The sequence below is a fragment of the Ipomoea nil genome, unplaced genomic scaffold (assembly GCF_001879475.1).
Source record: "Ipomoea nil cultivar Tokyo-kokei standard unplaced genomic scaffold, Asagao_1.1 scaffold2279, whole genome shotgun sequence".
NCBI lineage: Eukaryota > Viridiplantae > Streptophyta > Magnoliopsida > Solanales > Convolvulaceae > Ipomoea > Ipomoea nil.
Window position 1 is genome coordinate 3241108 of NW_017618707.1, and position 53329 is coordinate 3294436.

A 53329-nucleotide genomic window follows, 5' to 3' on the forward strand; every position below is an offset into this window, starting at 1 on the left:
AGAGCTTTTTCTTCGTCTCCATTCTTCATCTCCATGCTGGAGATGAAGAGAGGGAGGGGTGTGTTTTTTTTTTTTGGTTATTTTTATTTTGTTTAATTAAAATTATAAAAATAAATTTAATTTTTTTTTTTAATAGGGTGATCATCCGTTCATCACATCAGTGTGATGACTTGAGGAATGTTAAATTGTATAATTTTGGACAATTCAAAGATGTAATTATACTACGGAGTATTATTTTTTGAGTTAGATAATTTTTTTTTTTTTTTTTTTTTTTTTGTGTGTAGTTGGCTAATTTAAACTTTTTTTTTTAAATTAATAAATGATTATTTGTTAATAAGTGATTACCCATAATATTTAAGGAGTATTAGATATGGTAGTGTACTATAATTAGGGGACGTAAGTTACAAATAATTTGAAGAATCATCGAAATATTTTATTAACAATTTTTAATAGGGAAAATGCCACTTTTTCTCCCTGAGTTATATACCTATAGCATTTTTGCCCCCTAAATTATTGAAGTGGCTGTTTTCCCCCCTGAAATGTTAAATGGACATATTTACCCTTCAACTAAATATTTAATTTATTTTTTTTCTCCAACAAATTATGACCATAATTTGGTTCAAACCAAACAAACACTATAGCAACCAAACCGAAATATTCCAATTACAATTTAGAATCGTAATCCGATATTTAGAGTTTATTAAAATCGTGAACCAGAACGGACGGTTCATGTTCCGAACTGAAAAAATAAAATACATATATTGTTGAATTTATACTATTTTAAAATAAAAAATAAAATTTTAAAATAAAGACGGTTCAAAATCGTGAATCGGATCTAGAACCGCCGGTTCACGGTTCAAGATTCAATTTTTTTGATACATAATTTTAATAAATTGACATTTAAATATTGGATTCTAGATCTGAATTATAACCGAAAACTATTAATTCGATTGCTATAGTATCCGGTTCAATTCAAACCGAACCGTGGTCATCCCTACGTATACGCAATAATTTGTTGGAGAAGTAAAATAAATAAAATATTTACTTTAAGGGTATAAATGTCAATTAAATATATCAGGGGAGAAAAAGCACCACTTTTAGAATAACTGAGGGGGCTAATGTGTTTACCTAAATAATTGAGGGGAAAAAAGTGCTATAAGTATATAACTCAGGGGTAAAAAGTGCCATTTTCCCATTTTAATATCAAAATAACAATTATTCAAAAATTTATACGAAAATAGTAATTTTTTCAAAACAAAATTAGACAAAATTGTATGATTAGAAAATCAAGAAAAAAGAGTCAAATATGTCATTGAATAAGAGATCAAAGTCTAATTGAGTCACTAAATAAAAAAAAGAGCTCAATTAAACCACTTAACATTCAAAAGTCATTTAAAAAAAAAAAATTAGGTTATCTCAGTTTTGTTAAACTAATTCTAAGTCCACAAAATCCTATTCTTAGAGTCACTGTAGATGTAAATCGTGAGACACTCAATCATTTCACCGGTCATATCATATTTTTTATGTGCGCACAAGGGTTCCAATCTAGACCTTCCAACATTATTGAGTTATTTTTAGATTTTAAGTCATTCAATTTTTTCATTTAACCTATTGTTTTAGGTTCATGCATGGTTAAATATGAATTGTTGGCATATGATATGGAAATACTTTATTTTATTGATTGCTAGTGAAATAAAATCTCATGAACCACTCAAAATTTAATATGCATGAACCTGGAGCGATTTAGATTCATATGAGAACCTATATTAAAATGTGAACTTGAGAATCAATCTAAGGCTTTTATCTAGATTAGTCGACAGTGCATATCTATAACACAATGCACAGTTGCACACACATAGTGCATTGCAAACACAATGCACATATATTGTTCACTGCGTCCTTGGGTTGACTTTTTCCGTACATCATGTTCTAGACCGTTGGATGATGCAACATCAAGGGTGTGCAAATATTCTCAAGTTCACACAATAAGATAGGCTCTCACATGAAGATAAATCAATCCGGAGCTACTAATATATAAAAAAAAAAATTAGATTATTTTTTAATGTTGAGTGATTTAATTAATTATTATTTTTTTAGTAATTTGGTGACTCAATCGGACTTTGTTCTATTTGATCCTTTTTACAAAAATAAAATAGAAAATTTCAATTTTGGTCCACTGACTATTGGGTTGTGTTAATTGCAACACTTGATTTTCAAAAATATTAATTTAGTACCTTGACTATGCAATTTCTATCAATTTTGGTCACGCCGGCCAAATTGCCGGCCAAATCTCACCGGACAAATTTAATAGGTCAATTTATGAGGGTATTTTAGTAATTTTACTCCTCTTTTTTCTTCTCCAATGATATTCCCAATTTCCGGCGATGACTTCTTTCTTCTCCGATGTGCAAGATTGTCTTCGCCATCTAAGATAGGCTCTCACATGAAGATAAATCAATCCGGAGCTACTAATATATAAAAAAATTAGATTATTTTTTAATGTTGAGTGATTTAATTAATTATTATTTTTTTAATAATTTGGTGACTCAATCGGACTTTGTGCTATTGACAAATTATATTATGCACCGCGGTGCATAATCGATTATGCACCGCGCGTCTTTTTTTAAATGAAAATTAACAGTGTTTATTTCCGCCGTTTCGCACCCTTTTACAAAAAGTAACTCTGTTATTCAGTGTCATTTTGTATACACTACAGTTTCAGTTGAACACAACTACAGTTTCATTTCGATATAACTATAGTTTCATTCGATATTTATAGACTCAAATATGTGAAAATGTTATTTAATTTTATTTTATATACACTATAGTTTTATTAAAACACAACTACATGATCATTTTGATATAATTACAGCTTCATTGTACAATATACACTCAAATATGTGAAATGTTATTCAGTTTCAGTTTATATACACTGCAGTTTCATTTCACTATAACTACAGTATCATTTTGATATAACTACATTGTCGGTTTGGATATACTGTAGTGTCAGTTGGTGTTTAATACACCAAACAAACGGACTCCGTTAACTCTAACGGCGGGCCGTTTCTTTACTTAAAGAAACGGCGCCGTATATGAGCCACGGTGCATAATCGATTATGCACCGCGGTCTATAATATAACAACTGTGTTCTATTTGATCCTTTTTACCAAAATAAAATTAAGTGAAAGGTTAAAACAATAAAACAGCCCGGATCCGAATGTTGTAGATTTCTACTGGGTCGGGCCGTCACCAACCTACCAACATTTCTATAAATACGCGATGAGCGCCTTGTAATTTTCTTTCAATTCTGCTGCCAAAACAGAAGCGACAATGGATGCTCAACCCGAACCCGTCAGTTATATCTGTGGAGGTACTTGGCTATTCTTTTCTTACAAATTATATCTACATATAATTATTTGCATGCGATTTTAGGTGATTATTTGTGCGTTTGTAGATTGTGGACAAGATAATACTCTGAAGCAAGGCGATGTGATTCAGTGCCGTGAATGTGGTTATCGTATTCTCTACAAGAAGCGAACCCGCAGAAGTAAGCGATTTCAATTCGATTTACTTTTCAATTTTGGTTTTCGTATCTGCACAATTATCTGCTATAAATTTTCTGGATCTTTAATCAATTTACTTGATTTTTAGGGCTTGGACATATTAATTTATAGTTCGAAGTTTTGAGGCAATATGTAATTTATTAGCTCTGAGTTTGTGTTCTTATTTGTTCTTTCCTGTTAGGTTTAAATTTTACCTGTTCTTTATGGCTCAAAAGTAAATTGTTCTTCCCTATTTGGTATCTGGCAATCTAATTACCCCTTTTCTGTTAGAGTACAGTTGCACGCATGCTTAATTTAATGTGTACTCAACTCTGTACATGCCTTCATAATCAGGTTGCTTATGTAGTTTTTATATTTTTGTGCAGTTGTGCAATATGAAGCTCGTTGACACTTAAGGTTTGGGTGCCAACAAACTGGAATGCTGCATTACCTATAGTCTCTATTTCTTAAGGACACAGTATTAGATATTATTAGGTATGTAATGGTGCTATGTTTGAAAAAACTGCTTCCTGCTTCTCTATGCCTTTTGTTTGCAACTGTCGTTATATTGTGATTTCTTGAAGTGATTTGCAGGCAGCTTGTTTGCTGCAATTTGGTTAAATCTGTTGTAATTCAGATGCAAAAAGATGCCGAGTAGGGTGTAGTAAAACAATAATCATTATACAACTTTGAAGGTAACATAGTTTAACACATGCAACATACTGAACATAGTGTCTTAGTATATCTTATTACAGTTATGATAACTACGTAGTTCACAGACTAGACTGCCCTTTAGAAAGCCGAGATTTCTATCCCCTTGTTATTGTAGAAACCAACGGGTGCATCATACTTGCTGAAGAGTCTGTAGGAGGAAATGAGTGAAATCCCGATGTAGCATAGGCTTACAGTGAAAGTGATGGCAACAGATGCAGCGGCCTTGTGGCAGAACCCGCCAAATGAGCCGCAACTTTCACTCCACATGGCCGCGCTGTCCCCTTTGTAGGCTAGATAAACCACCTCTGTTGCCACAGCTCCAGCTCCCAGAATCACATATGTGAGGATCTGCAGTAGTAGTCAGTATAGGGAAAGTTTAGAACTTTAGATAGAATGGAACAGGATATGATATGATATGCTCTTCTGCATTTCATCGCTTTATTTATACACCTAAACTGGAACCTGATCGAGTAGGAAGAAAGTCCAGGCGCGAGGCATGCTGGATGGCCTAGGTATGGCTGCAGCCACAGCTGATAGGAGTGAATAGCCTGCACATATTCCATTTACATGTACCAAATATCTGCACAGAAGAATGAACAGAGACCCTAATTAGTGGATGATTAGAATTTGTTGATTACTGTGGGTTACTGGGTTTAGATGTAAATTGCCTACAACAATCTAGTGTCACTTGGGTGTCTACTTTGAAGAGGAACAGTTGGAAATCTTGAAGTATTTTCACAACATACATATAATTCATATTCCTCCAACTCCTCCAAGATGATTAGATTTCAATTACCTTACTAGTAGCATCAAGGCAAATTATATTCTGGATCATGGTCCACATTGCAATATGGATACATGATCATTTTTAATATACTGAAGGCACATATGGACTGAAAATTCATTATTTGGTAATATACAAAATAATGAACTTCCCGTACTTAAATAATGCACTTTCAAAAAATGAACATTTAAGTATATATATTAAAAATGTGTCTTATATCAATGGTCTATCTCACGACGTTATAATGATTGTAGCATCAATGGGTTAATATTAGAAATGGTCCTTCAACTTCCAACTGTATCAGATCAAAGTCTTTGACTATGCATTCGCTATTAGATCAATGTTATAAATTCATTGACACTCTTATAAGTGCTAAATTTTCAAATTAAAATTGGAAAAATCTTAATTTCCATACCAAAGTCATTTCAAGTTTCTATCCTATTGGATGTTCCTTGCCAAACTTTAACCCTCTTGTGAGGATTGCAAATATCTACTCTACTTCCCTATCTCTTGCGAAATACTCAAAAGATATAAATTTACTGAACTTTTGTAAGAAGGATAAAATGATAATTTATCGTGGAATTACAATTCTACAAAGTGTAGAATTGCAATTTCTATGGAGACTTTAGTCCCTACTCCTTAGGAATTATAATTCCATGGTCGGAGGGAATTGTAATTCCATGGAATGAAATTACGATTTCTTCCAACCAAACCATGAAATTACAATTCCTTCCAACCAAACCATGAAATTACAATTTCATAGAGTTTGATAAGAATGGATTTGCAATTTCATCCTACCAAACACCCCATTAAGTCATTTGAAAGGTGAACTAAATCAAGTACGAATAATAAATGTATGTATACTCAAAGACCTAATTTAGGTCAATTGAAAGTCAAAAATTAATTTTGATATTTCAACTGTCCATGTTGCTAAATACTCAGATTAAAAGACTTGATTTAAGTCAATTGAAAAAGTGAACTAAATCAAGTAACAAATGCATACTCATAGATTCAATTTAGGTGAGTCGAAGCCTAAATTTAGATATATTAAAATAGTTAAAAAAAATACGGAATAATTGTTTATATTAACTTTAGAATTAAAATCACAAATACTTAGTTACAACCAAAAGACTAAGAGGAATTAGATGAAATAATATAACTAAAAATTATTAAAAAAAAATTTATAAAAGAAAAGTAAAATTCATAACCTTATTAGGGGGTTTGAACTTTGAACCGACCATTTAAAAAATGTTTTCAATGATAAAGTGAAAAAGCTAAGAAATAGATGAAGGGGAAAATGGGTTACTTGAAGGCTCCAAGGTCTGAGTAGGAGAGGGAACCAAAGTCGTTAGTTTGGGAGTTTTTGAGCATGATGACAAGCGCCACCACACACAGAGCCATCGGAAGGAGGCGGAGCAACGTCTCCGCCGTGCGCATGCCGCCGCCGGTGCTTCCTCTCTCATCTTCCCCATCTACTCCTCTCCCTGAACTCTCCATCCCCACGGCCACTGGAGAATTTGCAGAGAACACAGTGCTTGTTTGAGTCTTGCCCCCCATCACGAAGTTCTAGGTTTTTGTTTGTTTAGAGTGAGTATTCAATTCCCTAGCTTAGCTTGTTAGCAGCCTACGAAGACTATGGCAAAGGGAAAGGGAAAGTGAGATGACAGAAACAGTCCCCATTATTATTAATATTGATGAGCTCTAGCCCGGCATGGAGGTAGTTGGCTTTGCACTAAATGCTCATCAAAGCTTTTGCCACTCTCCATCATATATGCATATGCTCATCTAATTCTCTATCTCTCTCTTCATAACTCTTCTCTCTCTCTCTCTCTGCACTCATCTCTTCACTCGTTCCCAAGAATTCAGAATGCCCTACACCCACTACGTACGAAACGTACTACGTAGACCAGTCTAGAAATGATACGAAACGTTGGCATAGTTGTTAATATTTTTTCCTTATTTCAAACCAGGAAAATTGTCAAAATAGGTACTTCAACTTTATCTTCAAAGTATAATTAAAATTTTAACTTTTAAAAATGTGTAATTAAAAATTTACAAATTTATTATTTTGGTGCATTTATACCCAGTAATTGGTTATTTACATGAAATAATCGATTATTAGGGTTTTGTCAAATAATTTCGACGATCGAAAACTGACGAATGATTGTCATTGCTATTGAAGAAGGAGAAGACAACTGGACTAGTCACCTTTTCCACTTGGTTGTCATCTCTAGTGGAGAAGGTGACAGTTGTCTTCTCCGGTGAAGGCAACCATCAATAGTTATTATTATTATTATTATTATTATTATTATTATTATTATTATTGAATTGTGACGATTTGGTGGCGGTCAATAGCGGTGAGCAACAGTAATTTTACGAGTAACAATTGGTTACCGATAAATAGAGATTATTTTATTCATTTTGACAAATTTGTATGTTTAATTGTACACCTTTAAAATGTAAGAGTTTGCTATTTTGGACAAAGTTCAAAAATCTATTTTAACTCTTTCCCTTTCAAATATTTGTAAATATTAATTATTTGCAAATGACCTTGTGGTCTAATGATACCAATTTGCTTGATATTGACTCTTTGTGTTTCAGCAGGTTGAGAAAATAATTATAAACAGATACTGCATTGTAACCGAGTCAGTAGTACTCAAAGAAAATACTAATTATGTATTAAATTTATGATTCAGAGAGTTAAACACTATTACTCCGTATCTATATATGTATGTATGTATGTATAAGTGTTATTTCAAGTATGAACAACTCTCTTCCGTAAAAAGTTTGGATTGATCTCAACCGTTCATTAATGTTTAATGGTTTTAGTAAAAAGTACATGACCAATTTATAATTTATATACTTGTAATATTTATGAAATTGATCACAGCGTTTTCTCGTTATTTTTCGGCAATCCTTAACTGTTGATTTACCATTAGTAAAGCCGGTTAGTATTTACCTTAACATTCAATAGTAAAACTTTAGGGGAAAATGCATTGTTAGTCCTTTAATTGTTCTTTGCTAACAGTTTTAGTCATTAACTTTTTAATGTTGCAATATACTACTAGAGTACCAGCCTCTTCAAAAAAATTGTAATTTTAACCCCTGAAATAACAAAACAATTAAACTCTATTAAAATTTTACTTAGTACATGAATATTTTAGTATTTCTTTTCAATGTTTCTTTCTTAATTATAATCTTCTTGAGTCTCAATATTTTGTGTAAAATAAAAAACTTGATTTTAAAAAGTTCGTGTAAAAAAAAATAAGGATTAAACTCTATTAAAATTTTACTTAGTACATGAATATTTTAGTATTTCTTTTCAATGTTTCTTTCTTAATTATAATCTTCTTGAGTCTCAATATTTTGTGTAAAATAAAAAACTTGATTTTAAAAAGTTCGTGTAAAAAAAATAAGGACAATGTACCACAATTGAAGAAGAAAATTTTATGGAAGAAGATTGTCAATTCCCTATTTTGCATATTAAATACTAAAATCAAAAAAAGTTATAAAGAATAAATATAATAAAAGAGTATATTAATTTTGTTTATTCGGGGTTAAACGTGTAACTTTTTTTAGATATATTGCAATGACAAAAAGTTAGGGACTAAACCAGATCGCCATGAACAATTGAGGAATTAAAAATGTATTTTTTTCCAAAACTATATTTTAATTTGATTTTTCAAATTTCAATATTTAACCCAATCAACCATTTTTAATTTGGTCCGAAACACATTTTCAAAATTTTTGGTTTATTAGAAAACGATATAGAAAGTTTTCTTATTTAATTTTAAAAAATGTGTTTCTGATTTTTTTGTTAATTAGAGAAAAATATTAGAGGAGATTATATAGTAATGTGGAGGAGAAGGACCCACAAAATGAGAAGATAAGGAGAAAAAAGTTATGAGTAATGCTTTAAGATGAGCTCAATGCCCCTCTCACTTGGAATAGTCACCCATTGGATTCGGCAAATTATGTTGTGAGCACGTGCCCACCTTGCAAGGTGGGCACAGTTCTATAGTCATAATTTCTATATTGTAGATCTATAATTTCTATACTATAGATTCATAATTTTATACTTTAAATTCCAATTGTTGAACTCTGTTTTCACAAATCAGAGAACTATATCTTCATAATTTAATAACTATACAATTTATAAATTATGAATTTACGGTACAGAAATTATGAATCTACATTACATATATTATGAATCAGCAGTATAGAAATTATGAATCTACTCTATAGAAATTATGAAAATACCGTATTTAAATTATGAGTCTACGGTTTAGAAATTATGAATCTAAAGTATAAATTTTATGAATCTACAGTATAGAAATTATGGATCTACCGTATGGATCTACAGTATAGAAATTATGAATATGAAACTGTGCCCACCTTGCAAGGTGAACACGTGCTCACATCATAACGTTCCATTCGATGCCACTTGGGCTCCTTCCAAATCATAGTCAATTTTTTTAAAAAAAAATTATTTGAGGGGCATTTTGGAAAAATATCTTTTCCCAAAATGCAAGATCCAAACAATACTCAAAGTAGCGTTTGAAATTTCAGCGATTTAGAGCAAAACACTACTCCAAACCGTTGATTTACCAATTATTTTTTTGATATTTTGACAAAAAAAAAAAAATGAAGGGATGGAACGGTCATTACCAAACAATGCCATAGTCCCTTATTCAACAACAAAAAAATTATTTGAATATTAAAAATACATTATTTTGTATAATATATATTCAATATATGAATAATATATTTTTAATATATTTTGTATTAAAAATATACTTTTTATTATAGTCCACACAATAGTGTGTGGACTATGGTGCATCAATAATTTGCCGTCCACAATCACATCTTAATTTTGCAGACTCGATAAGATGAGATTGATGGGCATGACTTGATTCAATAAAAGAGACAAATAATGCATCCATCAATCAATATAGTATTAAATGTAATGTATATGGGACGTAGAAGAGGTCCCTGCCTAAGATTAAGGTCGGTATGATCTTACCAAACACGGAGTATCAAATAGGGAAGTTTTAAGAGAATCCAACTTCAAATTTGTAAAATAGTCTGCAAATTGAATTGAGGTTTTCTTTAGTATTGTTACTAAAGTTGTTTCTATGCTTGAGTGTAAGAAATGTTTAATCATTCCATTGATCTTTATTGTAAATGTTTCAATATATGATTAATGAATTAACTTTTTTATTTTTTAAAAAAAAATAATTAAGATGGGTTAATTAAAAAAAATTAAGATGGGTACTTGTGTAATTATATATTAAATCTTTGACTTAATTGGGATAACAATGTATCCACATGACAAATTATACTATGAACCATAGTTCAGAAATAAATTATCATTTTTAATATACTGAATGTTCATTTTTAATATAATGAAAAGTCATTTTTTTAGTAGTATACCTAAAAACAAACTCTTTTTTTTTTTTTTTTTTTTTTTTTTTGGGAGTGAGGAGTGGGGGGTGGGGGATACCCAACAAAACTAGGCTCTACTGTCTGTAGAAGCAAAAAGCACCCGATCCTTTCTCAAAGACGCATTGATGTCCTCCGGTGGCACATGAAATTCGATCCAATCACAATATCTTCTCGGCGCCATCTTTGCTAGCTCGTCAGCAACCGTGTTGTTCTCCCGCGGTGTATAGGAGATATCAACCAACTATCCTTTCTCAAGTCACTCTCTGCTTCATTTAACCAAATCACCGCATTGTCCTAGCGGTTCAGTTCTGCCGGTAAGCCAAAGTATCACTTATTGAGAGTCAGTAAATACTTTAATCATCTTCTGCACGTGCTCCCAAGTCCCAAGCCCATTATACCTAAAAACAAACTTTTAGTATACAAAAAGTGAACATTCAATGTATTTTTTTTATAAGAATTTTTTTTAATATTCAATGTATAAAAAATGAATTTTATGTTAATAGTTCATCTTGCAAGATAAAGAGTTTACTACCAATTTAGTCCCTCGACTATTATGATTTCACTAATTTGGTCATCGACTACCAAAATTTCTCAATTTAGTCTCCAACTATGTGTTTTTATTATTATTATTATTATTATTATTTAACCCAAAATGGTCCTATAGTCAAACTATTGTTTGTTATACGTTAAAATTGAGGACAGATTTATAATTTCACTTTATTTGCCATCTTGGGTGTAATTTTTCATCTCAAGACTTTGCCTAAATTAGCTTAAGTAAATGATTTCGAGACCGACCTGAGCATCAAACATGTTTGATTTTGGTGCAGGAATCTACTTGATCGGAGTTGGGCTGGAATAAACAGAATGCCAGCGTTTCTGGCCAGGGGATCGCTCTGGTAAACGAAGAAAGGATAAGGGTTTACCCAGAACTGTGAACCGGTGGCGTTATTGAAGTCGAGCAGACCTTTGAGCAAGTCGGTGACGGCGGGATCGAAGCTCCCGAACGACGGCAGATCAGATGACCTCAGCAACGACATCCCGTGAACCGTGGACACCTTGATTTTCCCGGCGAGGGAAGCAATGCCGAGGGTGTTCTTCATGTTTTGCATCGCCGGTAGGAGTTGCTTCATCAGATTCTGGTAACCCGAGTATAGAATCTCGTTCCCTACGTTTATGGTCGTGATCTTACTCGCCGTGTAGAACGGAAGCACATTGGCCGCCACCCAATTCTTGGCAATCCCGGGGTCGGAAGCCATCGTTGGAATGTTGCCGTTAGCCACCCGATCATATTCCCGGTACCCGTGTCAGCCAACGCCCTGATCATCGCCGGGTTCACTCCGTACAACCTCACCCTCTCAATCGATGTAGACTACAAAAGAAGATGATTATTTGAATTACCAAATTTACCCTTCAAATTTGACGAAAAAATAGACGGATGACCATTTCGGACAAAAAATGCATAGTTGATGACTAAATTGAGAAACTTTGATAGTCAAGAACCAAATTGGTGAAATCTTAATAGTCGAGGGACCAAATCGGTAATAAACTCGCAAGATAAACCATTGATAGGTTATATACCCCAGGTCCGTGTTCCCGCTTATAATCGGATCGGGATCAAATGATTCAGTTCCAGTCTACGGGTCGAAGTCAAAGGTGACAGGTCAAACCCGCCACCTCCTTGCCCCTATAAAAGGGCTTCTAGCCCTCCAACTTAAAGGGGGCTCCCCTTCACTCATTCCACTCTCTCTCTCTCTCTATGCTTTTAGCTTACTTGCTCTCTTCCTTCTCTCTACAAGAAAACACACAAAAACTCATGAATAAAAGGGTTTCCATCTTTTTCCTACCTTCTTCTGTTGCTTATACATTATATATACACGATCTATATACATACATACAGTACATACATCCTATACGAGCGGAAATTAGTACTATTAACCATGATTCAATTGTTATATTGTGCATTTGTGCACCAAGGTGCACAATGCATTGTGCGCCCTAAAAATTCTCTGTTTTGTATGTACATAATTGTATAGTAGAATATACATAAACTCCTAACATAACACACATAATCTAACATAATACATAATACACATAAACTCTTAACATAATACATATAAACTTTTAACATAATACACATAAACTCTTAACATAATATACATAAACTCTTAAGGCGCACAACCATAATGATTAGTATCGATATATGATGTTTGGGCCGGTTTGAGTAATTGAGTCGAGCCCAAACAAAGGTTTGGTTTGGACACCAATCCAACTGATCTGACCACACATTCATTCTTGTCAGAAAGGATAACAAAAGCAGCAGCATTCCCTTTGAAGTTGAATCACAGAATTGAAAACAAAAGAAATGTCATTACACTTGCACTTCTTCACCCATCACTGCCACTTCCCATCTCTCCCAAATCCCTCACTTCCAAAGTTTCACTCTCTTTCAGCCTCCTGCAGGCTAAAGAATGGTGTGGTGTCCCGGCCCGCGACCCGAAGGCGCCTCATTTCATCAACCAAGACTGCCTTCCACCCTACAATATCAGCCTCTCTTGATTTGACAGAAGACAATATCAAGCAGGTCTTGGTTGATGCCCGGACAGAGGTAACTAGCTACTAGACGGGACAGTTTAAACGGTTTATCTATATTTTAATTTGTTTAAACCGTTAGTTCACTCTTATACTAAGTTAAATTTTAGATTAATTTTCACCTTTACCAACTACTTGGATCATTTTTGTGGTGTAACTAACAGTTCCATTTTAAGTAAACAAGTTGGGATTCCTTAAACATATATTTTAATGTTGTGCATGCAGCTGGCTCAACTGTTTGATACTGAAGTGGGGATAACAGGTGATTCCTAAATCCTAATCATGGATACCCAATTATTATTATTTTTTTAACGACTACAATCTAACCCTATTTATAGTACTTCCACATAATATAATATGCCAACTTCTGAACTGGGATGAGACTTGAACGTGTGACCTTCCGTTCCGTTGGAATGGTAACCCAAATGTATATGAATGTGAAGAAATTAAGTGTTGTAAACAGGGAGAGTAGAATTGGCAGAAGTTGATGGACCATATGTGAAGATCAGTCTGAGTGGCAAGTTTTGGCACAAACGTTCTACTGTTTTAGCTAGGCTTGGCAATTACTTGAAGCAAAGAATCCCTGTCAGTCTCTAATCTCATTATTTTTCCTTTCATAAAAACGAATGTAAAGACCAAATTAAAAGACGTTGGATCAAGTGAAAGAGACCCTTTAAACGAATGAATTGTCGAATGTTGTGTGGTCTGATCTAAATTGATTTTGGTTGGTTGGTATATATGAACAGGAAATCCTGGAGGTTGATATAGAAGATGAGAAGCAGTTGGATGATAGCCCTGCAAGCTTCTGATCTGAGGCTCTGATCTTCAACCTAATTCTTTTAATTTGCCCTTCTATACAATATTGGCCAAGGCCATCAAAAATACCAAGGCATTAGTACTTTCATAGTATTACTTCTATTATTGTTTTTAACGTTGCGTTTTGCGCTTGTGTATAAAATCTTATGAAACTATAGCTTACTTTTGGATTGCAAGCTCACATCGAATTATCTTATAAACATAAATATAAATAAAATGTATATGAGCAATAATGCATGGTAATGGCATAAATGCATAATTGTAATCATAAAATATTGAGTGCTAATTTCTTACAACTATGTTATTAGTCATTTTTTGGGTAAAGTTTACATTATGTACTCTGGTGTTCAGTAAAACTACATACTGAAAGTTAAAACACAAACTCAATAATTCAATATATTATAGCCTAGTGAGCTAGCTAGCTCAAGGCCTTCTATCTCTATCTCATCTCACACTGCAGCCAAATGACAAAATAGTATATATGCCTAGAAAACACTTAAGTGCCTAATGCCAATGAAAGGAAGTGTGATATTTTGATACTTCATTTATATATGTTTAGTAGGTACTAAGTTTATTCAATGAAAATTAATACTTGTACAAATTAGATTGTGAAACTTTGTGATCACTCTCAATGTGATCTGGCCTCTTTTGGTCTTTAACTTTTTATTTTTTTTAATGTATTATTAGCCTAACTCAATCTAAATTTGTGTAATCTTGTTTAAGTTTCTATCCCTTTTGATTGGTGAAAAAAATGGTAACTTTGACCGGACTAACTTTGAACACACCAATAAGTAATCAAACTTCTTACCACCATGCTTCAATTCAATACCAACAATGCTTTAAATATTTTCAAGTTATAAGTATTGGTAGAATCTTTTTAATTATGTCTATTTCCAAATCTATAACAATTTGAAGTATAATTTATTTTGTTTAAAATATTACTCTATAAATAACTAGCATTTTAAAACATATCAATGAGTTTATTTTAATTACGAATTTATTTCTTTTTAAATTAAAATTCGAGTGCGAACTTATGAATAAAGTAACATACACTGAAATAAGAATAATTGATGAAATGGGTATGAAACCATGACATATATTAAGATTAGATATAGGGGTGTTTGGTAAATGGATGTTAGCTCATAGCGGATAGCTGTTAGCTGATTGGGTTAGTTGATTTGACTAGTTGATAACATTAGCTAATTATAGAAAAGTGTTTGGTAAATTAGATGTTAGCTGTGAGTTGTTACATACAAAATGATTTTCTCAAAAAACTGATCGAAAAAGTTACTTTGAACAACTTTTTGAATTTTAACATTTTGGAGCAATAAGTTATAAAAAACTAATTAATCAAATACTCATATTGATTGTTTAATTAAGTCAAATAACCAATACTGATTAAATAAGTTACAATTAACTGATAGACTAACTATTTTATCAAACACGTCGATAGTGTGCAGGAGTGTACAAGAAGCAAATCTATTTCTGTATTCTTAAGATCACATATGAAGAAGCAGAATCCATCCTGATCCAGGTGGATAAAGATTATAGGACATTTCAATTGTGCAGCCCAGCCAGAAACCAAAATATCTCTTATCCAAGTAACCAAGCCACATGTGTTATCCTCATTTGACAACAAGATCCTAGTTTTATCATCAATATACAACAATTCAACTGTCCACCACAATTTCATTCCTCTCTTTCTGGCCCACAAAACCCTTGGTGGTTTAGGCTTTGCCCACCACCTGTTTTATTATTATTCTTATTATTATTGCTTTTACAAGGTAATCCAAACTCACTATCTCACACTATCAAGAAAAATGGCAGCACAGGCTTTGATCTCCTCTTCATCCATTGCCTCTTCAGCTGAGGCTGCAAGGCAGGTTCTTGGAGCAAGGCCTGTCCAATCTTCTTCTAGGAAGGTTTCTTTTGTTGTTAGGGCTGCCTCTACTCCCCCTGTTAAGGTATGTCTCTCACTCTCTCCCTCCTCGTTCTCGAACTCATGACCTTTCTCATAAATCTGATACTAAATTGAAAGATGCACTTCTGTTATGGGCTCATGGCGTCCTCAACCAAAAGTCTAAGACCTGTTAGGATCAAACGCTTACCATTATGTCAAAAACTGTAACTAGTAGCGTAAAAACAGGGTGCTGGACTTGGCCCTTCACCAGGCTCAGCCTAACAATCCCCTAATTTAACATGGTGCTTACCGGCCTCTACCCAACAAGACCTTTATATTTCCTCACATGTAAATGATGAAAATGAATTGTGTTTCAGCAAGGAACAGATAGGCAGCTTTGGTTTGCATCCAAGCAGAGCCTCACCTACTTGGATGGGAGGTAAACTCCATGCTCATCAAAACTAATATAATACTATGTAAACTGTTGAATCGAATCCAATCTGATTGAAGAAATATAACGAATGAGTGCAGCCTTCCTGGTGACTATGGATTTGATCCACTGGGACTGTCAGACCCTGAAGGGCCTGGAGGGTTCATAGAGCCAAGATGGCTAGCATATGGGGAGGTGATCAACGGGCGTTACGCGATGATGGGGGCAGTAGGAGCCATAGCCCCAGAGATTCTTGGGCAGGCTGGTCTGATCCCACCCGAAACAGCCCTCCCATGGTTCAAGACTGGGGTGATCCCCCCTGCAGGAACCTACAACTACTGGGCAGATCCTTACACTCTATTCGTGTTCGAGATGGCTCTGATGGGGTTTGCAGAGCACAGGAGATTCCAGGACTGGGCAAACCCTGGATCAATGGGAAAGCAGTACTTCCTGGGGCTGGAGAAGGGGCTAGGAGGGTCAGGTGACCCAGCATACCCTGGTGGCCCTATCTTCAACCCCTTGGGGTTTGGAAAAGATGAGAAATCATTGAAGGATTTGAAGCTGAAAGAAGTGAAGAATGGAAGGCTGGCTATGTTGGCCATTCTGGGATACTTCATCCAAGCTTTGGTCACTGGAGTTGGTCCCTACCAAAACCTGCTTGATCATTTGGCTGATCCTGTAAACAACAACATCTTGACCAACCTTAAATTCCACTAAACCTCTGATATATATTAATATATGTATCACCTACCATGTGCACATACTGCTATCTGCATCCCATCTGTAATCAGTAATCTGCAAGAAAAAGGATATGCATGTAACTTTGAGCGCCTTATTCAGTCTTAGTTGAACCTTTCTTTCTGTTACGTTGTCAATCATTAGCAGTAATTGATGGATGAGTAAATACCTAAAATGGTCCCTCGACTATAGCTAAATTCACAAATTGGTTCTCGACTTTCAATTTTAACTAATTAAGTCCTTAACTTTGTAATTTTGACACGATTTGGTCCTCAATCTATTTGACTATTTGTTAACCGTGATCGACGATCTCTAGAAGAACCTTCAGCTCTCGTCGGAGCACCTGGAGGCCTCCAGGATGACGTTGCACGGATTCGGAAACACGTCGTCTTCTTCGTTCTGGTACGAACTCAACTACATTGAATCCAAAGGGAGGATGAAGAAAGGCGGACCGGGGATTTGGTAGATTGCTTTCGGCAGTAGATTCAAATGTAACAGTGCGGTCTGGAAATGCAACCGGAACCTTAAAACCCCGTCGATGGACCATAAAATTACATATATATCTTCAAAAATCACAGTCAACAAACGATCAAATAGACAGAGGATCAAATTGTGTTAAAATTGCAAAGTTAATGACTTAATTGGTTGAAATTGAAAGTCGAGGACCAATTTGTGAATTTAGCTATAGTCGATGGACTATTTTGAGTATTTACTCTTGATCAATGGTAGTATTTTCTTTAGGGAAAAGTCACGGTCAAATACACCTTTAAATTTTACACCAAAATGCAATTAAGTTCCTGAGCTTAAAAATTACTCTATTATCCACATTCATGAGGTTGTGAGGGGTGCAGATCCGATCCAATCTAATATGCTTATAGCGAGTTTGACAGATTAAATGTATATAGGATGATTAATTTTAAGTTTAAAAATAAAATAAAATAAAATATATTATAATACAAGATTTCAATCATTCAAATATTAAAATCACAAATTTTTCAAGCATCGCATTAAAAATAATAACAATAAACAAATTCTAATTAAAAATATATATATATAAATTATTAATTTCAAATTCAAACAAATTTAAATTACACATATTTATTTAATTTAAAATTCAGCACGAGTAGTTCCAACTTTTGATGTTGAAGATCCTGCTATAGAAGACGAAGAAGAAGATAGTACATAAATACATAGTAATATGTTAAGGCATATTAATGACATTTGAAAAAGAGATACCTACATCAAGGCTAAGCTTAACGAATACACCAAAATGTAATTAAGAAATTGAACTAACAAGATACTGTAATTGTATTCCTGAACAACACAAAACCATGTAATTAAACTTATCATGACTACCAAGAAGGCAAATTATATCATGCACCACGGTACATGATCAATCATGCACCGCGCGTCTTTTGTTTTTTAAATGAAAATAAACAGTGTTTGTTTTCCGCCGTTTCGTACCCTTTTGCAAAAAGTAACCCTGTTCTTCAGTGTCATTTTGTATACACTGCAGTGTCAGTTCAACACAACTACAATTTCATTTCGATATAACTATAGTTTCACTCGATATTTATAGATTCAAATATGTAAAATGTTATTTAATTTTATTTTATATACACTATAGTTTCATTAAAACACAACTACATGATCATTTTGATATAATTAAGCTTCATTGTACAATATACACTCAAATATGTGAAATTTTTTCAGTTTCATTTTATATACACTGCAGTTTCATTTCACTATAACTACAGTATCATTTTGATATAACTGCAGTGTCGGTTTAGATATACTGTAGTGTCAGTTGGTGTTTAATACACCAAACAAGCGGACTCCGTTAACTATAACGGCGGGCCGTTTCTTTACTTAAAGAAACGGCGCTGTTTTTTACCGCTGTGCACATGCACCGCGGTCTATGATATAACAACTGTACCAAGACTATGTGGTCTAATGGTACTTGGATTGAACTTCCATTTGGAAAGTTGTGAGTTCGAGCTTCAGTCGAGGCATTATTGGTTCTTTGTGTTTCAGTAGGTTGAGAAAGAAAAGAACTCAAAATGACTTAACAATTTTAAAAATAAAAAATAAATTTCAACTACCGATTGTCCGGCGAGGACAACCACAACTGTCAACATGAAGTCTAGATCTGGATCTCAAACGCTCGGGAACGAGGGCGGTGGCCATGGTCGCTGCCCTCGTTCCAAATGGCCATGGCTATCCGGGGCCATCCCCTAACAGCCATGGCCGTTTAAAAAAAAAAACTGATTTTTTTTTTTTTTTTTTTTTTTACGGCCATGGCTATTTGGAACGAGAGCTCGTTCCAGGCCGTTTGAAGTCCAAATCTGGACCTCATGTTTAACAGTTGTGGATGTCCTCACTAAACAACCTCGTGTTTGATAGTCGTGGTTGTCCTCACTAAACAACTACGACTGTCAGTGAAGGAGGCAGTCATCGGTTGTCCTCGCACAGACAATTGCGGTTCAATTATTTTAAAAGTGACACGTGTCAAACTTGGGATGAATTAATCTGCTATATATGTTAATTTGGACTCAATTAAATTATTTTACAGATTTAAGATATCTGAATGAAACTTTTTTTTTTTTTTAATTTTTTACTTACAAGACCTAATTACACTATTTAAATGACTTCGGGAGCTAATTTGACACTTTTCCTTAATTATTATTACATAATACAGAGTATTATTATCAGTTTATTACGGTGCAATTACGTGTGCAGTTATAATGTACAGACGTACAGTAGTAGTGTAGTCTTACCGAAGCCAATGCCCTGGCCACGTGAAACGCAGCCGGCCTCCCGCTGTATCTGTGAAATTCTTGGACCCTTCAACTGAAATCTCAGAATCACGCCACCGCCCTTCTCTATTCTCTTCTCTCCCTCACATCTCCGCCATCAGAATCATCAAGCCCTAATCCGTCCGATCTATTCCATCCTTTCATTTCCAGATCCATTTCCGGTAAGCATATTCATCAACTCCCGCTTTTTTCTACTAGATCTACTTGATTTTACATTGAATTCACTAGTTTTTACTTCGAGGAATTGCATGTTACTGCACTTATTCGGTTTGTGTATACGCGTAGAATCTCTAGTAACTGTGTTTGCGAGTTGGTTGTGTAGGTAGTTGAATATGCTTCGGTGAGGTATAGATCTGTGCTTAGATTTGTAGTTCTGGAAATATGATTCTTTTGAGTATTTATAATTTTGAGGAAACAAATTTGCTTGTTTTGCAATAAAATACATGTTCGGCGGCATTTTCGTAGTCTGTTCTTTCCGATCTAATTCCGATTATACATGTTCATGTAGCTGTGTCTATCAGGTATTGTTTTTTTATTTTGATTTTGAGATTCTTATGTTCTGTGTGCCGAGTACCGTGTCTATTCACTTCTTATTTGCTTTGTGTTTCACATATGAATTATATTCAAACATACCATTGATTAGTGGTTCTGATACCGGATTCTGTAGATTTGATGGTTTCTGCACCACTACTTGCTTAGATCCAGCAGGGGTTCAAGAGATTGTCTCCTTCTCATAGCAATGGCATCATCATCAATATTGAGGAGGAGATACTTGGCTGCTTTCTCATATTTCATCCTCATTTCACATGCATGCCATGGGTTTTATTTACCGGGAACCTACATGCATACGTATTCGCCTAGTGACCAAATTATTGTCAAAGTGAACTCGTTGACCTCAATTGAGACTGAGCTTCCATTCAGCTACTATGATCTTCCTTATTGTAGACCTCCAGGTGGCATTAAAAAAAGTGCTGAGAATGTTGGAGAGTTGCTGATGGGAGATCAAATTGACAACTCTCCCTACCGTTTCCGCATGAATGTCAATGAAACACTGTACCTCTGCACTACTGGTCCACTAAATGAACACCATGTAAAGCTCTTGAAACAAAGGACCCGTGACCTTTATCAGGTGAATATGATTTTGGATAACTTGCCTGCTCTGAGGTATGCTACCCAAAATGGGGTGAAGTTTCAATGGACAGGGTTTCCTGTTGGGTTCACATCACAAAATAATAATCAAGATTACATCATTAACCACCTTAAATTCAAGGTTTTGATTCATGAGTATGAGGGGGCTGGCGTGGAGATAATTGGTACTGGAGAAGAAGGTATGGGTGTTATTACAAAGACTGATAAGAAGGCTTCTGGGTATGAAATTGTTGGTTTCGAGGTGACTCCGTGTAGTGTTAAGTATGATGCTGATGAGATGTCAAAACTCCATATGTATGACAATGCTAGTTCTATAAATTGTCCATTGGATCTTGAAAAGTCTCAGATTATTAGGGAGCAGGAGAAAATATCATTCACTTATGAGGTTGAATTTGTGAAAAGCAACACTAGATGGCCATCTCGGTGGGATGCTTATCTGAAGATGGAAGGTTCTCGGGTTCATTGGTTCTCAATTCTTAATTCATTGATGGTGATTGTCTTCTTAGCTGGCATTGTTTTTGTAATCTTTTTGAGAACGGTCAGAAGAGATTTAACCAGGTATGAGGAATTGGACAAAGAAGCTCAGGCACAGATGAATGAGGAGCTTTCAGGCTGGAAGCTTGTGGTAGGTGATGTCTTCAGAGAACCAAATCACCCAAAGCTACTTTGTGTAATGATTGCAGATGGAGTTCAGATTACTGGAATGGGGGTGGTAACTATTGTTTTTGCGGCCCTTGGTTTCATGTCACCAGCTTCTCGGGGTATGCTGCTAACTGGGATGATATTGCTTTATCTATTCTTGGGAATTGCAGCTGGTTATGTTGGTGTTCGACTGTGGAGGACTATAAAAGGGACTTCAGAAGGGTGGAGATCCGTCTCTTGGGCAACTGCATGCTTCTTTCCAGGGATTGCTTTTGTTATTCTCACAGTGCTAAATTTCATTCTCTGGGGAAGCAACAGCACTGGTGCAATCCCTATTTCATTGTATTTTGAACTCTTAGCCCTCTGGTTCTGCATTTCTGTGCCTCTGACACTATTGGGAGGGTTCCTTGGCACAAGATCTGAGCCTATCCAGTTCCCTGTTCGGACTAACCAGATTCCTAGGGAGATCCCAGCACGCAAATATCCATCATGGCTTCTTGTTCTTGGGGCTGGAACTCTTCCTTTCGGAACCCTCTTTATTGAGCTTTTCTTTATCCTCTCTAGTATCTGGTTTGGACGGTTCTATTATGTCTTTGGATTTCTGCTCATTGTCCTCCTCCTGTTGGTGATCGTTTGTGCGGAAGTTTCTGTTGTCCTCACTTACATGCATCTTTGTGTTGAGGACTGGATGTGGTGGTGGAAAGCATTCTTTGCCTCAGGCTCTGTTGCCCTCTATGTGTTCTTATACTCCGTGAATTACCTTGTGTTCGATCTCCAGAGTCTGAGCGGGCCAGTCTCTGCCATACTTTATATCGGCTACTCTTTGTTAATGGCAGTTGCAATCATGCTTGCTACTGGCTCTATCGGTTTCCTGACATCATTCTACTTTGTCCATTACCTCTTCTCGTCAGTGAAGATTGACTGAGTAATTAGATAGCAATTATATTGTTATTGGGTAGTAGTTAAGGAGCTTTGCTCATGCATAGTTGGAAGTTTTCTTGTTCCCCCCGCTTTTCATTTACACACAGACTGACAGATGCTCCGAATCTCAGGTTGCTATGAATTTGTTTTCTTGGCCTTTATGTTTTTGCAGCTATAGATTTATGTATTATCAAACTTGTGATTTAGTTGTTTTGTCTTTGTTGTGTAATACATTTTTCATTTTGTTTCTGCACCTTTTGTATTTTGATTACCACCTACCCCCGTTTATTCTGCCTGCCTGCCATTGTCACATCTCTTATTAGAGAACTGAAATGTTCATAAAGAAATAGATGTTTGGGGAAGTGTTTTATGAGGTGTGTTGATTAATGATTATTTTCGTATCAATTTTGTTATTTTATTCTTTGCTTTGGCTTTATATTTCTTTGAGAAAAAACTGTTTTAAGTTCTTCGTATATATCTCTATAATTGTTATATTATGGACCATTGTATTGTTTGTTTATCTTGATCTGGTTCAAAAAATTATGTGTTTGTAGTTAATGTATGTACATACTAATTACATGACACATAAATTATTAATAGAATATGCAATTGAATTTGTTAAATTGCAGATACATAATAGACTCCAGATACCTAACAAGAGACCCTAGTCCTGAACTCCTGATATAATTTGCCGTTGCCGTTGTGTAGGAGTTCTACTACATGGACTCTCAAATTTTAGTCTCTAAATTTTACTCCCTTATGTGACGAATTTTGATAAGTTATTTTTTTCATGTGTATCTCAATACAAATGTCTATCTCAAAAGTTTGTGTGAGAATAAAAATTAGGGGTAAAAAATATGAATATATATATAGTATTTTCCTATTTGTAGTGTCCCTTTCTCGATAGTGTCCGGTTTCTCTTTTTCCAAGTTGATTTGACTTGTAGTAGGATTGAGCTCATCAAATAGAAATTCTAGTTTAGATTAAAGAATAGTGTAAAAACAAAGAAAAATGAATAATTTTATCAGTTTTCTCTCTAGCGAAGTTAATTTCCAAAAAAATAAAAAATAAATTTAAAGTGGACAGATTCCTTGTGCACATCGTCATTTGACCATGTCTGTTGAGTCATTGAGTCACCATGATTTACATTCTCCAAAGTCGAGTAAGGGTGTGAGAAACCTTTGAGGTTGGGGGGGTGTGAGAAACCTTTGAGGTTGGGGATTCAACCTTAGTGAGAGAAGAAAAATTAATTAAAATATTATCGTTTTTCAATACACTTTGCATTGAATTTTTAGTTAACGAGTAATAACAATACTATCAGCAGTTCAATTGGTCACAGACAGAGATAAAAGAAACAAAAATGACAATATGCGAAATTGTTAAATACTAAATACGGAGTAGTAAATAGTAATGGGGGGTGGGTTTGTCGGCCAGGGAGCGCCGCTGGCTATAATGCTTTTTTCGCAAATCTCCAAATAAATAAAGTTTGACGTTTAAAAATAAATATAAAAATTCTCCAATTTTCAAACTAGCCGTTGGCTAGAGAGCTAAGAGACCAGCTGGCCTCTGTCTCAGCTCCACTGCTCTCTTCTTCCCCGCTCTCACTCTCAAACTTTTTCATACCTCTCTCTCTCTCTCTCTCTGTTTGCGAAGAAAATAGCCAGTTTAGAAATGATGTTCACTGAAGGATTGGACGAGTCTGCAATCAGCTGGATCAAACAGGTCTTACCTCATTTTCACATTTATCAAATTCATCCATTTTCTTCAAAATTCTGTTACATTGCAACATTATTTTCCCCTTTCATTTTCTCAATTTTGGAACTTTATATTTGGTGCTGCAGGGCTCTGATGTAAAAAAATCTCAGACTAGATCACCGTTAACTGATAAACTTGACGAAAAGTACGCAATTCCGAGGTCCCCTTTAGCGTACAGTAGTAGTAGTTCACATGTTTTGCCGCCCTTGAAATTCCACTCTGGACTTTTGGGTGCTCACAGTACTGCCGCTCTAAGCACGGACAGCAACGATGATGAGTATGAGGACGATTATGATGGTGATGATAACGATAGCGAGAGTGTGGCTTCGGCCCCAGATGAGCTTCATTTGCACTACTCTGATGAAGAAATGTTTAAAATGAATTCGAATCCAAGATTGGGCCTTAGGCCTACTCTGATTAGAGGGCTCTCGAAGGAGAATCTTCGGATTGAAGTTCCGGGGAATACTAAGAGATTTATTGATGGTGAATCAATGTTTCTGGGAAGTGCGACGAGTCTTGCTTCTGCTTCCCTTTCCAGTTGTCAGTTTCGAGGAAAAGTCCAACCGCATAGTGCCTATGTAAGAAACAATTTACATACTCTCCCGTTTTACTAGTCATGTTTAGTATCAATTCTAATATAGTTTCTAAATATATACATTTTATATACTAATACTAAACTCAATATTATGAAAATTTGAATTCAAAATAACTTCGAGTTATTGTTGAATCTTTTCTCTTAATAAGACAGGCTTATCTTGGTTGGTTATTAATGCAGGCTACACCGATTGGCAAGCTGGTTGATGAGTTGGGGACCCCCAGTGCCCCTCCCATTATTGTAGATATTGGAACAGAAGCACATCACTCTGAAGTTGCAGATGCATCTGGGAGAATTGAGCATGTTACTGATGAAATAAATACGTTGAATGATGATGGGATAACTATGCAGGCGTCCAGTGGAAGTAAACAAGTCTTGTCAGAGAGAATAAATTCTGGAACTTTTCAAGGGTATGATATGATAATTATTATCATCATTGCAATTGAGAGTGTGCTTTTTCTTTCTTATTTTAAATTTTTGATCTTTTTCTCCCTCTCTCCCTCTGTGTGTGTAAGGTTAAGTAGGCACTAACAGATTTTTGGGTGCAGGCAAGATAAAGCAAATATAGGGGAGATGGAACCAAAGGCATCTTTCCAGCAAGCTAATGCAATCGAACATTCACCACATTATGACACCAGGTTCTACTCATCATACATGTGTGTGTGTGTGTGTGTGTGTGTGTGTTTATCTCTTGTAAGGTATTAGGAACCATTTTTAGGAACATTAACTTTTTTGGTAGAAGAAGAAGATATTTATTTGTCTAAATTATTTCTTGAAATGCTAAATTTTGCAATTCCCTTCAAGTTACGTTGAGTAAGTAAGCTCTTATGTCAAGGAATAAGTTTCTTTCATGAACCTTTTATGTATATAAGGAACCTTTCTTAATTGGTGCATATTTTTTGACTTAACAAAACAGCCTTCTATTTTAGGACCAGCTCCTTCAAAAATAAATTAGTTATAGAGTTGTTGTTTGTTTCATGCATATCTAATTAGTAACATAATGGTTACATGATGTCATGTAAATAATCAATTGCAGTAGTAGTTTTTTCATGTTTTATGTACTGAAGGTAGATTCTGTAATTGTCGATTACCATACAGTTCATATGAATTGCAAATGTCACAGTTTAGGTCCCTTGCAGTTCTTAATACTTTTTTGAGTAGCTTACCATATTCAAGACTTCAACTTCAAATTAAAGTATATATTTGTTAAACATTGTTTGTAAAATTTGACAATTTTCGTTTCCCTGACAACAGCGGTCAAAATGCATGGCAAGTGCTCCTAGCTTACGATGCTTGCATTCGACTATGCCTAAATTCATGGGCAAGAGGTTGCACGGAAGCACCTGAATTTTTACGTGATGAATGCAAGCTACTTCGAAGTGCCTTTGGGTGGGTACCCTTCTATGCTGTCTTATGAACTCTACTTTCAGTGTGTAATCTATATACATTTTCAATTTCTTTTCTGTTTCTTATGTTTATTCTTTCCTTAAAACTTTCTAGACTACACAAACTTTTGTTGCAACCACGGCATGTTCAATCAACAGAAAGGATCAATAAAACTACAGAACAAGCACTGCCCATGAAAGTAAGAAAGGCAGTTGGAAAGATGCGTGTGGAAGGTAGAAGTTAAACTCAATAATCAGACTTGATCCAATTTATTCTTTCGGTTGCACTTGCTTGTCATTCTAAATGGATGTTAGTTGGTTATAAGAACTTCACAAGCATGCTTAAAAGGCTGATATACTCTTATGTATATAAACACAATAAATTTTTATTTTGTTTAGCATTAACTCTAAATGTTGTAGCATTGTGCATGGTTCCTTCTCAAGTCACATCAATTGCTTTTTTTTTTTATTTTTACTAAATGATATTAGACTGAGTATACATTTTGATTGAATGGTGTCACATTCATATTTTCAAGTCGAACATTTTTGTTATAATTTACAAATCATCAAATGATGGCAGTTAGAAAACTCAGAGTCTTACCACGGAGGAAGCTTAAGAGCACAAATTCACTTAGGGGAGCAATTTACATGCAAGTGGGTGCAGACTATGTCCGGCATGTTTCATCAGTAGTGAAGAACCGAATCAGCTCGCTCAAACTTCATTCACTTGTGTTGGCATCTGAAGGTCTGTAACCTCAACCTATAATAAGTCATTGAAGGCTTTTAAGGTGCCAGACAATAAGGTGTTCATTAAAACGTTTATACAGTGGACAAACTATCTCTTATGAAATCTTAAATGCTCTGAAAGGAATTGGCTTTCATTATCCTCCCCTTTAGCTGATTCTATATGAATGATTATCTTATAAAATGCTTCTGGGGGCTTTACATTGTAGCCTAACTATGGGCTTCTTGCTATCTTTTGCTCTCAGAGTCACTTTCGTGCTTGGTTCTCTTGAGAAGTGCAACGGAAGATACTCAAGTTGATCCAGGTTCTGCTGTTTCCTTGAGGCCAGGAACTGGTGACTACCATGACTTGTGAGTTGTCAACTTATTTTGATAGTGCAAATTTTCTTGAAACTTTGTTCCCATCTTTTCTGTTATCATTGATCTTTAGTAGCTTGTGCATTGCTGAAAGTATATTTTACTTTTCATTGTTTCACCTTTCCAAGAAGAAAAACAGTTTTCAGCCAAATGACATTGTGGAAAAACAAACTTGTAATCTAACACACGATGTAATAATGATTGCAGTTTTCCCGAGAATCAAGGTGATGCCCTTTTGGTTGAAGTCCAGGATTCTAAGAAAAATACTCTAGGTCAAGCTACAATTCCAATTTCATCCACACTTGACAACCTTGTATGTTCTTCCAACCACTGATTTGCGAAATTGTACCAACCACTCTTACTGTTTCCAATATGAATGTTGATCACACCATTACATCACTTTACAGAATGATAAGCTCCGGTGGTGGCCAATTTACCTCGAAGATCATGAGTGTGTCGGGAAGGTCCAGCTTTATATCAATAGTACTTTCACAAGTGATGAGATGACACATCTAAAGGTTTGTATTTGCAAACTCTGAGCCTTTTATCATACGTATTCTGCTCGAGTTGGAACAATCACTTTTGTTGTCTACTTTTTAGGCAATTACTCAGCATAAAAAAAGTGTATAGTAAATGACCTTCCACACTGATCCTCTTGGAGTTGTTACTTCAAAGCAAGCATTGAAACTGCATTGTTCAAAAATTGTGTCTTAATCTAAATGTGATTAACTCTGATATGTGGCAGAGCGGACCTATTGTGGAGACTCTTGCGTATGATCTGTTGCTCGAGGCTGCAATGCGTGCTCAACAATTTTCTGCACGAAACTTGGGGATAGACGAACCCTGGAAATGGTTGCTGGCTGAATTCTCAGATTATTACGGAGTCTCGGATTCATATACTAAACTGAGGTAGGTACCAACATATCAAATATTCACATCCAACTTATCACTTGTGAACCATTGCGTTAACTGTTACTGCACAGATATCTTTCGCATGTCATGGATATTGCCACTCCAACAAAAGACTGTCTCGAGCTCGTGCATGAGTTACTTGTGCCAGTCATAAAGGCCCGAAGTGAGAAAAGTTTAACGAGACAAGAGGTATGCTCCTTTGGCCGCCTTTTCTGCATCCACTACTGCTACAGCTTTTCATAATACAATGAGGAAACTTGTTTGGTGGCTATTCTGCTTTCAAATAATCTTTCATTATTTTTTTTTTTTCTTTCAGAAAACCATATTGCTGGATTGTGAAACACGTGTAGAGAGTCTATTGGCAGACGTGTTTGAGAACTACAAATCATTAGATGAAAATTCTCCTACTGGGTTGGCAGACATCTCTGCTCCCATACCAGAAACCGCAGCACCAGCACTTGCTTCTGCAGTGCACGTTTACACGCTTCTTCATGATATTCTTGCCCAAGACTCTCAGACAATCCTCAAAAACTATTTGCAGGTGGGTGCCTTCATGTGAGTCTATTGCATCATTGATGGTTCATTACTCACAATTCTAATTAAATTGTGATTTAACAACAGACAGCAGCTGCAAAGAGGTGTAGAAAGCTCATGGTGGAAACTGACGAGTTTTTGTCAACAAGTTCAGAAGGTTTCGTTATGGATTCAGTAACAATCTCAACGGCATATGCTAAGATGAAGAACCTCTGCATCAACATAAGCAATGAAATCCAGGCAGATATCAAAATTCACAATCAGGACATACTACCAAGGTAAAGTAAACATAAACTAATGCAGGCATCTTTTTATGAAGTCTTGTAAAATGCCTTGGGAAACTTAAACTATAACAACTATAATGCAGTCATTATTCAAATTTCAGTATAATTATTACATTATAAAAGCTGGTTCACTAAAAGGTGAAATTGTCTCCTTAATTCTTTCAGTTCAATTGACCTCTCAAGCATCACGACAGCAGTCTACAGCACTGAGTTGTGTAAGAGACTTAGAGCTTTTCTTGCTGCTTGCCCTCCATCAAGTCCCATGCCACATGTAAATGAGCTTCTGATAGCAACTGCCGATTTTGAGAGGAATCTAGAGTTATGGAAGATCAGGTTAATGAGCTAAACTCTCTCATTCTTTCTTTCTCAAAGAAAAACTTTTTATTTTTGCAGTTATGCATATTTGTGATTCTTGTGGGTCAAAACTGTAAACATGTAACTTTTAGCAGCTTTAGAAAAACATTTCAATACCCTTATTTTGCCCTCCTTGTTTTTCATATTTTCAACAGGGTGCAAGGTGGGGTAGACTCAAGAAGCTTGTACCACAATTATATAATGGTTTGGGTGGAGGACATGCAACTTAATTTACTCGAACTTTGCAAGGCAGAGAAGGTAAATATCTCTTTATCAAGCATCATCATGAGTATAGGTTTAATTATAAGTTGCATCCTCTCTTACAATAGAACCATTTTCAGGTGCCATGGTCTGGAGTAATTACAAATTATTCAACTTCACCATTTGCTGAAGAAATGTTTGAGAAAGTCAAACAAATGTTACTTGAGTATGAAGTAGTGATTCATCGGTGGCCTCAGTATACACTGGTGTTGGAGAATGTACGTTCGAGTGTGATTCAGAAACAATTACATCTCCTCCTATGCTGATATTCTAAAACTTTTAGTGGCTAATATTTCCTAGCCTATATTTACAGGCGGTTGCAAATGTCGAGAGAGCAATTATAAAAGCACTGGAAAAACAGTATAGTGATATATTGACTCCCTTGAAGGATAGTGTTCCCAAAAGGCTTGGCATGCAAGTTCAGAAATTAGCAAGAAGGCAGTCAACTACTCTATATTGCATCCCAAATCAGGTATGTCGAATGCTGAGTGAGACACAGTTGTTTTCAACAAGAAAAGATCAAATAAATCTGACATTTTTTCTCTGTTTGATCATCATATGCCCAGTTGGGGACTTTCTTGAATACTATGAAGAGAATTCTGGATGTTCTCCACTGTCAAGTTGAAGAAATTTTGAAGTCATGGGCATCCTACCTGCCTGGCAATGGAGACAGGAAAACAACATTTGGGGAGCAGCTGAATGGAATTACTGTATTGCTGAGAACTAAATACAAAAATTACGTGCAGGCAATTGTTGTCAAGCTTGCTAGCAATGTAAACACCCAATTTTTGTAACAGATACTTGCCCTATGAATCCCAAATGCTGCAGTTAAAACTTTAACAAAAGAATGAATTCGTTTTTCCAGATGCAAGCCAACAGGAGCACACGGTTGCAAAGGATCCTAGAGGAGACTAAAGAAGCCGATGGAGAGGCTGAAATCCGTGAAAGAATGCAAATGTTAAGCACACAGCTCTCGGATTCCATATGCAACTTGCAGGAGGCGTTTACAAGCCGAATATTCATTGCAATCTGCCGGGGATTCTGGGACAAAATGGGACAGGTTAGTATACTATTGACCCCCCAACCAACTTAAGTCCATGCAACTATGGCTATTCTTCTTAGTTGTGATGTGTACTAACTACTAAACCTTCATTTTTCACCAGATTGTATTGAAATTTTTGGAGGGCAGAAAAGAAAATCGAGTCTGGTATAATGGATCATATCATGCTCTCGGGGTATGAAATTCGAGTGAAAAACTATACGTATAACAAAAACTTGTCAAAGCAAGCAATTGGTTTTCTAAAAACAGGATATTTGTTTTGCAGATTTTGGACGACATTTTTGCATCCCAGATGCAGCGATTGCAAGGAAATGCTCTTCAAGAGAAAGATCTCGAGCCCCCTCGCTCAATAGTTGAAGCTCGATCTATTCTTTCCAGAGACACAACTAATGGAACAGACTCATCAAACTACTTGTATTTCTAAACAAACATGCATTGCATTTTGCATGGCTGCTTGCTTTTTGTGCTGTCCTGTCCATATATTGTTTTGTACCTAAAATGCATATTCTTTTGTAAACTTTACTTAATAAAGTCAAGGTAATAAATAATTCTTTGATTCAGTACTACTAAACAAGCTTGAAAAGTAAAATTTTCATTTCTGAACTGCAGTACGAAGAGTCTAACTTTTAAGAGTCTACTACTCACATAGAAAGTGATACAAACAATATGACTGGAAAAGTTATGCAGGCATAGAAAACTCTCTTCATTTTAAGGTACATAACACAATTGGGGAGGACACAAGTAAGACAACAAACAAATCACTTCTCAGTTCCCTTTACCCTGTTGAATTTGCTTAAGAAGAGCTGCAGCCAACTGCAATGTTGCATGCAGGCGTGTCTCGGGGTCTGAGTTGTCTTGTCCAGAACTTTGCATTGGTGGGTTAGATGGAGCACCGGGCTGAACGGGAGGCATTGAGGTCACCTGTTGCTGCGGCTGTGGCTGTACTTGAGCAAATTGTGATGATGGAAACTCAGGTATATGATTGTTTGGTGGCACATAATTCTGCATAGGCCTGTATGTGTTTTCAGATGGGTGCATGGCACCCGGCTGCCTAAAGTCCTCGCCTCTAGCTGCAACCATTGGTTGAGTCTGTTGACCAAGAAGAGACGAGGTCAACTGTGCCAGTTGTTCAGGTTGAAGTGCCATTGCGGTTGCTGAAGGAATGGAAGACTTGAGAACGTTTGAACTTTCATGTCCTATCCTGGGCACAGCCAAATCATACTCTTGAGTGATGGTGGAATTGATGGAGTTATAGGATGGTTGTGAAGCAATATTCGGTGTGCTGGAATTCAGATTCTGCATTTCCTGGTTCCGCTGATGGAACCTATATTCATGTCCATTTGCATTACTGGGGTCTGGAAATTTACCATTGGGATGAGACGAACCAGAAAATGAAGCGGGTGAAGCTCCAGCAGCATTAACAAATGGTGAATTCCTAGTTACAGCCCTCTCCATGGTTGGGTAAGATGGACCTGATGGATAAGGCCCAGATGATGCTGGCGGAAAACGCCCAGTTGGTGATGCTGGATTTGCATACGATGCCATCCCCTGAAATGGTGGAAGATTGGTGTCTTGCTTCTCGAGTCCACCATGTAGTTCATCATAACTGAAACCAGAAGGCTCTAACCTCAAAATAAGACCTGACATGCTCAGTTTTCCTGGTACTTTCAACACTTTCTCTGAGAACTCTGAAGGAGGTACAAGAAACAAAGTAGTGCAATCATCCAATTTAGCAACAGCTGCTCGCTGCTTTTCCCCAAGATAATTCATAAATTCATTGTAAAATGAAATGTCTGGATCGTTTGCTGGAGCAAAGAAAACAACCCAAGAGCCAGTGGCCTGGTAGTAATGGTTTGCAAGCATGTCTAAACTAGTCCTTGCTGTGCAATCCAAGTATTCAGGCCTGCAGAATTCCACAAGCTGCTTAATAACAAGCAAAACACAGATATATTTGCAATTTCTTTAAATACAGCTACGGGAATATCAATCTTCGCATAACTTATGTCAACCCATTTCTTCCAAATTTGTATGGTAAATTGGTTAACTATCTTTATAGTGTATCAAGTACTTTTTATTACTCATATAAATATCCTTGTACACACTCCTTAAAATGAGAGGACACCATTGAAAGGATTAGTTATTACACTATTACTTACAAATTCATGTCCAGAGGTTGTCCAACCGGAAAGCAACGAGCACGACAGACAGGAGTTCCTCCCTTAGCTATAGTACCTTCCCATTTCCACTCTTTATTCACAGATGATGGGCGTGATTCTGGAGTTAATCTTCTGCGCTCAGAATTTGTTGCCAAAGGACGTGAACCCCTCTGAAAACCTTCAAGAGATGCATTCCACCTATCATTCTCATCACCATAAGGAAGGTTTGATGGACCTGGGCGGTCAGGATTTTTTCTGTAATCAACAGGCCTAGAATCAAAATTTTTATCAAGGATTTCAATTTGTGGATAATCATGGTAGATCCTCTGCTTGGACCGTCCTGAATCAGACAAAGGATATTCTGGAAGCTCATTGTCAGGATGATAGGAGCTTGGCTTCAGCTTCTTTGCTTCATGAAAGAGCAAGGCATCCTCTGGCAAGTCCCATTGATCATCATAGAATGTATCTCGGCGAGGGAACTGGGGAGGAGAAAAATCATGGAAATCTTGAAGTCTTTTCCTTGGAGGACTTTGGAGTTCATATGCATGTCCTGGTGGCCCCCGTTCAGAGCCCAGAGCTGAGTATCTCCTCTGCTCAAATCCACCATCCTCACCAGCCCATAAGTTTTCCTTTCTACCATAATTAGCCAGATGAGGATCACTAGACTCCAAGTCCAGGTAAAAACGAGGAGATCTCAGGTCATGATCTCCAGTGACATTACCAAAGTTCCTATCCTGTCGAAAGTTCTCAGAAGACCCTTGGTACTCATGTGTCCTGAAATGAGGGGATGGTGGAGAATTCATTGAGCTCCTATCCCGGTTGGAGGTACCAGATTCACTTCTGGCAAAACAAATATTTACACGAGGGTTTCCAAATAATTTTCCCTGCAGAGTTTCTTTTGCCCTGCAAGCTGCTGATACATTTTTGAATCGCACAAATGCATAAGTACGTCCAGGAAATGCAGTAATCCTATCTATCTCTCCAAATGGTGAAAAAGCCTTTCTTAGAATAAACTCGTCCACTTTCAGTTGAGAAGGAAACCCAATCCATAAGACCGCACTGGGTTCTGCACTTCTATCACTTGCCTTTGGTTTGTTTAGTTTGTCCAAATATGGTGGGTCAAGACTAGAGTAGCGTGTTCTTGACTCCCTTTGTGAAAGTGGGGAGCCCCTAACTGAGGGGCGTTCATCTCGGTGTAGTAAATATTCCTCACCTCGAGGTAGTGGTGATGATTTTTCCTGTTATAAGAAACCAAATAATTGAAGATCTGACTCCAATAACATTTCTCAACAAACTAAAAGTGGAAGTGCCAAATAAGTTTTACCATCATGACATAATCAGAAGTTGATGAGTTGGTGTAAAAGAGGCACAACATAAAAAGGGAACAATTGTACAGATAATTCGTATGAGAAAACATAAAATAAAAAATCTCTTGTACAATGCAAAGATAGAAGCCTGAATGCATGTGAAGATACATACAACCAAGAAGCAAGTTAAAATATATTGTTGCAGTATTCTTCACTATTACCAACCAAGACTTGCAAAATAAGATTCTGACCATCTACACCATATTTTTTTATTACCATATATGTCACCTGTCACTCAAATCATCAAACAAGGCATGCAAACACAACAAAGAATCAAGAAACCACATAGCTGAGAAGAGCAAGGAGAAGAACGAGAAAAGTAAACTTTCCAAAACTTTTCTATGCAAAAATCTTTAAACACACATCACAATTGAGACAAAAGACAATCATCCATTTATAGAGAAAAATGGTAGACATATTTCTTGGTATTAATTTCATGTAAAAGTAAAACATAATGTAATATTTTGTTCAAGTAGGATCACAACCATGCTGTTAAACTTGTTTTCAGAAATATTTAGGAGCAGCCAAATGCCAATCACAAGAACTAAAGTTATTTCTACTAGAAATATAGCTTGAAGCAATAAATCAATAATAACCCTCAATCAGGAGAACATAAAATGAAGTTTTGTCAAATAACAATGTAATAGTACAGACACAAAAACTCTGCTGTAATGGAAATATGTGGAAGAAATGCTTGAGCCAGCAGCAGAATCTGCTTTCCAGTATGCTCAAATTAGCAATAGTTCCAAGCTCCATTAAGTTGAGAACTTGAGGTATAATAGATAAAAGTAGATTTGGAATCATAAGATTATATCAAAAAGGAGGCTTCATCAAATTTCTGGGGAAATTAACTGAGAAAAGCAGAGCAAAAAAGTTGGAATTAGGTTGATAGGAAAGGGACATTAAAACCACAGTATCCTAGCAAAAAACCTATATGAGTTTGATATCACAAACTAAGATGTTGAATGTCTCTTGGACAAATGCAGTAATGCACCGAAGCAGATTGATTTGTCACAAGAGAAAAAAAAAATAGCAAATTGATGTCATCTGTTCTTAGGCTTATTGCTTGAGCTATACCACTGTAAGAAAGTCCTATTCCCTGGCTCTATTGTCTTCTTGTATGAAAGTAATTGTGCTCTTGCAATAGATGGTTCTGTATTTGATGCCTCAGTGACTTGGATTCCATGGGAAAGATGGTTCTGTATTTGATCACTCACTGACTTGGATGCTATGTGATCAACAATGGGCATTTACCAAGTGTATAAGACAACCTTAACATTGGCTGACTGGCAACATGTCAGAAAATCAACCTTCAATAAATTACATTCTGGTTACTGGTACCATACAACTAAAATCTTATCTAGCCATCCGAGCAACAGCATTTTTTATGTGTTTAAAAATAATAGGATGGGATACAAGATGTCGTATATCAGGGATAACCAATCCTATCTTGAGCATGGATTGCTTACTTAAAGTGAAGTTCCAATTTCACTGAGTTTCACACTTCCAGTGGGGTTAACTTTTCACACAGCTATCACACACTACAAATCACTGGCATATTATAGCTTCAATCACTAAATATCACGAGGACCAGTCAATGAGGATTGGCTTCCTTGCAACGTGCACTCAGTTGGAAGAGCTTGAATCTAGACCTGCTTAATTAACATCTACTGTGATAAAAGCTCTGTACTAAGTTTTCCAGTAGTAATTCATCTCATCAATTAGCAGTGGTCCATAATTAAGCTGCAAGTCTATTCATAAATTATTAAATTAAGCATATGGCATAAATTGGCAGATATATGTTAATGCTTTTCTGCTTGTCAGCTTCTCCCTTTCTTTTTGCATTCATTTCTTGAGGGGAAGGGAAGGCTAGAACAGGATTCTTGATGACATGAGTTCTTCCTAGTTCCTATATAGTAATTCAAGTTTATTACACAACATTACAAAGAGTTAGTGATGTCTGAGGCATTCAGGTTTGGCAGATTCTGGATTTAGCTAAATGGAAAATTCTGGATTTAACTACAATAATCTAAACCATTTATGCTACTTATCCTGCACAGCTGTGCACAACAATAACCAATCACCTTAGTTTTCTGTTAGAAGTATGATGTGTAAGAAGTGGATCATATGAATCGTTGAGGAAATAGGCAATCCAATTATCTTTACTCTAGGTAAAGAATCATATCAACTGGTTAAATTACCCCTCAAATATAACTTTTTGAGAATGTCACCTAATTATCTGCCTCAATTTGCACGACTGACTATTTGCTTAAACATGGTTGTTGTGTACAACACTGTATACAGTGAGAGGCTAAGACACTGCATAGTGACATCCGAGATGCCACTTGAAGTTGGAAATACTATAATAAATGATTATGCACATCAGGATGTCAATGATCTTGCTCCTTTCCATATATGCAGAAGTCTAGCACATAGACATTGCAACTTGGTGGAGTTGAATTATGTGATGTATAGTGAATGCAGGCAGTTGATATTTTGTTTTCTTATATCTGATGGGATCACAAGCTGATATGTTACATGTGTGGGCTCAAAGAGCATGAATTTCAAACTTGATGGCAACAAAAGAGGCCACTTCTTCTCCCATTTTCTTGTGCAAAAGGAGATCTTAAAACACATGGATTATTGATCAAATTGATATGCAATGAAATTAAATTGCCAAGTCATATAGACAATTATGATTCTGCAAATTAAGTTAGACTAGCAAGTTACTTGAAGATTAAAATCTTTGCAGCGTAAAAGTGATAAAATGAATGCCATGGTGGAGAACGTCACAGCACTAACTTAATTTACTTGATTAACATCTTCAACTGAGGGTACATTCAATTATTTAAAAGGAAAATTGTATCAAGAAACACTTAAATGATATTTATGGGAATATGAAAACTTTGTCCAAAGAAAGGCCAACTTTCAGAAGCAATAAAGTGCATGCTACAGGTTATTTCCTAGATATAAAAGGAAAGTTTGCATGAATTTGGAGTTTATAGCCATGAGAGTTGGTGATGGAAAGACAAAGAACAACCTGTTTAGTGGACTGCTTTCCTCATCAATATAACATAATTTCCCCCCATATACAATGTGTGTGGTAGTGGATAGGCAATAGCATATTTCATAACACCAAGAGATGGCATGTGGCTGAGAACCATATAATCATGAAGTAACAGACATCGATTGAAGAAGCTGTGTTATGTGGTGGAAGGCAAAGCACATTGTGGTCAATGGACCATGGTAATGCACTGTTTAAATTGAGTAGCACTTCAACTGGAAAACTTACAGCAGTTCCAATATTATTTGAGGATGAAGCCCTGCTACTAAGTGGAAGGTAGGGCAAATCATTGTGTATGGAACATGGTGATGCAATTGACTAAAATGAGGCAATCCTCAACCAGAACAACTTACAGTGCCTCCTATGCTGGTTTTTCCTAAGTTTCAAAATTATTTAAGAGACCAATTTTAAGGGGGTAAAATGCATCTTGAATTAATTTTTTAGGCAAAAGTCAAGGAAGTCTGAAATCTTGCCAACAATTTTATATATACATTCAAAAAGGAAAACAGGCAGAGGATGACAAGACTAACCGCCTTTGCAAACTCAATTCTAAGCGAATTTCCAGCAATAACAAAACCTTGGAGTTGTTTCATAGCAGCATAGGCTCCCTCCTCATGTTTAAAATTAACAAAGGCATAGCTGCGACCTGGCTGAAATGCAACGCTGTCAAGCTCCCCAAAACGCAGGAGATGATTAGTGAAAGTACTTTCAGTTAAACTGTGAGAGAGGTTTCCTATCCAAAGATGTCTTGAAGGAGGGTTGCTCCTTTTATGATGGCTTCTGTCCTCTGACCTTGGAGGATAGTCTCTCGGAGGATAGTCCCTCCGAGGACGATCCCTTCCACCCCTACCACTCTGCAAACAGAATAGGTAAGAGTACTGAGCTATCTTAACAATTTAAGATTCAAACGAATCAAAGCAGATCACAGACATGATCAGATAACAAAATATGCCCCTCAAATAGCTGCTAGAACAAGGAAATCAACTTTCAAGAGAAGAATGACACTTTGTGTGTGCCCAAGGAAATATTGATTCAGAATGAATGATGTGCAATTGTGCAACATGCAAGGTAATACAATCATAAAAGTAGGATCTTTGTGGTCAGTAGCAGGCCTATTAAGCTCATATAACAAACCCCTACTAGGTAATTGGCTATCAAAAGATTCTGACATATCACGAAATTAGTTCAGTTTCTACTACACAGTATCCATATAGTTGGGACAATTTGCCCGACAGCTTTGCCGTCAAACAATTAACAACCCAACTCAGTTTCGGGCTTTAAGCAATTTACTAATTACGATTCAGACAGAAAAATTAGCTTGCAAGCAAACCAAAAATTTTACGCCACTGATTGTAGTATATGGAAGAAAAAAGAGATGAGAAGAAATACCATTGTGTTCGGGCTACAAATTCAGTTTAACCACAGGAATCCGGACTTGGATGAAGCCAGCTGACAAAAGGTTGTCCTCGCGAAGAAGAATTGAATGTAAGATTTGCAATTAAAGTTTTGACTCTCCGGAGAGAACGAGAGCCATAAGTGTGAGCAGAGTAGATTAGGGTTTCAGACTTCGAGCTTTGTTAAAAAGTCGGACCGAGTATCCGGTGATCCAAATATAGGCGGGTCGATACCGGGGCAGTTCTTAAATTTTATGTGTGGTTCAATTAACAAGAATTTGACGGATTTTCAAAAAAAAAAAAAAAACAAGACTTTGACTAAAAAAATTTATAATTTTTTTTTGTAATATTAAGTTTAATATTAATATTTAAAATTTATAGATTTTAAAATTATATTAAAAGCATTTTTGAAAAAAATCGTTGGGCGCTCGGTGCGCCTAGGCGCCCATATAAATAAATATTTTTTATTTTTTTATTTAAATTTTTTAAGACTTGATAATTATAAATTATTAAATACTATAATAATTAATATTAAAATATTAAATATTAATTTAAAAAAATTTAGAGTTTGAACAATTTAGCGTTATTTCGCTCAAAATAATATCGTTTTGAGTGAAATAATCCATTTTAAAAAGAATGGAACAATAGCTAATTGGCCGACTAGACGACCTAGTCGGTGCCTACGAGGCCTAGTTGACGCCTAGGCGCCGGCCGCCTAGATCACTGATTATCGTGATACGTTAGGCGGCAGGCCAGTGCCTATACGGAATTTTTGCAACACTGATTAAAAGTACTTTTTTTTGTTAGAATACGAGGTGTCTTTAGTATACCATAACTATAGGAGATTAGGAGGCACATTCAAACTTTTACAATACTTAGACTAATCATATGCAATCGTTATACCTTACACCACGGCGCGCGTAGCACTGTGCGCCGCGCGCCTCCCAAAACGACGTCGTTTTGGAGTCGTTTTGGGAGGCGCAGTAGGAAGTTGCTGTGATTATGTATATTTGTTCATACAGTTATGTACATTTTTTATACAATTATGTACATTCTTTTTATACAATTATGTACATCCGAATCAGAAAATTTGTGTGTATTATGTTAAAAGTTTATGTTTATTATGTATTATGTTAGATTATGTGTATTATCTTTTAAAAGAGTATGTATATTTTGTTATATAATTATGTACATTCATGTATACAATTATGTGTTTTCTAGTATAACATTATGTACATTTTTGAACATGGATTTAAAAAAAAAAAAAAAAATTAACTGTCATACACTGGGGCGGGAAATTTAAAAAAAAAAAATTAAAATTAAAACGACGTCGTTTTGCATCTGGGCGCACAGTGCAACGCGCGCCGTTGTGTAGGATATAAATTGCCAAAAACAAACTGAATCACTTAAATATAAATTGAAAGTAAGGGATAGTGTTACACAAGATTAGCATTCAAGGAATCAAGGGTTAAGGGCCAAAGACATACTAATTACTAATACATGCGCAGTATATAAGTTTTTGAGTTTTTAACAAGCCAACAATTAAAACACATCGACATATACATACGTACACCGTACCATTCATGAAAAAATCCGTTATTTTTCCTTTAAAATTTGCAAATATTTGAAAAATAGTTAGTTATGAAAAAAAATTAATTTTTGTTATCTATTTTTCTATAAATTAAAATTGGTTCTCCCGTAACTAAACATGTTGTAAACTGCGGAGTAATAATTAGTGAAAATAATATTTGTATTAGCATAAATAAAATTGATGACCTTATATGTTATTTTATAATTCCAAATAGCAGATCGAGAATCTGATGAAGCTGTGATCTTGTATAAAGTATCAACCACTGCCCGCATGCAAATGCAATCATTTAATTTATTCCAAACATCAATTGATACTCCGATCTGTACAAATGTACAATAATGCAATAACAATTAACAATAACTAATTTTATTATAATAATTAAACAAACACTAGAAATACTCATTTGGGGAAATAAACACACTGTATGAAGTGAGAGGCTACATATACACAATTATAACATGCTTAACTTGCACGCCAAACATCACAGTACATATTCTACTTTATAATATGACACTAGTTATCACACGCGCATTGTGCGAATAATCTGATGTCCAATGTATATTTTTAAGGAAGAAGTGTCAAATTGGCCCCTAAGTCAAGTGGATAGTGCAATTGGGTCCCTTAAGTGAAAAAAGCTCCATTCAGGCCCCTTAAACCTGTAAAATTGTTCAATTAGGTCCAAATTGACTTGTTTATCAGGTTAAATGAATACGGTGTTGATACGTGTCCTTATTTTATTTTTTATTAAAAATATTATTTATTATAAATTAATTAAAATAATAATAATAATAATTCAAATTAATTAAAAAAAAAAAAAAAAAAAAAAAACAGCCACGGGTTGTCCATGCCTGACAGGCGTGGCCGTTCGGCCACGACTTTTTTTTTGTTTTTGTTTTTGTTTTTTTTTTTTTTTAATTCTGTTTGATAATAATTTTTATTATTTTAATTAATTTATAATAAATAATATTTTTAATAATAAAAAAAAAAAAAAAAATCAGGACACGTGTCAACACCGTATGCATTTAACCTGATAAACAAGTCAACTTGGACTTAATTGAACAATTTTACAGGTTTAGGGGACCTAAATGGAGCTTTTTTCACTTAGGGGACTCAATTGCACTATCCACTCGACTTAGGGGGCCAATTTGACAATTTCCTATTTTTAAATTAGTGTTTTAGAATTTATCAAAATATCTTCGATATCTTGACATATATCAATGCAAAATCAACTATACCAACATTTTTTAGATGATATAATAGAATGTAAAGTAAGCATAATAATAATAATAAATACTAAAATCAAAATACTCAGTATATAATATGAACCATTCATTACTTTTTTTTTTTTTCGCGTTAGAGGTCTAACTTTATTGGTTCTTATTAGGTTTATTATAGATATATAGACTCAGTCTTCTGCACCACAAATTATATTTCACGCCAGGCCGGTATACACCATATAATGGGTTGATTGGTAGACATATATTTTATTGCAATTTACTTTCACCATAATTCTATGGTCATCCCAATTACAATGTTTGGTTAAAAGGAATTACAATTTCAAGAAATTACAATTCTCTCATTTTGTTGAATTGCAATTCAAGAGTACTTGCAATTCAATGATTGTGAAAATGGAAAAAATGAATGAAATGGTACTACTACGTACTCTTATTATTATTATTACACACTAACATTTTAATATTTTTATATTACTTTTTTTCTCAATCTCAATATTTTTATTCATTCCTATGAAATAACATAATTTGTATTCTTACTTTATTCCGGCATACAAAATCACAATTCATTTCCTTCATAATTTCTTCCTTCTAACCAAAAATATAAAACACATAGACATATATATACATACATATTTAACAACCGCCGCCGCCGCCTCCAACAATAGAAGCTGATCCGGCCGTGGCTGCAATCGCGCCTGCTCCGCCGGAATGTCCTGCTGCGTTGCCATCATCGGCGTCGTTAGAGTCTCCACAAGCAAAGATAAGCATAGGAATTATGATTATGGCAGACATAACAACCGCGCAAAACATCATCATTAAACCAAAACTACTGCCTGCGGCGGCGGCGGCGGCGGCATGGCTACCATCATCCCCCAAAACATAGTATCTTGCCATCCCTATCTAATCTTCTGTATGTATGTATACGAAATTGGTAAGTAGGAGAGAATAATACAACAAATAGATAAATAATAATGGAATTTAAATTTTAGGAAAAATAATCCTAAAAATCAACCGTACAAAATAATATAGTCGTCTCACCTCTCGGATAGTGTTAGGAGCTTTTAGATTGAACACTTGTTTGAAGTTTAGTAGTATTGGCAGAAATATTTTGCTGAGAAGGGAGAAGCTAAGGATTTAAGGAGATAATAGGGGAAGCAATTAAGTATTTCAATTTTCAAGCTTATATTAGCAAGTTTTATTATACATTGAAGCACTAGTGCGTGCTTTTGTAAAGCAGCTTTTGGCCTAAAACAAAATTTGCTGACTGTGCTGCATGTGAAAATTAAAGTGTAGTATGTACGTACCATTTACAGTAACATTTAATAATCTCAGCACATGTAAACGCCTAATAGTGCCAAATCATTTAGCATTAGCACATCATGTGGTCATTCAAATGAATGAAAACCAGCAACAAATTAAACGAAGCAAAACCAGCAATGCTTTAATTCTTTTTATTTTTTTTTTTGAAAGGAGCAATGCTTTAATTTAAAACAAGGCTTACATACCAGCTTGGTTGACGTGAGTGACCGTGTACTCCTATCCTTTAAAAGAGGTTGAGAGTTTGAATCCCTTCTTGTATAGAAAATCAATATGGCCAGCACTTTATTCCTTAATTGAGTGGACTTAGTGCGAATTAATAGAGATTAGTCTGAGTATGATACGAGCTTAAATGTGACTCCTACAATTTGGACTAGAGCCGTCAAAATGGGCTTAGTCCGTCGATTTTGAAAATAGATGACCGTTTAGGAGCGGGTTTTCTTGGCCCGCCCCGCTTAGGCCCGCGGCCCGCCCCGTGCGGGCCCGCGGGTTGTCCGCCATTATTTTATTTTATTTTATATAAAATATGCACTTTAAAATTATTTTTATGTGTAATATTTTTGGACTTTGTAGTTGTGACTAGTTTGATGTTTGATAAACTATGAACTTTGAACTTTATGTAATATTTAATATTTGATTATTATGTTTTATGTGAGTTATGACTTATGTATCAATTTATTTTAATTAGTTAGATGTTTGATGAACAATTTTTTTTTTTAAAAAAGGGGTTTCGGCGGGGGCCCGCCTAGCCCGCGGGCCATTGGCGGGGCGGTCCGAGCCTATCAAACCCAGACCCGTTTAGGAGCGGGCTTTTTAGCCCGCCCCGTTTAGGCCCGCGGCCCGCCGAACTTTGACCCGCCCCGCCCCGCCAGCCCGTATTGACAGCACTAATTTAGACTACTCACACGTGGTCTAACGCAAAACAACACCTAAGGACTCTTATCAGTCTTATGTACTCAATAGCCGCAAATTATGCTGTGCAACCGAATGCACCTTGCAAGGTGTATACGGTTGCAAAACGGCGCCGTTTTGGTTAAAAAAACGCGCGTCCCACTTAAAGAAGAAATCAGGTTCGATTCCCGGCAATAGCATTTTTATATATCCAGAAAATTATAACTATATAACCACAATTTCATAACTATATATCCACAATTTCATAACTATATATCCACAGTGAATGAATGAAGTAAAAATCCACAATGAATGAATGAATGAAGTAAAAATCCACAATGAATGAACTAAATATCCACAATATATGATTGAACTAAATATCCACAATGAATGAACTAAATATCCATAAATTCATAACTATATAACCACAATTTCATAACTATATATCCACAATTTCATAACTATATATCCACAGTGAATGAATGAAGTAAAAATCCACAATGAATGAATGAATGAAGTAAAAATCCACAATGAATGAACTAAATATCCACAATATATGATTGAACTAAATATCCATAAATTCATAACTATATAACCACAATTTCATAACTATATATCCACAATAATGCTATTGCTGAGAGTCGAACCTGATTTTTTTTTTTAAAGTGGGACGCGCGTTTTTAATCAAAACGACGTCGTTTTGAACCGTATGCACCATGCGCATGGTACATTCGGTTGCACAGCATAACTATTGCTCAATAGCTTCCCGGAAATTACATTTGTCATTGTCATTATGGGTTACGCCGCATTGCTTTAATTTGCCTTTTTCTTAAATTTGTTTTGCTTGGACCAAATCTCAAATCTTATCCACTCTTCATTCCATTTCCTCTTATCTAAATCAAAAACCAATTTTTCAGTCCGCATGCATTTCCCTAGCTAATATTTAATTTGCAACAAAACTAAAATAATTAATATATACGGAATATATATATATATATATATATATATATATATATATATATATATAAAATTTGGTCCTTTATTATATCTGAGTACGTACATATGTTTTTTTGAAAGCAACCATAAGGATGAATGATATATTAAAGAAAGTTTAAAATAGAGTCAGGTGGATAGAATCTCAGTACAACGAACTAGTTTGAGCAAAAGCAGAAGAAGCTAACTAATGAGCAATTAAATTAGTTGATTTAGGAACAAAATTAACTAAGCACTGAGCAAACGTAGACATAGTGATCCGACATTCATTGACGATGAAACCAAGATGCAAACGCAAAGTGGTGTTATTCACTATTAAGAACGTTCGAAGATTGGAGCAATCCGTGAGGAGTTAAACCCTTTGTACTCTTGTCCTTAAGTCACGACAAGATTTTCTTGCATGTCATAGATTCCGCCACGAGAGGTGAAAGGCAATCCAGGAGGTGTCCGCTATAGGCGGCATCGAACCTGCCATCTGGAGTAAAAAATCAAAAAGTAATATATTTGAAATGAAATTTCAGGATGTTCACAAAATTCCAATTTAATATGTTATTACAACTTAAAAGGCAAACAAATTACAAAATTAAAATCACAAATGGAATTTACACTTTATAGTATACACTTTGTCACTTTACGAAAATACAAAGATATTCAAGAGTACATAATATCCAAAATTCATATTCCAGTCTAAAGGTAATTCAAATCATAAATCCAACGCTACTCATCTTCCTAATAAAATTTTAAAAGTTAAATACATTAGTAAAGTTATAGGGCAATTAAAAGTGAAATTATAAAATTAAAATAGTTAAACAAATAAAGGGTTCAAAATTTCTTTTTTTTTTTTTTTAAAAAAAATAAATTTATATTATATTAAACTAATATAATACTTTTAAATCAAAATGTAAACATATTACACTTTTCTATATAAATAATAAACATTTTATTCCTAATTACTATAACATTTTACCATATAAATATTACATTTTAATCTTAACTAACTTATTTCATAGACAAAGATTGGAAAACAATTTCCCACAAATTTTTTACCTTTTTATCTTTTAAAAATTGGTAATGAAGAATAAAAAAAAAAAAAAAAAAAAGAAGATTAGTTAAACCCTCTCCCTTAAGTCGGCGCCGTGGTATCTCTTCGGCACTCGCAACCGCCGATCTCTCTTTTTCTTGTTCCTCACTCTTCTCATATTATCACCGCCTCTCTCTTAGAACAAAATTGTCTTCAAAAGAAGGATTGGAGTAAGACCGTTGTAGGGCTACATTAGATGGCTGTGATTTCAAAAACATAAGACCGTTGAAGCGCCTATTCCACAGCTTTAAAGGGGGCGCCATCTCAACTTTTCTAATCGGGCTTGTTCCTTTGTTTATAGATATAGAGAAAGATCTCAGAGAGAGTTGGAATAGGAGGAGGAGGAAGGACTGCGAGATACCCAGAAAGAAGACGATTTGATTTTCCGAGGCATATCTGAAAGAATGGCTTCAATACCCGTGGTTCAACAGCAAAATAGAGGAGGTAATCATATATCTGATTTCGAAGATTTTATTACTACTATGATTCTTTAATATCGCTCGATTGATGGGTTGATAAAGGTTATTTGGGCTTCTTGATTTTCCCATTTTTGGACTCGTTTCACCTAATCCAGGGCTGGGAGTTGTGTTCTTGACTGTTCATGAACTGTTTGATTTATTTCATACTGGTCTCTTGATTGGTTTTTTTCAATCTTTATTTTCATGAGTTAGTAATGTGTTTCTGAGTTGATGTATGAAAACTAAGATTGTTAGAAGTCAACTTTTATGTAAATTTATTTGATTTGGAGTAATTAAGATAAAATTCATAAGAGACTCTTGTCCTTATAGATCAGAAACATTTTGTGTTAAAACCCCTTTTTTTTGGGTGTTTGTTACCTAATGGAATGCGTTTCTTTCAATTTTTCTGATTTGATGTATGAAAACAAGGAGTGTTAAAAGTCAATTAGTCTGTAAATTTATTTGATTTGGAGTAATTTATAGATCAGAACAGAAATATTCTTTGTTAAAAAGTCAGATATTTTGGAGTAATTTATTTGATTTGGAGTAATTGATTTGCTGCAGAAATGTATTGGTGCTGTGAATGTGGATGGAGTTGCTGCTGCAAATGGAGGTGCCTAGAAAGCCTCCTTCTCAGAAGAGAGCTACTGTGAAGCCAATCAAGCCTGAAACTGTGATTGTAATCATCCCTGACACTAAAGAAGAGGTGAAGGAAAAGAACAGCCTCCGCAGAAAGGCAGCAAGCTAAGAGTTCCCAGCCTCCTATTAGGAATCCTGCCTTGATTGGCCAAAACTCAATGGATCCAAAATTGGGAGCAAAAAAGCTTCCTTCAAAGAAGCAACCTATCGTAACTGCGCAATACCATGATACATGAGAAGTTATGGCATCAGTCAGGTGTCTAATTCTTTTTCCAATAAATAATCATGTTTTTTAAAGCTTTACTTTTACTTATTGTGCTGTTGATTTTGGCTGTGTAAATTCATGTTAACCAATTTTAACCTCCAACTCCAAATATAGAATATTCAATATTGTGAGATGAAAATATAACCATGATCAAACTATATGTGGGATTGTAATTTTTGTTTTGAGTTTGAGGTGAGAATCAGTCTTTTATAGGAGCAAAAATAAACCGTTATGGATAAGATTATTTCGTGTAACCATGCTTATTTAAGTCCTGCTGCTTGATGATTCATTCGCTTTTCTGTTTCAAGTTTTCAACTATCTTCATTTAAGAGGCACTTAACTGCTGGATGAATCATTTTTCTGGTTCCTGATAATATTGGCAAATTTTCCAATAGTTTTTGGTGATAATTGTTTGTTCTCTCTTGCAATGCTAATAGCTGAGGAGATTAGTTTTGAATTGATATTTTCTTTCCTGGTGATTTTTTTTATTTTTATTTTTATTTTTATTTTTAAATCATGGATTGCAACCTGCACCCCACAGTGTGATATTTTGGTGAAAAGAGCATTTGCTGTAATAGTTTATTAAGTGAATGGTGATCTTTCTATGACAGATTGTCTCCTAGAAAAATAATTCAATAATTATTAGTTTGTTTGCAGGGACCATAATAAATAATTATAGTCATATTAAGATTTTCATAGTATGCATTCTTTATTAGCTCTGCTTATCCGTAGACCTTTTGGGTTGATAAACATGGGAAAGTTACCGCTTTTGTTTTTCTTAATGCATATGATCTCATCTCTCTTAATGAATGGAAGTCTTTTGTTTCTGTTGATTGAATAATTGCACTTTTATTGTTTTTGCATAGGCTGCTTGTGCACTGAACATTAAATTACCAAAGGAGAAGATTGAAGTTGGCAGTTGCAGTTGTGGAGTATGCAGAAAACATTTACAAATTTGGGTACAAGGAAGCTGAGGTAAACATCTTCTATCATTTATACTCTTTGATTAATGCTTCTCTAAATGTTAGATGTGTTTACTGTATAGCGCAAGATTCTATGTTTGATTGCTCTAGTAATTTCTATATAAGGTTGTGTTTACTGTATAGGGCTAGATCAATGTCAAATAGGAGGTTTGCTAGTTATTAGTATTCTCTTTAGTTTATAAAATAATTTTTTAGCTCAAAAAACGATTTTCAAAATTTCAAAGTACTCCCTTTTGCTCCTAAAATGATTTTATTATCAAAATACTCTCTTTAGCTTCCTAAAATGATTTTCAAAATTTCAAAGTACTCCCTTAAGCTTTCAAAATTATCAAAATATACTCTCTTTAACTTCCAAAATGATTTTTAAAATTATCAAAGTACTCCCTTTAGCTTCTTAAATGATTTTCAAAATTATCAAAGGACTCTCTTTAGCTTCCAAATTGATTTTCAAAATTATCAAACTACTCTCTTTTACTCCTAAAATGATTTCTAAAATTATCAAACTACTATTCTCTTTGACTTTCAAAATGATTTTCAAAAATATCAAAGAACTCTCTTTAGCTTTTTAAATGATTTTCAAAATTATCAAAGGACTATCTTTAACTTCCAAATTGTTTTTCAAAATTATCAAAGTACTCTCTTTAACTTCCAAAATGATTTTCAAAATTATCAAACTACTCTCTTTAACTTCCAAAATGATTTTTAAAATTATCAAAGTACTCTCTTTAGCTTCCTAAATGATTTTCAAAATTATCAAAGGACTCTCTTTAACTTCCAAATTGTTTTTCAAAATTATCAAAGTACTATCTTTAAGCTTCCAAATTGATTTTCAAAATTATCAAAGCACTCTCTTTAGCTTCTAAAATGACTTTCAAAAATTTCAAATTACTCTCTTTAACTTCCTAAATAATTTTCAAAATTATCAAAGGACTCTCTATAGCTTCCAAATTGACTTTCAAAAATTTCAAAGTATTCTCTTTAGCTTCCTTAATAATTTTCAAAATTATCAAAGTACTCTCTTTAGCTTCAAAAATGATTTTCAAATTTGTCAAACTACTCTTTTTAGCTTCCAAAATGATTTTCAAAATTATCAAACTACTCTCTTTAGATTCTAAAATGGTTTTCAAAATTATCAAACTACTCTCTTTGAATAAAATGCTATTTATAAAAGAAGTTGAATTGTATGAGGCACACTTGTATAAGCAATTGTGCAATCATCTATTCAAACCAACTGATACAATAAACTAACATCAAATGATCAAAAGTGCCGATGCGGCTGTGGCTGCGATCTATCAAAATATAATGAAAAATCAGTACATGCAAGTGTTTATAACATGAAGTAGATGAATTGAGACTAAGTTCATCTGATCAGAGGGCCATTCTCTAAATATATTCACCTTTCAAAGCACATATGTATATATATTCATACATTTTGTATCTTTACAGTATTAGCATATATATGTGTGTGTATATATATATATATATATATATATATATATATATATATATATATGTATATATATATATATGTATATGCTCAACTCAGAAACCAACCCACTAGTTTACTTCAACCTGCATTTTTTTTTTTGGAGACAAGCATTCTCCACTATGGTGAACTGAGGGACCAAAAGCATATATATGTGTATATAAAAAGTTGAATTCTATTAACCTTAAAAGTTTTAAAATTTTTTGCTAATTCGATTCAATTAACCGAGTGCACACCCTTACTTGTAATTGGGATATGCGTGTGGATGTGGTATTTAAGAGCCTTAGGATCACTAGTTTGCACCAAGTTCAAATTCCATGACACTATAAATAAGGGTCCTTTTCTTCTACATGCATCATCATATGGATTCACATCTTTTTATGTAGTCGTCTTTCTCAAACATTGTATCAAGATTGTCTAAGCCTTGTAATAGCCCCAATTGGGCCGAGGCTTCTTACGATCTGTTTGATTCGCTGGAAAATATTTGAATGGAAATAGAATTGAAATTCTATGAAAAATAAATTCTAAAAAAATAAATTCCATTATTTGGTTGATGGAAAAGAAAGTATCGGGAATATAAATTTCATTGTTTGGTTGGATTTGGAATGGTAAGGGTTGTATCATCCTTTGGGACATGCTCTGCCTGGGAAATTCAGAATTGGGTCTCTATAGCATGCAGGCCACTGGGGTTTTGTAGTTGCATGTCACTTGTTTAGATTAGCCTTTTAGATGCAAGTTGTAATTGTTTGCTCACTTTGTATGATGATCTGGTGTTTTGCTGCAGAAGGGTCCATGAATGATATCCGTGATGGTGGCTTGATGAAGGTGGTCCACCTAGCTTGGTGGTCCAATGGAGATTTGCTAATGAGCTTGCTGATGGGATTAATTCTACCACATGCTGGGCAGAATTATTCTTGAAATCTTGAGGATTTTGGCTTATATGTTGGCTGAGCTCTCTGGCAAAATAAGAAGGGGCTATTGGTTATGGAGAATGCTGAAATGCGTGAATTAGGCTGGGATTTTATTCATGAAGCTGTTTGCGCTGCTGGGCTGTTGGGCGTATTTCACAGACAGCCGTGGTTGTCAAACAGTCACGATTGTCTCTGAAATACGCAGCTACTGCCTGTCCTCGCCGGACAGTCGGTGGCTGAAATTCCTTTTATATTTTATTTTATTTTATTTTTATTTTTTATTTTTTATTTTTTTAAATAATTGAATAGGCAACCGGTTAGCAACCTGTAAAAAAAAAGTCAATAGAATAAATTTAGCTGGTAAGTGGTAAGTGTAGCTGATTAGACTTTAATTTAGTTCGTGGTGGGAATTGAGCACTTCGCAATAGTAGATTGGCCTATTTAACACTTCTACCACTATATATATATATATATATATATATATATATATATATATATATATATATATATATGGGGGATTTATTTGTTTAAAACATAACCCCACTTGATAAGAAAAGAATGATCCAAGTCGAACTTACAATCACAGGGACGAAAGGATATTGCAAGTAGGTGGTTGGTACGAGTCGAGCGAAGCATTTTTTTTCTTAAAACCTTATTTGTCGCCTCCCAGAGGTTCTAGAAGGGTTGTGGCTTACGTTTCATAGGATAAAATATACTACGGTTCTAAGTTTTGAGCACTCAAAAAACTTAGAACCCAGTGAACAAGAGCATGTGAAGAACATAGATGACAAGAAAGAAGAAGAGCATGTGTTCGAGAGGGAAAAACTTAGGATTTTCAGTTGTTACAATTCACCTGATCTACTACAACTTATATAGGAGTTATAGGATTAATATCATTTAACATGGCATTAACACTGATAGTAAATCAGTCTTGTAATTCCTGTAACAGCTGACCATTAATGTGAGAATTAATTCCTAAACTGATTAATTAAAACTCTGCACGGTTGTTACCCGAGTGGTACTTACGAGATGAGAGGTACCAAGAGGTTAACGATTCTGCCAGAGCCAACGACCCAACGGCTCGCCAATGATTTTGGTTGGCCGAACCGAGTGGTTGTGTTTGGAAAAATGGTACGAACATTTGGCATAACTTATGCCCGCAAGTGCCGCCGGCATACATGAGTCAAGCCTTTTCAGACTCCTTTTTTTTTTTGGAATTTGATTTGCACCCATCATACGCGTGAGAGAGCGTCTCTATACTATATAATTCAATAAGCCTTAAAAAGGTTCTTGTATAAATAATTAAATAGTGGTGCAAACCAACTTTCCAAACCAATGTGAGACGAATGTTACTTTAAAGTCTCCCGCCTTCATTTTTGCAACTCAAATGAGTCTATTTTGAGAATCAATTTCTCATTCACCTATTATCCGTTTTGAGCGTATAATATATCAATCTCTTCGTCTCACAACGAAGAACCCGAATCCACCTCGACCCGACCCAAATCGGAAGTGGACCTCACTAATATTTGTACCACAAAATAACCGCTTAAAATGTCATTTTATGGTATTTTTTCCAATACCAAACACCTCCTTATATTACAAGCTTGCCCTTTTATTTCTATTTGAAATTTATATTTTGATCTTGCATTTAATTGTTCAAATGGAGGCAATAACGGAGATGAGGGGAAATCACTACCTTTGAAACAATTGATGAAAGGAGATAATGTACATACAAAAATAAATTAGATATTAACTATTAGCCCACAATTCATGGTAAAATCCGATATTTTCCCTTTAAAAGTTTGAAAATATTTGAAAAATAGTTAGTTATGAAAATATGAAAAGAGAATTTTGATTTTTAATTGATATCTATTTTTCTAGAAATTAAAATTGGTTCTCCCGTAACTAAACATGTTGCAAACTAGTAATTAGTGAAAATAATATTTTTATTACCATGCATAAATAAAATTGATAAAGCTCTGATCTTGTATAACCTCATCAATTGATAAAATAATTAATGCACTAACAATTAACAATATCATAACCAATAAAATCACAAATCCTTTCACTCACATTACATATTTCCTACACCATCTAAAAAAAATTGAGTAGAACTAAGAGACAAAACTCTTACAGCAATCCGGATCACTCAATACAAGAACTAATAATTGGAGTTTAGTATGATCCTGTATTAGTATATTTATTTTTAACAATATATAAACCACATATATAGACGCATATACACTTACACACATACATACATATTTAACAGCCGCCGCCGCCGCCTCCACCGCCCATAGCAGTTGCTGATGCGATCAAATTTGCCGTGGCCATGGCTGAGAGGAAACCCGTGGCCGCATCAACCGCGGCCGCCGCATTAGCCGCGGCCGCGGCTGAGATGATACCATTTGCGGCTGCACCGCCTGAATATGGTGCTATGATGTTCGGAGACCACTGGGTCCTAACATCCTCGTCGACGTTGTTAGAGTCTCCACAAGCAAAGATAAGCATAAGAATTATGATTATGGCAGACACAACAACCGCGCAAAACATCATCATTAAACCAAAACCACTACCATCATCCGCCACAAAATAGTATCTTGCCATCGATCCCTACCTAATCTGTACGTATGTTCTGATTTTCAGTGTGAGTTAGAGATTGAATATATATATATATATATATATATATATATACTCATTATTGGATCGATGGAGTAGTACGTGGTTCTACTATTTCTTCTCTACTAGTCTACTCAATATCTTCCTCGAAA

At 35.1% G+C, this 53329-nt stretch overlaps 6 protein-coding genes and 3 long non-coding RNA genes across 13 annotated transcripts; 5 read left to right on the top strand and 4 right to left on the bottom strand.

Annotated features, from left to right (window-relative positions):
- Positions 1-4202: 4202 nt before the first annotated feature.
- On the bottom strand, positions 4203-6933 carry LOC109150535 (CASP-like protein 2A1). Of its 2 annotated transcripts, XM_019298466.1 has the most exons (4): positions 6661-6933; positions 6347-6626; positions 4719-4836; positions 4203-4604 (listed from the first exon to the last, which is right to left on the bottom strand). In XM_019298466.1, the coding sequence occupies exons 2-4, from the start codon at positions 6595-6597 to the stop codon at positions 4335-4337; spliced, it is 639 nt and encodes a 212-aa protein (XP_019154011.1). In that variant the 5' UTR covers positions 6598-6626; positions 6661-6933; the 3' UTR covers positions 4203-4334. The 2 variants fall into 2 exon arrangements, with proteins under 2 accessions (XP_019154011.1, XP_019154010.1); XM_019298465.1 differs by having other exon boundaries at positions 6347-6932.
- A 5856-nt stretch (positions 6934-12789) lies between these two features.
- On the top strand, positions 12790-14107 carry LOC109150536. Its single transcript, XM_019298467.1, has 4 exons — positions 12790-13090; positions 13300-13336; positions 13538-13659; positions 13821-14107. The coding sequence occupies exons 1-4, from the start codon at positions 12848-12850 to the stop codon at positions 13881-13883; spliced, it is 465 nt and encodes a 154-aa protein (XP_019154012.1). The 5' UTR covers positions 12790-12847; the 3' UTR covers positions 13884-14107.
- A 1476-nt stretch (positions 14108-15583) lies between these two features.
- LOC109150641 (chlorophyll a-b binding protein 8, chloroplastic-like) lies at positions 15584-17095 on the top strand. The gene is made up of 3 exons (XM_019298623.1): positions 15584-15854; positions 16168-16229; positions 16322-17095. Exons 1-3 carry the CDS (start codon positions 15711-15713, stop codon positions 16935-16937), a joined length of 822 nt encoding a protein of 273 aa, XP_019154168.1. The 5' UTR covers positions 15584-15710; the 3' UTR covers positions 16938-17095.
- Positions 17096-19714: 2619 nt separating this feature from the next.
- LOC109150565 (transmembrane 9 superfamily member 12-like) lies at positions 19715-22856 on the top strand. The gene is made up of 2 exons (XM_019298503.1): positions 19715-19935; positions 20442-22856. The coding sequence occupies exon 2, from the start codon at positions 20514-20516 to the stop codon at positions 22488-22490; it is 1977 nt and encodes a 658-aa protein (XP_019154048.1). The 5' UTR covers positions 19715-19935; positions 20442-20513; the 3' UTR covers positions 22491-22856.
- Positions 22857-24033: 1177 nt separating this feature from the next.
- On the top strand, positions 24034-31287 carry LOC109150480. 3 transcript variants are annotated; one of them, XM_019298390.1, is made up of 22 exons: positions 24034-24208; positions 24328-24819; positions 25017-25246; positions 25385-25474; positions 26091-26225; positions 26337-26455; positions 26802-26966; positions 27211-27316; positions 27530-27635; positions 27730-27840; positions 28068-28231; positions 28306-28423; positions 28551-28775; positions 28856-29046; positions 29218-29388; positions 29562-29664; positions 29748-29885; positions 29981-30139; positions 30234-30440; positions 30533-30727; positions 30831-30902; positions 30993-31287. In XM_019298390.1, the coding sequence occupies exons 1-22, from the start codon at positions 24158-24160 to the stop codon at positions 31149-31151; spliced, it is 3507 nt and encodes a 1168-aa protein (XP_019153935.1). In that variant the 5' UTR covers positions 24034-24157; the 3' UTR covers positions 31152-31287. The 3 variants fall into 3 exon arrangements, with proteins under 3 accessions (XP_019153935.1, XP_019153936.1, XP_019153938.1); XM_019298391.1 differs by having other exon boundaries at positions 29218-29385; positions 29559-29664; XM_019298393.1 differs by having other exon boundaries at positions 29218-29385.
- A 13-nt stretch (positions 31288-31300) lies between these two features.
- On the bottom strand, positions 31301-38941 carry LOC109150481 (flowering time control protein FPA). The gene is made up of 4 exons (XM_019298394.1): positions 38704-38941; positions 37845-38168; positions 32884-34121; positions 31301-32630 (listed from the first exon to the last, which is right to left on the bottom strand). Exons 1-4 carry the CDS (start codon positions 38704-38706, stop codon positions 31493-31495), a joined length of 2703 nt encoding a protein of 900 aa, XP_019153939.1. The 5' UTR covers positions 38707-38941; the 3' UTR covers positions 31301-31492.
- A 3221-nt stretch (positions 38942-42162) lies between these two features.
- LOC109150490 lies at positions 42163-42769 on the bottom strand. The gene is made up of 2 exons (XR_002049149.1): positions 42573-42769; positions 42163-42442 (listed from the first exon to the last, which is right to left on the bottom strand). It is a non-coding gene; the product is annotated as an uncharacterized LOC109150490 (long non-coding RNA).
- Positions 42770-45324: 2555 nt separating this feature from the next.
- Positions 45325-53122, bottom strand: LOC109150492. The gene is made up of 2 exons (XR_002049151.1): positions 52820-53122; positions 45325-45464 (listed from the first exon to the last, which is right to left on the bottom strand). It is a non-coding gene; the product is annotated as an uncharacterized LOC109150492 (long non-coding RNA).
- On the top strand, positions 45989-50830 carry LOC109150489. 2 transcript variants are annotated; one of them, XR_002049147.1, is made up of 4 exons: positions 45989-46260; positions 46839-47169; positions 48045-48153; positions 50432-50830. It is a non-coding gene; the product is annotated as an uncharacterized LOC109150489 (long non-coding RNA). The 2 variants fall into 2 exon arrangements; XR_002049148.1 differs by having other exon boundaries at positions 50435-50451.
- Positions 53123-53329: the final 207 nt, after the last annotated feature.

Coding starts and splice junctions, on each gene's coding strand:
- LOC109150535 (XM_019298466.1), bottom strand. CDS start 6,597: ATGGGGGGCAAGACTCAAACAAGCACTGTGTTCTCTGCAAATTCTCCA. Junction 4,837..6,346: donor TCAGACCTTGGAGCCTTCAA/GTAACCCATTTT, acceptor TCTTCTGTGCAG/ATATTTGGTACATGTAAATG. Junction 4,605..4,718: donor CTTTCTTCCTACTCGATCAG/GTTCCAGTTTAG, acceptor CTACTACTGCAG/ATCCTCACATATGTGATTCT.
- LOC109150536 (XM_019298467.1), top strand. CDS start 12,848: ATGTCATTACACTTGCACTTCTTCACCCATCACTGCCACTTCCCATCT. Junction 13,091..13,299: donor TGGTTGATGCCCGGACAGAG/GTAACTAGCTAC, acceptor TTGTGCATGCAG/CTGGCTCAACTGTTTGATAC. Junction 13,660..13,820: donor ACTTGAAGCAAAGAATCCCT/GTCAGTCTCTAA, acceptor ATATATGAACAG/GAAATCCTGGAGGTTGATAT.
- LOC109150641 (XM_019298623.1), top strand. CDS start 15,711: ATGGCAGCACAGGCTTTGATCTCCTCTTCATCCATTGCCTCTTCAGCT. Junction 15,855..16,167: donor CCTCTACTCCCCCTGTTAAG/GTATGTCTCTCA, acceptor ATTGTGTTTCAG/CAAGGAACAGATAGGCAGCT. Junction 16,230..16,321: donor CTCACCTACTTGGATGGGAG/GTAAACTCCATG, acceptor GAATGAGTGCAG/CCTTCCTGGTGACTATGGAT.
- LOC109150565 (XM_019298503.1), top strand. CDS start 20,514: ATGGCATCATCATCAATATTGAGGAGGAGATACTTGGCTGCTTTCTCA.
- LOC109150480 (XM_019298390.1), top strand. CDS start 24,158: ATGATGTTCACTGAAGGATTGGACGAGTCTGCAATCAGCTGGATCAAA. Junction 25,247..25,384: donor AATTCTGGAACTTTTCAAGG/GTATGATATGAT, acceptor TTTTGGGTGCAG/GCAAGATAAAGCAAATATAG. Junction 29,665..29,747: donor AACTTTGCAAGGCAGAGAAG/GTAAATATCTCT, acceptor AACCATTTTCAG/GTGCCATGGTCTGGAGTAAT.
- LOC109150481 (XM_019298394.1), bottom strand. Junction 34,122..37,844: donor GAATTGAGTTTGCAAAGGCG/GTTAGTCTTGTC, acceptor TTCTTATAACAG/GAAAAATCATCACCACTACC. Junction 32,631..32,883: donor CAACCTCTGGACATGAATTT/GTAAGTAATAGT, acceptor GGAATTCTGCAG/GCCTGAATACTTGGATTGCA.